Source organism: Lissotriton helveticus, chromosome 6 (genome assembly GCF_964261635.1).
Source record: "Lissotriton helveticus chromosome 6, aLisHel1.1, whole genome shotgun sequence".
NCBI classification, from domain to species: Eukaryota; Metazoa; Chordata; class Amphibia; order Caudata; family Salamandridae; genus Lissotriton; species Lissotriton helveticus.
This window is the reverse complement of record NC_136067.1, coordinates 1005591695-1005663783: the sequence shown is the minus strand read 5'-3', so window position 1 is coordinate 1005663783 and position 72089 is coordinate 1005591695.

Genomic DNA, 72089 nt, shown 5'->3' with positions numbered 1-72089 from the left:
TAAGGCCTGAAACCTAAGTAAGGCCTATATAAGGCCTGAAACCTATGGTTTTTTCAGTGAATTTCAAAGGTTTTTTAAATGCTAATTTCTAACTATAAAAGGCCTTATACCTATAGTTTTTTCAGTGAATTTGAAAGGTTTTTTAAATGCTAATTCTATTAGCGGATAACGTCTAAATATATTAATATCAGCCAATGAGCATGCAGCTTTCTCGGGAAGGCATGCTGATTGGCTGTCACTGTCTGTCAACACTAGCACAAGATGGATGCCAACACTTCAAGGTTAGAAGTGTTGACAGCCAATGACCATGCAGCTTTCTCAGGAAGGCATGCTGCTTGGCTGCCACTGTCTGTCAACACTCCAAACCAGGAAGTGTTTGGCAGCCATCTTGTGCCTTGTTAGAACCAAGTCACAAGAAAGCAGTGAAACAGAGGTGTGGAACTCGCAAAGGGGCCAGAGTAGAAGCACCCTGACCCCCCTAGGCCTGCTCAGGGGGTCCCACAAGGACCCCCAAGGCAAAATTTTAAAAAAAATATTTTTTAAAAGTCGCGGTGTACGCGTACCGTGCGCGTACTTAGGCGTACGGTACGCGTACCCCACGACTTTTTAAAAAAAAATCTTTTTTTTTGCCTTGGGGGTCCTTGTGGGACCCCCTGAGCAGGCCTAGGGGGTCAGGGTGCTTCTACCCTGCCCCCTTTTTGAGTTCTACACATTTGTTTTTCTGCTTTCCTGTACCTCACTCTACCGAGGCACAAGATGGCTGCCCACAATTTCTGTTTTAGAGTGTTGACAGACAGTGGCAGCCAATCAGCATGCAGCTCGTGCACGTAGGGGTACGCACACGTACGCATACCGTACGCGTACGTACGCGTACGGTACGCATACCGGTAAGCTTAGGAGTAAGCTTAGGGTGAGCTCATATAGATATATATGTGTTTTTGAAATTAATTTTCATAAAAACCACTGGAGCAATTTTCACCAAACATAGCAAAGGCATATCTACATACCAGTCCCTACAATTTTGCCATGTTTGGTGTAATTCCGTTCAGCGGTTCGGGCTGTAGACTCGTTAGACCGTCCTATGGAATTTAACATGGGGAAAACACGTTTTGGGACCCCCCTTTTTTCTCAGCCCCCACTCCACGAATCCACCCGAAACTTCCAGGGAAGGAGCGGAGCGGAGCTGGCCAAAATATTGGAAAATTACACGCAAATTCCTCAACCGGCGCCAAAGTTATTCCCAATAGAATGTTGCGGATTTCCTCTGGTAGCCAATCCTAACTATATATACCTATAAATATATATATATATATATATATATATATATATATATATATATTTATATATTTATATATATTTATATATATATATATATATCATTCAAAGTTTGTCCCGAACTCGGGAAAGCACTCCATCACAGGCGAACTATCAAGTTCCTTTCAGTTTGGGGAACCGGCAGTTGCGTTGCTGAGTTTATTCACGGCCTAACATGTTTCAGAGCCCCCAGCTCCTTTCTCAAAGGCAAACCTCAACATCGCGCAAACAATCACTGTGCACTCGTTTTTCCGCTTATTTAAATACCTTTAATAGGTTGCAGGTGAGTCATTTCAAAGGATTCTGGTATCCGTAGTGCACAATGAATTAATTTCAGTCCTCCAATGGATGTTTGCACGCCTGAGGATATTTTCAAAATTATTTCAACCCTCCAGTGGGCCCCAGTAATTCAATTGCACGGTTCAATTTAAGGCACTGTGATGTCGCATATAGGCAAAGTCCAGTCTTTACCACGTGCCTTAAATTGAACCGTGCAATTGAATTACTGGGGCCCACTGGAGGGTTGAAATAATTTTGAAAATATCCTCAGGCGTGCAAACATCCATTGGAGGACTGAAATTAATTCATTGTGCACTACGGATATCAGAATCCTTTGAAATTACTCACCTGCAACCTATTAAAGGTATTTAAATAAGCGGAAAAACGAGTGCACAGTGATTGTTTGCGCGATGTTGAGGTTTGCCTTTGAGAAAGGAGCTGGGGGCTCTGAAACATGTTAGGCCGTGAATAAACTCAGCAACGCAACTGCCGGTTCCCCAAACTGAAAGGAACTTGATAGTTCGCCTGTGATGGAGTGCTTCCCCGAGTTCGGGACAAACTTTGAATGATATTTACACGGCGGTCCAGGCCGTGGGGGATGGCACCGCCCAAGAAAAGAAAGGGAATGGGGCGCGTGGTAAAGACTGGACTTTGCCTATATGCGACATCACAGTGCCTTAAATTGAACCGTGCAATTGAATTACTGGGGCCCACTGGAGGGTTGAAATAATTTTGAAAATATCCTCAGGCGTGCAAACATCCATTGGAGGACTGAAATTAATTCATTGTGCACTACGGATATCAGAATCCTTTGAAATGACTCACCTGCAACCTATTAAAGGTATTTAAATAAGCGGAAAAACGAGTGCACAGTGATTGTTTGCGCGATGTTGAGGTTTGCCTTTGAGAAAGGAGCTGGGGGCTCTGAAACATGTTAGGCCGTGAATAAACTCAGCAACGCAACTGCCGGTTCCCCAAACTGAAAGGAACTTGATAGTTCGCCTGTGATGGAGTGCTTCCCCGAGTTCGGGACAAACTTTGAATGATATTTACACGGCGGTCCAGGCCGTGGGGGATGGCACCGCCCAAGAAAAGAAAGGGAATGGGGCGCGTGGTAAAGACTGGACTTTGCCTATATGCGACATCACAGTGCCTTAAATTGAACCGTGCAATTGAATTACTGGGGCCCACTGGAGGGTTGAAATAATTTTGAAAATATCCTCAGGCGTGCAAACATCCATTGGAGGACTGAAATTAATTCATTGTGCACTACGGATATCAGAATCCTTTGAAATGACTCACCTGCAACCTATTAAAGGTATTTAAATAAGCGGAAAACGAGTGCACAGTGATTGTTTGCGCGATGTTGAGGTTTGCCTTTGAGAAAGGAGCTGGGGGCTCTGAAACATGTTAGGCCGTGAATAAACTCAGCAACGCAACTGCCGGTTCCCCAAACTGAAAGGAACTTGATAGTTCGCCTGTGATGGAGTGCTTCCCCGAGTTCGGGACAAACTTTGAATGATATATATATATATATATATATATATATATATATATATATATATATATATATATATATATATATATATATATATATATATATATATATATTACCTACTGGCGGTCGCCAGTAGGTAGGTATAGTTAGGACCTACTTTCCATAGGAAATCCGCAACATTCTATTTGGAATAACTTTGGCGCCGGTGGACGAATCTTTGCGAATTTCTCCAAGAAAATGGCCTGCTCCGCTCCGCTCCTTCCCAGAAAGTTTGGGGGTGATTCGTCAAGTGGGGGCCGAGAAAAAAGGGGTCCCAAAACGTGTTTTCCCCATGCAATTTTCCATAGGATCTTTAGCCAGGGCTACAGCCCGAACGGCTGAACGGAATTACACCAAATTTGGCAAAAAGGTAGAGTTTGGTTCGCCGATCACGCTTTTTGTTAAATGGTGCAAATCCGTTCAGTTGTTCCTGAGAAAATCATAAGTAAAATCATAAGTATATCTATAGGAGCTTACCGTAAGCTTACTGTACTCTGTACCTTCCCGAGCACCAGATGAATGCTAATTGGCTGTCAACACTCCAAACCAGGAAGTGTTGGCAGCCATCTTGTGCCTCGGTAGAACTGAGGCACAAGAAAGCAGAGAAACAAACGTGAAAAACGCAAAAAGGGGGCAGGGTAGAAACACCCTGACCCCTAGGCCTGCTCAGGGGTCCCAAAAGGACCCCCAAGGCCCCAAAAATTATTATTATTATTTTTTTAAATGAAGGGGTCCGCGTACGTACGCGAACTCCTCAAAAAAAAAAACCCCGCTCTGCTTTTTTTAAAATTTGCCCCCGGGGGGACCAAATCCCGGGGGCAAAACGATTAAAAAAATGTGGGGGGGTCCCAATCCCCCCCACATTGCCCCGGGGACGCCACCCCTTGGGGCAAAGTAATTGTGATTGCGGAAGGGCAAAGATCCCCCCCCCGCAGCCCCGGGGACCACCACCCCCTGGGGCTTTGTTATTAGTGATAGGGGGCCTCTAAGGCCCCTGAGCCCCGGGGACTGTCACCCCCCGGGGGATGGGGTCCCCTGGGGATTATAAAAATTTAGTGATAAAGGCTATTTTTTTTACGGTAGATTTACCATACACGTACCATGCGCACATGTATGACGTACGGTGTGAAAACTGTAGGACGTCCCGTGAGCGTACCTCAGCAAGAAAAAGTCAATAAAAAAATATATTTTACAAATACCTATCATGTGTATGTGTTTATGTGTTGGTTGGTTCTAATTATACCTTCTGTATTTATTGGTATTTATATGTAAGTACTTATGCATAGTCTAAACTTGTTGAGCAGCAGTGTTTTATAGAGTGCTGAACTTTTGACCTCTGTTGACAGTTAACTTTTGCATGATATGCTGGGGGTAGAGTGGAAAGTTATGTCAGTTGGAAAGGTTTGAAATGTTGAACCAATGAAAATGTGTCTTTGGTTTTGAATTATTGTGTGAAGGAATTTGATTTGTTATTAATGTGTATATATGTGTAAATTGAGAGGGAAAATGTGCCATTTGTTTGGTTCTGCTGCACGCACTGAAGCAGAGAGATTCTGTGTGAGGCTATCTGCTGTGTGAGTGGCATTCTTCTTAATCTTCCAATCAGTTTGTAAGGTGAGTTGATTACTTGTAAGGGATTATATGTGTTGCATTTTATTTTTAGTAAGAGTAATATGTTTCTTCCTGTAAAGTTTGTAGAACCATATTCTGAGTTTCTCTACATTTGGATAACTATTGTGATAAAATCATTTGGTAAGTTAATGGGCCAGATGTAGGTAGCCAAATACCGGTCGGTAACGGCCGAAAATCGGTAATTTCGGCGGTTACCGACCGGTATTTGGACATTGAGATGTAGCACGCCCAAATTTTACAGAATCGGACAAATTTCCGAATCGGTAGATTACCGGCTCGGTAAATAATCCGAATCGGTAATATTACCGAATCGGTAAATTTACCGATTCGGAAAATATACCGAGTCGGTAAATGTTCCTAATCGGTAACATTAATGAATCGGAAATTAAGAAATGGAAAAAACAACACCATTGAGATGTAGGTGAGCCATAATTTACCGAATTTCACCAAAATTCGGTATTTATGAATCGGTATTTAACATGGATTGTAAGCAGGTGGTAATCAGGTGCAGCCTATAAAAAGGGCCCCAAAATGCAACACTGGACCCAGAATGGCAGCTTTCTACATCATAGCAAGACGGCTAAGGCTACAGGCAGCAGGTGAGAGGGAATGGAGAAGGGAGGAGCAGGTCTAGAGGCAGAGGATTACACTCTTCCAATTGACAGAGCCAGAGATACTGCAAAGATACAGACTGCACCCCCAAACCATCATGGACCTGATCAGGGACCTGCACCCACTCCTGGACCACCCAAGACCAAGGGCCCACGCCATCCCACCCCATGGTGGAAACGGTACATCGATGATGTGCTTTTGATTTGGGACATCAAAGAAGATCTGAACAAATTCATCGAATGGCTGAATACGAGAGACCAATGGCTCAATTTCACTTTTATTGCGAGTAACCAAAGCATAGCATTCTTAGATCTAACAATCTTCCATGAGAATGGGAAACTGGAAACTAAGACTTTTACGAAGCCCACAGCAAAAAATAGTCTGCTGTCATACTACAGCTACCATCCACGGCCACTGCGGGATAATCTCCCCTTTAGTCAGTATCTACGCCACAAAAGAAACTGTAGTAAGGACAGCGATTACAAAAAACAAGCGATGGAACTGAGTCTAAAATTGCAACAAAGGGACTACACACCAGCAGTGATTAATAAATGCATGAAAAGGGCGAAACACCAGCCACGCGAATGCCTCCTGCAGACAAATGTGAAGGAACCCATAAAAGATCTGGTAACATGTGTCACTACTTTTTGTCCCGCCACTTATGGGGTACAAAAACTAATCAGAAAAAACTGGCAGATAATCAATTCTGGACAACTCGACTGGCCAAAACCACGTTTTGCGAATAGGAGAACTAAGAACATAAAGGACGTCCTGGTCCATACGCGACCTAAAATAAAACCAGCACTGACAATCACAAGAGATGCCAGAATGCAACCTGTCTCTGGACATTACCCATGTGGCACCTGTGGGGTGTGTAAGTTTACAAGGCCAACCAAAACTTTACAACTCACGAGCACCCTCAAATGGACCCAGAAACATCACACGAATTGTAACTCTTCACATCTTATCTACATGATTACATGTCCTTGCAAACGCCAATACATAGGCATGACATGTAGAAAAGTGAAGTTGCGAATCGGGGAACATAGGAGTAATGTGCGACTTAAGAAAAACAACACAAAACTGTGCACACATTTTGTGGAGGCGGGCCACACTTGCGATGACTTAATCTGGACAGTCCTTGAGATTCTGCAAGATAAAAACAATAATGCAGAACGAATTCTCTTTGAAAAAGAGCAAAGGTGGGTGGACCGCCTTGGCACCCATACTTCCGGAATGAACGACAATATCCCATGGAGTCAGTTCAATTAACTTCACCAATATGTACAGTACAGAGTTGCAAAATTGAACAATACCACCTCCCCCCCCCCTGGGGCAATAATGCAATTCAACATATATAATTGAGACCTTACAATGGGATTTAACTGAAAATCAATCCCTCTTTGTACCAGCAATACACCAATAATATTGAGAACTAATGTTGATGATAACGAACTTAGGCTGATACACTAAACACGAGTGGCCATATTGAGAAGAGTTTTTAGTCCTATCTTTGTGTCAATGCACCTACTGAAGAAAAGCCCAGAAACTGTGCCCCGCCTGTAACCAAGGGCAGAGTCAGCACAGGGCCCAAAACGCGGTCCACGAGGGTAAGAGTGAGTGCTCAAAACGGAGAGACTGAGAGACACGGGTAAGACCGGTCATTGCGACCCCCTTTAACTCCCAATACTATCTCTCCAGTAGAGACTACGTAAAGTGACTTCTGCATCCTTGCTGAAGCATTGAAAAGAAGCCAATAAGGTATTAGCGATTGCGCTTTTATAACAGAACGCGATATTTTACAACAGTGCGCGCTATCTCTATGCACCAAAATCTAATCTAGAAGCAGCGCACTAACATGCTCCCACTGCACTTGCCTGTACATAATGTAAATATTCTCTTTTTATCTATAAATGATTCGCATACTACTATAAGTTTTCAAGTAGCATAAGACAGTGTCGCTTTTCTACCAGCGCTTGCATGTCTTACCAGACTTTTGTATGAAGCTAATGCACGCAGTACCAACTAGATGTGCAGGATCAAAAATACGCATGTATTGCATGTTCCCTGTAATCAATTCATATCTGTTCTCCACTACCTTTTCCTCGCAAAAAACGTTTATGTGACTAAAAATGAAGTGCATAAATTCACTAGCAATTCTAGTATGTGTGTGTGGTTCTTAGAATCACGATGCCTAATCACCATAACCACAAGACCATAATGTTTGGGATTGTACATGTTTGTGCTCCTATATTTCAGGTGGCAAAATAAGAAACGCTAGAAATAGTGAATGGACACTACACTAATGGTGTGAGTACCGATTGTATGTTTTCTGTTTGTTTTATTGTCCTGACGAAAGCTCTATAGACCCGGCTGGGCCCAGAGAGCTGAAACATGTTGACGACGCACCCATATATACACAGATATATGGTAATCTAGTTACCCGATTACATCTATATCGACCTATTTTTAACTGACAGTGTTATCCCCCTTTGCATTAAAATATTTTTGGGAGATACACTGCTTTTATAACCTTTACACCCTCCCTATTATTTCTGGATACTTCTACCTGGACCAGAGGTAGCCTCGGGTGAGGCAGGCATACCACACTTTTGACTACCCTATGAATATGCCATGACACCTGATGGGGCGGAAAAACAGATATACCGCATCGTAGAATCAGGCTGCCTATGAGGGTTGTCAATTTTGAACTAATGGTTCAGTAGACACTAGTGTCCATTCCACCTTTTTTTGATTAATTCCGGATCTTATCAGGGGAACTGAATGGACCGATAATCCTCTTTCCTCCTCTTTTGATAGAAGCTCTGTAGCATACACCTGCTTGCATCTGGGAGTTACCAGAGTGTTGTTGCTGTGGTAGGTGGGGTATCCCAGAGCTGCCTGTCGCGTTTATTCAGAAAGTTCCTGGATGCCATGATGCAAAGAATGGAGCATTACATCCACTTCCCAGACACTGATGCGGACTTGCTCAGGACCAAGACTGACTTTTACCTCATGGCAAATTTCCCACACGTGATTAGCTGCATTGATGGGACCCACATCCCCATTTGCCCTCCAGCTGCTACTGAGCACATATACAGGAACAGGAAGTCCTCACACACAATCAATGTACAAGTAATCTGTGATGCCAAGTACATTATCACCGATATAGTGGCCAGATACCCAGGAAGCACCCACGATTCATACATATTCCAAAATAGTGGGATCTATACCCGCCTGACAGCGGGTGAATTCGGGGAAGGATACCTGCTAGGTAAATAAATGGGTGACACTCCCTTGATAGATGAAGCAGACGTATGTCAATGTGTGCCTCTGAGTAATGTATCTTTTTTCTTTCCCATTAGGGGATAGTGCATATGCACTCCGTTCCTTCGTCCTGACACCCTACCTCAACCCCACAACCCCCAGCCAGAGACGTTACAATGTGGCACATAAATCCACCCGCAACATCATTGAGCGCACCTTTGGGCTCCTGAAGAGCCGGTTCCGCTGCCTCCACAAAAGTGGGGGGGGCACGGTAGTACTCACCTGTAACATGCTGTAAGATAATTGCTACCTGTGCAATGTTGCACAACCTCGCAACTAAGAGGGGCACAGAGGTGGAATTGGAGTACTATGAAGACCATGACAATGAGCAGGCACTACCAGCAGCCAACACAGTAGGAGTACCAACACCCACAGACGGGAGACAGAGACGGGCAGAAATCACACACAACTACTTCTGAGTAAGTATAGAGACAAAGCACGTGTTGTACTTCAATGCACGTAGTTTATTTTGCACTACGTTGAAATGACATAAGTCACAAAGCCACAAAACACACATACTAGTGTGCCTAGCACTACTGTGTGGACGGGGGTTACCTCACCCTCACATGTCCATCTGCATTTGGCAGACTCACTGCTTGCGCCCATAAACAGCCACGCGTGATGCCTGAGGTTGGATAAGTTCCGAGTCTGATGTGCCAGCGCCGGCACTCTGGCGTCTGCTGCTCCTCCTTACTTCAGGGACAGGGGTGCTGCTCCTGCTACTAGGGGTATCTGTGTCCCCGACAACTTCTGCTCCTGTGGTGGCTGACTGCTTTGTCAGCAGCACTTCAAGTGCTGTAGTGAGTCTCCCCATCCCCCGGGAGAGATCATTACAGCAGTGCACCAGCCCCTCCTGCATCGCAACTGAACGGCGACACATCAGTGGAGTCGCAGTTGCAAGTTGGCGCATTCCCCTTGTCTGCTGGTGCGTACGATGGCTCTCCCGGCGCCTTTGTGCACGGTCCTCTCGTAGTTCCTCACAGAGTGTCATCACACACTGAGACATGTCCCTGACTCCATCTGCCATGTCCCTCATGCTGTCTGCCATTGATGCTATTCCCTTGTTCATGTCAGTGAAATTGGTGTTCAAAAGGCGCATTTGTCTGTGAACTGCACTTATTCCTTTTGCCTGCAGGCGCTGCACCTTGACCATTGTGGTCTCAAGGCCTAGGAAGACATCCGCATCACGGTCACTGACGTTTGACTCCCGGGCCCTACGACGTCTTGTCCCACCGGATTGCCTGAGAGGAGTGGATGTATGACATGATGCACTTCCTGCCATTGGCTGTCTTGACTCCTCACACTCCCTTTCCTCATCGGAGGATGTTTGTAGGATCCTTTGCGGGGACCCTCAGGCCTCACGGGCCTGCAGATGTCTGACACCTCTGTGTCTGTTGGTGTGTGTGGTTGTTGTGACTCATCTTGTGGTGAGTCAAGGAGCACTGGAGATGCTTCACGGTGCATGGTGTCGTCTGCCTCTGGTGTGTCAGCTGCTTGTGTGCAGGGTGCTGTAGGTCTTGCTGTGCTGGGCCCTGAAACCCTGCCTTCTTGCTCACTCTGATCCCTTTTGGGATGTGTCTTCTCCCTCACCTGCAGTGACTTGCGTGATGTCTCCCCTGTGGACAGATATGGACAGTGTCTTAGTGGTGCTTTCCTCGTGTAAATCACTATTAAATCACATTATTATTTCACTATTTACTGCTCCTCCCATGTCTCTGATTGTATTGTGTGGCATGCCTGACAAAATTTCATGTAGACTGCTCATATGGCTATTCTCATGACTACCACTCCCATAATGCATTGCAGGTGAATACTGAAGTCAGTACTGGATTTCCTCAACTCATAGCCACATTGGGGGAGGGACACAGGCAGGGGGTGTGGGATGATGGACATGTCCCTTACCTTTCTTAGCTGCAGCTCAGGTTGAGCTGTCTGCATCACCAATCCCCACAACGCACTCTGGCTCCAGTGTGGACTTCACAAGCTCTTCCAGGTCCGTGAGAGCAGGTGCCCTGTTCTTCCCTCCTCCTGTAGCATTGGCCTCCTTACTTCTTGCAGCCAATTGTTTCTTGGTAACGATCCTTAGATCGTACCATCGCTTCTTGAGATCGTCCACTTCCCTGGTGGTCACTCCTATAGCGTGTACTTTGGTCTGGATCCCCAGCCAGGTGTTCCTCTTGACAGCCTCTGGTACCTGCAGGGACTGCTTCCCAAAGATTTTGGGGTAGTGCTTGACGACCTCCTCCACCAGCACCTGAAGTTCACCAGTGCTGAACTTCATCTTCCTCTTCCTCTCTGCACCTTCCCTCTGAGAGTCTTGGGGATCCATTTCAATGTCCTGCAGGGCTCGGCTTCACACCAGCCTGTCTCTGTCTAACTGCTCTCCTGTGTGATCAGGTACACTGCACCTGCATGGGTGTGGCCACTTCCTGGTTGTGGGGTGGGGTGGATGCACAGGATTGGTCCATTGCTTTGTTGGTTGGCTGAGGGGAGGGGTGGAGGCACGTGATTGGTTGTAACATCAACTGCCTGATATTTTGTATCCCCGACTCGGTATTTACCGATTCGGTATTTACCGATTCGGTAAATACCGATTCGGTAGATTCAATGCATTCCTATGGGCCTCCGGGCCCATAGGATTGCATGTGTATTACCGATTCGGTATTTGCCGTATCGGTAAATACCGAATCGATAAATACCGAGTCGGGGTTTCCGAATTTTACCGATTCGGTATTTTTTACCGATTTTTGACCTACATCTCATTTCCCTTTTCTAAAATACTGATTCTGTAAAAATTGGTATTTTAGAGTCAGTAAAAATGAGTTACCTACATCTGGCCCAATGTGTTTAGTTAGTCACCGTTGTGCAATAAAGTGCAGTACTAAAAAATGTAGAATGTGTGCAGTCACTTTTTTAGTTGTAGAATATTTAATAGAGTTGCTTCTGTAGAATTAGGCTTGTGTTATAAATGTACAATTTTGGAGTCAGTATACATAGACTGCTGCATACACTCTTGGGCAGATTTACAAGCCCATTGGGCCTCTTTCTTGTTCTATTGTGTCTCATTTTTGGATGTAATGTTGGCAAAAAAATAATGGTGTAAATTGGAAATGTATTTGCAAAATGAGTTAGGATTGTCTATTGAATTGTAGTGGTGGTCATATACATGGATTGTGTTTAGTCACTAAAATGTTTTAGTGTGGTAAATGTGTTTGGTGAAATGTATGGTTTACATTTTTTTGTCTAGAATCACACTGAGCATCTGTGTAAATTAAAGAATTACATTTGTACCTTTTTCCATAATCTCTTCTGTCTCTCTCACAGTCTACCTCTCTCTGCTTATAGTGTGCCCTCTCTTCTTCTATTTCCCTTCTTTCCTTATTTTTACTTGTCTTTCCTCATAGTGCCACTTGTTCTCATACTCCCTCCTGTCCTTTTAGTCCCCCTATGTCCTTATTGTTTCCTTCTGTCTCTTAATAGTGCCCCTTATTTTTATAGTCTCTCCTCTAACCTCTTATTCCTCTCTTTCTCATAATATCTTTCTCTTAATAGTTTTCCAGTCAGTATACATAGAGTGCTGCATATATTCTTGAGCAGATTTACAAGCCCCTTGGGCCTCTTTCTTGTTGTATTGTGTTTCATATTTGGAGGTGATGTTGGCAAAAAAATAATGGTGCAAATTGTTAATGTATTTGCAAAATGTGTCAGGATTGTCTACTGAAATGTAGTGGTCATATATATGGATTGTGTTTAGTCACTAAAATGTTTTAGTGTGGTACATGTGTTTTGGGGAAAGGTATGGTTTTGAAATGTTTTTGTCTAGAATTACACTGAGCATCTGTGTAAATTAAAGAATTACACTTGTACCTTTTTCCATAATCTCCGCTGTCTCTCTCACGGTCTACCTCTCTCTGCTTATATTGTGCCCTCTCTCCTGATATTTCCCTTCTTTCCTTATTTTTACTTGTCTTTCCGCATAGTGCCACTTTTTATCAAACTCCCTCCTGCCCTTTTAGTCCACCTCTGTCCTTATTGTTTCCTTCTGTCTTTTAATAGTGCCCCTTCTTTTTATAGTCTCTCCTCCTACCTCTTATTCCTCTCTCTCTCATTATATCTCTCTCTTAATAATTTTCTAGTCAGTATACATAGAGTGCTGCATATATTCTTGCGCAGATATACAAGCCCCTTGGGACTTTTTCTTGTTGTATTGTATTTCATATTTGGAGGTAATGTTGGCAAAAAAATGATGGTGCAAATTGTTAATGTATTTGCAAAATGTGTCAGGATTGTCTACTGAAATGTAGTGGTCATGTATATGGATTGTGTTTAGTCACTAAAATGTTTTAGTGTGGTAAATGTGTTTTGGGGAAATGTATGGTTTTAAAATGTTTTTGTCTAGAATCACACTGAGCGTCTGTGTAAATTAAAGAATTACACTTGTACCTTTTTCCATTATCTCTGCTGTCTCTCTCACAGTCTACCTCTCTCTGCTTATAGTATGCCCTCTCTTCTGATATTTCACTTCTTTTCTTATTTTTACTTGTCTTTCCTCATAGTGCCACTTTTTCTCACACTCCCTCCTGTCCTTTTAGTCCCCCTCTGTCCTTATTGTTTCATTCTGTGTCTTAATAGTGCCCCTTCTTATTATAGTCTCTCCTCTGACCTCTTATTTCTCTCTCTCTCATTATATTTCTCTCTTAATAATTTTATAGTCACTATACATAGACTGCTGCATATATTCCTGAGCAGATTTACAAGCCCCTTGGGCCTCTTTCTTGTTGTATTGTATTTCATATTTGGATCTAATTTTGGCAAAAAAGAATGGTGCTAATTGTTAATGTATTTGCTAAATGTGTCAGGATTGTCTACTGAAATGTAGTGGTCATATACATGGATTGTGTTTAGTCACCAAAATGTTTTAGTGTGGTAAATGTGTTTTGGGGAAATATATGGTTTTAAAATGTTTTGGATAGAATCACACTGAGCATCTGTGTAACTTAAAGAATTACACTTGTACTTTTTTCCATTATGTCCACTGTCATTCTCACAGTCTACCTCTCTCTGCTTATGATGTCTCTTCTCTTGTGATATTTTCTCTCTTTCTTTATTTTCATTTGTATTTTCTTATAGTGCTGCTTGTTGTTATAGTGTATTCTGTACTCTTAGGGGTTTATTAGGATGGTGGGTGGATTTAGTTCGCCTGCCATCCTCATGGTAGTTGGGACTGCCTGCCTTAAGGGTGGGAGTCGTGTGGGGGGTGCTCTCAGGTTCGCCTGCCACAATGCTATAAATGCATATATGCATATATGCATTTGCATACACAATGTAGCTGGCACCTCAATCACACCTTCACTCCGGGGGCCCGCAGGGGGCCCTCATTATAAAGAGCGGTTGCTTTTCCATGATGGCATTGCTACTACGGAAAGGCATCTGTAGAGGCCCATTATAATATGTCTGGCAGTGTGTATTAGACACCACCAACATGTTAAATTCTTTCCGCCTTGGTTGTTAGGCGACTGGGGCGTAAAAGTGGTGGACGGTGTTTTCGCCTGCTGTGGACCCACTAGCCATGGTAATATGGTGGGGGGTCATTCTAGTTTGGTTGGTGGGTGGATTGCCCCTGCAAGGCTGGTGGTGAGTACTGCCAGCCTGGTGGGGCAATTTGTCTGCCATCTTAATGGGCCCCTTATTGTCTCTCTGTCTTCATTGTCTCGTCTGTCTCCTATTAGTACGACTTCTTTTTATACTCCCTTGTCTATCCTCTTTTTATACTGCCCCCTGTCTCCTTTTTCTCTGTGTTTTTCTTCTTATACATTCCCTTCTCTACTCATACTGACATCTTTGTCCTCATACTGCTCATTATTTATTCATATTTTCCAGTGTTTTCATACTCTATTTATCCTCTTATAATGTAGAGTCTGCTTATATCCTCTATTTTATTTATATTTCCTATTGTCTCATAGCCCTCTTTCTCTTGTTGTAAGTCCTTCTATTGTCATACTCTTGTCATACTCTTATGTTTGTTGTCATAATATCTACTCTCTTCTTATAAGTAATATAATAGTCTATTTGATATATTTATTTTTCTAAAGTTAATTTTATTTTTTATTATAGATTCTTTTGTTCATCACTGAAAAAAAATCATCATGCCTTCTAAAATTGAAAAGAAGAAAGGACGAAAGTAAAAATACTGTGACTGTTTTTGCAAGTAAGAGAAAAGACAAGAACCATAAAAAAACTTGCAAAAAAATTAGATATAGTAAAAGGAGGCAAAACCAATTTCAGGAAATAAGGAAGAAGATGTTTTATAATTTTATTTTATTTATTGTGACTAAGTTAATAAAGAATTGTAAGAAGAAAACTGCATTTTATAACAAGAGAAAATGTATTGAAAATGTAGGTGAGAAAGCTTTTGAATTAAAAAAACAACTTTTTGTTTTAGTTATCAATAGAGTTCGATCACTAGATAAGCCAATCCATTAATTGAAGAGCAAGAGTAAGTGGAGAAGAGTAAATAATAGAAGTAATTTTTCTGAAGTTTTTTGGGTGAATGGAAACATAGTTCAAGTTCGGAGCCTTTTTTTAATGAGGAGAGTTATTTTCAGACTAATGAGTTATTGCATGCAGTTGACACTACAGGTCGTGCTTATGAGGTTAAAAATGGTTGTCCTGTTGAGAAAGAGAAAATTATTCCTAGAAATGTAGAAGAGGTGTTAGCTGATGAAGTATTAGGGAAAAGGCCTAAAGCTCCAGTGTTCACTTGGTATTGTAGAAGTAATTGTAGAGTACGGCAGGAATCTATTGATTTTTTACACAATTTCTTACGTAACTATACTAAGAAAAGTGTTAAACAAAAGATTAAGATGTTGCAAGGATTAGACCCTTGCAGAGTGAGAGAAAATACTGGTTTGCAAGGACATTCTTTGACATGTCTTTCTAACAAAGTATGTAGAAGTGTTTTTCACCATTTCAGGATGTTGGCAGTACATCATACTGAAATGAGGAAATTAGTCAGAATGTTGTATTATGCAAAAAGTCCAGCTCTAATGTTAAAGAAATTGAACAGTGCTTTTTTGCATGGATCTGTGTCAGATGTAAAGAACGTTTGTGATGAAATTCAGGTTAGTTACTTTGGTGCAGAAGAAGATAGTGCAGATATTGATATGTTAGTTGAAGGAAATGTAGAAGAGAATGTACAACATTGCAGTACAGAAAAAGGTGAGCAAGAAATTACAAGGTGATTTCAGGTGGAACACCAAAATATTCTTGTATTTGTTGTCGACATACTCTTTATAAAAATCAGACTAGGAATGTTGATTTTTGTATTTAAAATGTGAAAAGGAAAATAATAAGGAGTAGATGGAATTTGTAACTTATTTGTTGGTAGAGAATGCTTTTGATTTGGGTTGTGTTCAGTGTATCTGTAAATATTGTTATAACAAATTAGACGAAAATAAAATGCCTACTAGAGCTGTGCATAATATCCGTCTGAACTGGTGGATTTAAATACTTATGAGTCTATTCTTATTCAATGTGTGCATCCTTTTCAGGCTATTGTTCGTATGGAGCCTAAGACAGGGAAATTGCCTCCTTCAGATTTACAGAGAGGATTAAAGGGAAGAGTTGTGTATTTGCCATAGAAAAATATTGAAACAGTTGGTGTAGAAAATGTAGAGGATGAACCTTTAGTTATTCTTGTTAATGGCGTACCTACAAAGAATAAGAAAATCTGGCAGGATGTTAGGAGAGTAAAAAAGGCAACATTGTATCTGCTGAAAAATAATCAATATTATAAAGACGTGTTTATGAGGGAAGAAGAAATAACTGTAGAGGAAGATAGTGACTTGCCATCTGGACAAATTGAAAAAGTGGATGTGTCCAGAACTGAAGAAATATATGAACATTACAGTGTTCATCCACTGCATTCCAAAGAAGTGATGGGGAATACTATAGAGTTATCCCAAATGAAAGAAGCAAAGGGAAGTCCCATTAGTGTATGGGAAAAAAGCTTGGAAGCTCGTTGTTGCCCTAATTTCCTACAGGAAAAGGAGGACGATATGATGACCGACCTGTGCAGATTCCTGCATCTGAATACCGGACATTAAGATTGTATGCAGAAGATCCAAGATTTCGACAATGTATTCCGTATTTGTTTCATCTTTTGTTTGAGAGTGATTTGTCTGGTCTTTCTTATGCAGTAAACCATATATTGAAAGCAGGTGTACATCTGCAAAATGTTTCGGCAAAGGAATTTATGGATAAAGTACACCAGAAAGATAATGTTTTGGAATCTCAGCTAATTAATCTCATGGCATGTCAGCGTGGTACTAATGAGTACTGGTATCATCGTCATGGAGAACTTAAATGTATGTTAAGGAACTTAGAAACTCCTACATGGTTCCTTACTCTAAGCTGTGCTGAATATGCTTGGGATGATTTACTTCAATTTCTTCGAGAGGCAAATCCAAATATAATAAATATTGAATACAAGACACCTAGAGAATTGTGCTCTTTGGAACCAGTAAATGTATGCAGGTATTTCAATCATAGATTTGAATCTATGATGTCTATTATCACCGATAAAATAAATCCTCCTCTTGGAGAGGTTGTGGACTTCTTTTGGAGAAAGGAGGATCAAGCAAGAGGCACTCCTCACATACACATGCTACTATGGATCAAAGATGCTCCCAAATTTGGAACAGAGTCAGATGATACTGTGATGTCTGTTATTGAAGAATACGCTACATGTGATATACCCAAAAGCACACAGGATAAGGACTTAAGACAACAGGTCTTACGATTCTAAAGCCATCGTTGTGGGAAATGCTGTAGTTGAAAGTACAAATCAAAAGACAAATTCTACACCAAATGCCGTTTTGGATTTCCACGACCAGTAATATCGAAAGGAAGACTGAACAGTTTTATGTCATCTTTGCGACATACTATCACAAGAAAGTCTCCAAAAAATACCTACGCTGGAGGGAGGAACATGGCGGCGGCAGGCTAACGGCTGCTGTGAGGCTCCGACTCTGAATGCCCTGGACAAGCTTCTAACATGGTCTCTTAGATCCCGGGGAACGGATGGCGGCAGTTTACACACTGGTGAGCAGGAATGCTACATTGGAAACGACTTACTAGACAACTATTGAGCTTTTCTTTTCCGCTGTGTTTTGTCTTTTCTCGAGCTGCGAGTCTGACGCAGAACGCCGAACGCGGTGCCTGGAATCCGGAGGCACTAGGACCGGCGCGGACCCCGCGTAATGCGAGAACGAGAGAGTGAATGCAGGCGGGGGCGGTGGTATACTGAGGAGCGACGTACCGGTATACTCCATCGGATAACGCCTAAACCTGGCGGAGAGGTCTCGAGACCGGGAGTGACAGGTAAAGATAGAACCAGCAGAGACGCTGTACAAGCTTCAGAAGTGAAGTAACTGCTGAAGGACAGACACTTACCTGCTCCCTTGATATTACAACTAAAGAGGGTGCTAACCATAGGGCTAGCAAAATAGTACCAAAAAATCGTTATCAATTGCGCTCTAAACAAGAGCTTAAGAAAAAAGGGGTCCTTAGTCCCATTGATTTGGTTGAAGGAGGAAGCGCTGGGCCAGTGCCTATTTCACCCCACAAACAAAGTAGGAAGGGGGGAGTAAAGAGAGGACAACCAAAAGATTTGAAACAAAAGCAACCGCTTAGAGGAACTCCCTCATTAAAAAGCTACTTTAAAATTATGGAGCAAGCAGTCTCCTCTAAAAGTCAGAGCAGTAAAGAAATGAACCTAGCAGTTGGGGAAATTGCAAATGATGTACCCGATGAAGAAAGTCTTACTAGTAACCCCACAAGTAATCCCACAAGTAACCCTACAAGTAATCTTACAGAGAATCAAAGTGATAAATCGGACACAGCCACGAATTCTCCCTGCTTAGCTGTTTTTCCTTTGAGTAATAAGTATGCAGTGTTGGACTCTGGACTTCTTAATGAAATACCAGTGGAGGATATACAATCCCCCTCTCCCTCTAACTCTCACTCTAACGGTATAACATCTAGTGAAAGTCCCTCGAGCAGCGCTCATAGGATTCATACTATGGCTCCTGCATTTCAATCTAATGGCTCTACTACACAGCCTGCTCTATGTGCGGAAAATTACAGCCTTCTCTCCCATTCGAGTGGGGGGGCTTCAGCAAGTGGCGGAGGTGGTACAGCAGAGGAAAGATTGGGATCCTTATTATATACTTTGAGAGAGGACTTGTTGGAGAGGTTTGAGATTTCCGAAAAAAATCAGAGGGGGCTGCATGATAGGTTCGATCTTTTAGAGGCTAAAATAGAGGGTATAAATGCCAGGACTAGCGTCTTAGAAGGAATAGTGTCTTCTCTTACTGAATCCTCCAATATGAATGTTAAAGATATAGCTGCCCTAAAGGCTCAGAATCGTACTCTAGCAATGGACCTTGAAAGATTGGAGACTCAGACTCGTAACAACCTGAGGATTTTAAAAATTCCGGAAGGGGCTGAGGTAGAGGACTTAAAAGGATTTGTATGCAGATTGCTACGAGAAGATATCTTAAAGGATCGCCCAGACATTAATTTGGAAGCAGAAATTCAGCGGGTCCATAGAGATCCATTTATGTAAATGTAAATGTAAATGTAAATGTATTTCGATTTATATAGCGCACGAATCACCCAGGGGTCTCAAGGCGCTTGCTTAGGGAACCCGTCCTGGTATTCCCCTGTGAGATGCCCCGGCAGGGTATTCACAAGGTGAAAGCCAGGCATCCCACCGCGAGGGGCCGTAGTGGAGATTAAGCAAGCTATTGCCCAGAGTCGCAGAGTGTGACCCCGTGAGTCGAGTAGGCACCGGAGTGAGAATTGTCGAGTCTGTGGAATTTTTGAGCCCGAGCCCGCCGAGGCGGTGAATCAAACCCTGGTCCACGGCTGATCTCAGCTTCCGGGTCTGCCGCCTCTAACCACTGAGCCACGCTTCTCCACGCATTTAAACTGCACCCTGACCGAAAAGCACCTAGGAAGATCCTAGTCTATTTTCAAACTTATAGCGTAAAAGAGTTAATTCTTACCAGATGCCTCTCTCGCGCTTCTCTACATTTTCAAGCGAACCCCTACCATATCAGATCTGATATAGGCAGTAAGACAGCTCAAAGACAATGGGAGCTTGGTTTGAGAATGCCAGAGCTGCGCTCTAATGGGGCGCAAGTGCAAATGAAATTTCCAGCGCTCCTAAAAATAATGTGGAATAATAAAATGTATACATGCCACTTCCCGGAGGAAGTAGATGCAGTGTTAACTAAGATGAAGGAGCAGACAGACTAATTAGAGACTTTTCACTATGTATAATTATGTATTATTATACTCTAAATGGTACTATCTTGTTGAATTTATATTAAGAGGGATTAGAGGGGTATGGTGGTGTGGGGGTGGAGTGGTGGTGAGAGGGGGAGAGGTTCGAGAAATAATTAAAAAAAAAATAATATATATATAAACAAAAAAAATAAAAAAAGCAGGGTGCTGGGCTATGCTTAAGGTGAGAGTGGGAGTGGGAGAGGAAAAAAAAAAAAAAAAAAAAAAGGGGGTTTGGTAAAAATTTACATAAATCCGTATATGTAGAACTAGAGACCTAGAGACCTACCTCTCTATTTTCTTATTGACAGGGCAAAATGGGTCTAGGGCCTCCTATGGCGTAGTTACGCCAATCAGGAGGGTAGGGTTCCTCGGGGGGAGGGATGGGGGGGTCTTCAGGGGGGGGGGTGAGAAATCAAATGAAAAAGTCCTCTTATGCCCAAAGAATTTTGTATTTTTCTTTAGTAATTATAAGTTTTTATAGACTATTACGTTTAATGCTGGCCTCAAAAGGTAGAAGAGTAGAAATGCCCGATGCCTCAACCTAGATATACTAAGATCCTCTCCTGGAACTTGAACGGAATAGGGAGCCGTAAGAAGCAATTAAATGTATCTAATTTTTTGAAAAATACGGATGCTTCTATAATTCTTTTACAAGAAACTCATTTGGGAGCTGAAGAATGTAGAAACGTTTTTATAAGGAATAAGTGGGTCCAGGATGTTCTTTGTTCAAAGCAAACTGGCACAACGAGAGGTGTAGCAATGATAATATGTGCTAATAAAGGCATTAATATCCATGATTGGGCCACAGATCACTCAGGGAGGTGGTTGGCTGCATTAGTCTCTATAAGCACTGTTAAATTTTTATGTGGGGTCTATTACGGTCCGAATGAGGATAATCCTTATTTTCTACAGAAATTAGAAAATTATATGCTTCAGTTTACAACCCCCATAGTGTTGGGTGGTGATTTTAACTTATTACTAGACCCTGCAGTCGATCGTACTTCAAAAGCTAAGTATAATTGCCCAAAAAAATCCCTCTCGATGTTGAAGAATATAATGAAAGAATATACGTTATGTGATGTATGGAGAGTTAAACATGGCACTAAGAAAGAATTTTCCTTCTATAGCAAAAAATACCATCAGTTCTCGAGAATAGATTTTTTCCTGTTGGATCAATTATTATTGGCTAATACCCACTCTATTTCTTATATTCCCAATGGGTTATCGGACCATTCTGTGGTTGAGATGATTATTAAAATTCAAATGAATCTTTCTGATTATAGATGGACACTAGATAGGACTATTTTGTTAAATGAAGACTTTAACATTAAAATCAAGGAACACATATTAGAGTTCTTTGAGTTCAATCAAGAATCAGCTCCAGACTATATTGTTTGGGATACTCTTAAATCTTTCTTAAGAGGAATATATGGCTCTCAGATGATCCTAATCAGGAAGTTAATGAAAGAAAAGGATAACAAAGATCTCAGTTTGATTAAATCAAAAGAACAGCAACTCCTTACTGCCATTGGTGAGGATCAAACTAACATATCAAGATTAGAAAAGGAATTATTTGAGTTACAAACAAATTTTAGACTCAGAACTGAAAAAATTCTTAAAAATAAATGGGAAGTTAGTAAATTACGTAATTTTGAGTACGGGGAGAAATGTGGATCATTACTAGCATGGAAAGCCAGGACAGAGAGGACAAGAAATAATATAAAATCATTGATACAGCGCGGAACTGGGGTATTCCTGTCAGAGGACGGAGAGATTAAGAAGGAAGCTAAAACATTTTATGAAGAGCTGCATTGCGACAAAATCAATCGGTCGGACGAGGAATTAGAAAATGTGTCTTTCTTGAGGGACCTGCCACAGCTGAGCAATACAGACAGAGTTTTTCTGGCAAAGGGAATAACCGAAGGAGAGATTAGATCTCAAATAAAGAAAATGGCAAGAAATAAAGCTGCAGGCCCGGATGGGCTTCCAATAGAGATTTATAAGGATAATATAGAAGAAATTCTAGTTCCACTATTGAAATTATTTAATAATATTTTTATTCTGGGAAAACAAATTCCATCCTCTTGGCTAGATGCTACAATCTCTCTAATTGCAAAACCAAATAAAGACCCGACAAAAATAGAATCGTATCGCCCCATTTCACTTTTAAATTCTGATCTAAAGATTTACTCTGGAATTTTGGCCAGTAGATTGGCAAACGTTATTAAAAATATTATCCATCCAGATCAGAGGGGATTTATTCCCGGTCGCCAATTAAATGAACTCACATTTCAAGTAATTGGGGCCATAGATTATGCGATTGAAAAGAAGAAGCCTCTTGCTATAGTTGCAATAGATGCAGCTAAAGCATTTGACCAAGTTAATTGGCCTTTCCTTTGGAAAACAATGTTAAAGTTCGGTTTTCCAGAAACTTTTATCAATGGGGTTAAAACTTTATATAAGGGCCCGAGAGCAAGGATATTGGTAAATGGCGGTTTGTCTGATTGGTTGCACATTCATAGAGGAACAAGGCAGGGATGCCCCTTGTCTCCATTATTGTTTGACATATATATCGAGCCATTTGTTTGTGCTTTGAGACAAGACCCGGTAATTGTTCCTTTTAACATAGGAGAATTAATAATCAGGACAGCACTATATGCTGATGATCTTCTTCTTTATACCTCAAACCCATCTGAAGCTATACCTAGATTATTTAAACTAGCTGATGATTTTGGTATTGTTTCAGGATATAGCATCAATAGGGATAAAACTGATGTTATGTGTTGGAACAGTCCAGTCTCTATCCCAGAAGCAAAATCTAAGATGAGATATCTTGGTATCCAACTGACTCAGAAGGTAGAAGAAATCTCTAAGACCAGTTGGGAAACCGTGATAAAAGAGATTAAAAAACTATTGTCTAAATGGAACTCTCTACCCTTAAATATTTATGGTAGGGTGAATTTAGTAAAGATGATTATATTACCGAAGGTAACATTTCTGTTTAATTCTATCCCTTTAGTATTTAATAAAAAAGACATTCTTAATCTACAAGGCAGGATTGGATCCTTTATTTGGGCGACAAAAACCCCAAGGATAGCATGGAAAAAGCTAAGGAGAGGACTAAAAATAGGAGACTTGGCTCTTCCAGATTTATTATTTTATTGTTATGCCTTCCAGCTTAAAAATTTTCGGCTCTTAGCCAATAAATTGGATTTTACGTCGAATAGTTTAATTTTTCGGGCCATGTTGCATGACCTTCCATTTGATGCAGATTTTTTCTTGTTTAAGTTTGGGGATCAAAAATTTTTCAAAAAAGTTAGACTGAAGGTTTTGAAAGCCGCTTTACATTACTGGTATCAAATTTGCAAGTTGCTATCTATCCATTATTATCACTCCTTTGCTCCAATTTGGGACTCTCCAGGTACTCCTGAATGTTTGGGCGATCAACTAGCTCTCCCGTTGAAGAGAGCTAGTCTCTTTAGATGGGGGGATTTTTTGGATGCCTCGAAAGCCCTAAATTGGGAATTTTTGGTTGGTTTAACTGGGGGTACTCTCACGAGATTTAAGTTCTATCAGCTGTCAGCTTGGTGGGGAAGCCAAATTTGGGCTTTAGAGAACGAGAGTCCCCTGTGGAATTTAATCAATAATTCTAGAGTGAGGAGAGGGGAGACGGCCATATTGTACAAAATTCTACTTGACAATAGGGATAATTTGGAAACTGAAATTATGAAATTGTGGGACCCCTCAGGGCTCTGGGTTTCGGATAACCTAATGAAATTGTGGAAAGATTCCTTTACAATGTCTCAGCAAATTATCAAACCCTCTAATTTGCGAAGAAACCATTTGTACACCATGTACAGAGTTTATTGGACTCCTGCGAAACTCTCCAAGATGTCGGTTGTTAAGTATTTTTGTCCAAGATGTAAGTTGCAGGATGCAAATGATATTCATATGTTTCTGGAATGTCCCAATATAAGTAACTTTTGGGAACAGATGTGTAAGTTTTTGGAGGATGTACTTGCATTTTCAATTCCATGCACCCCCAATTTGTTTTTTTTTGGTCTCCAATCAGACTACGTTTTGGATAGTAATTTATCACAGTTTATCTTTTATGTAATAGTGATCGCCAGAAGAGAGATCTGTAAGGTATGGAAATCGGCACTCCCTCCAATATTTGCAGATTGTCTCAAAAACATTATGGTGGTGAGTAAATTTGATATGTTATGTGGTGGAGAAAAGTCTGTAAATCTGTGGTCAGCTTTAAATGCATGGAGCGAAAGATGAAATAAACCTAAGCTCCAATGATTATGCCAGAGGTTTTGTGGTCCTGTCCTTCCTGAGTAGCAAGTACCATCATGACAGGAAGTTGGACGGGTAACAATCCTACCTCTGGGCAATCCTTAAAGGCTATCCACAAACACGAGGGTCGGAATAGGAAGGTTTGTGTCAGTGGCCTGAGGAACGCCTATTCAGAGTAATCATTTTCTGGTGGCATATATGAGGACACAAAAAAAATAAAAATACCTACAACTTGAGAAGAAATGACGAGTCAAAATACAGAAATGACTACAACCCAGTCATTTTGTCTATGTGGTAATGCTAACATGGATATTCAATATGTTGCAGACAATTTCATTGCTGTTGCTCGATAAGTAACATCGTACATAACGAAATCAGAAAAGACAGAATTGAAGGAAATGTGGGAAGAGATTTCCCACAAGAGAGTCTAAGTAAGAAATTATATAATTACAGTTTGAAGATGTTATCTCATCGAGAAATCGGAGCATATGAATGCTCGGATCGCTTATCATCTGCAAGTCTATACTCCAAATCTAGAAGAATCATTTGGGTGAGTCTAGGTCTTGCTGCAACACGAAACCGAGTACTTAAATCTGTACAAGAAATTGAATATTTAGCTGAAAAGGAGCCAGAAAGTACAGATATTGTGAAAACAAATATGTTGGATACATATTATCCAAACAGAAGTCCCCATCTGGAGAACATTTGTCTCTATGAAGTGCTGCAAAACTATATTTTTAAACGGAATATTACAAAAAACATCAATAATGGTATATATGCCTTGACTGGTTCTGAAGGATGTTTGGTAAAACATAGAAAAGGACATTTGATTAATCACCGTAAACTGAGTTGCGAAACTCCTGACAAAAGGGAATTTTACTACTTAGCTCTTTTGCAACTTTTCCAGCCATGGCATTCAGAAATGGAATTACTTGGAGATTTTGACGGCTATGAAGATTCTTTCAATGCAACTAAAGATAGTATAGAATGTCGTGTTTTTGCTAATTATGTGAAAATGTTGATCGATGAAATTGAACAAGAAGCTACAATTGCAGCTGAGATTGCTAGAGACAGTTCTCAAAACAGTTAATCTTCTGCTCCGTTAAGTCAGGATCCATTAGGAGAACCAATTATTCAAAATGAAGGAGCAACTGCTATGGAAGAGGTGGAAACAGCAATGTATCAAGCTCAAGAAGATGTAAGAAATTTAGGAAATTTGGAAGAACAACTTAATGTTGAGCAGAAACAAATATATGAGCAAGTGAGAGAACAGATTAACCATGGATTACTTCATGAAAAGAAAAAGTGCTCTTGCTCATTTTTTCAACCTATCCGATTGTATGTGAGTGGACAAGCTGGAACAGGAAAACGTTTTTTAATTAAAGTAACTTCAACGTCTTTACACAAAACAACTGACTCGTATTTGTCTTGTGTTGTCACTGCTCCAACTGGGTTGGCAGCACACAATATTAAAGGAGTTACTTTACATCGTTTATTAATGCTTCCAGTAGAGCATGAAAACAAATTAGAATACTACAAGCTGTCTGGAGAAGCTTGTTTTGAAGTTGCAACAGTCCTGAAGAAAATGAAAGTTCTCATTATTGATGAGGTAAGCATGGTATCAAACTTAATGCTTGCCTTTGTGCATTTAAGAATGCAGCAAATTCCTAAAACAGACTATGATGTATTATTTGGAGGAAAACACGTCATAGTTTTTGGAGATCTACTACAACTTATTCCTGTTAAAGGACAACCAGTGTTTAAAACACTGGCACATGAAGATACCAGAAAGTCTTTGGGGAGCATTGGAAATGTTAATATTTTGAGTATAAGGAATTTATTACAAATATGCGTCAGGCAAATGATGCAGAATATGGAAAAATTCTTCAAGATGTAAAAATTGGAAAAGTGACAGAACATGGCAAACAAGCTTTACTGAGACAATTACTTCCCAATTTGTTTCCAAATGAAAATATTGTTCCAGAGAAAATATATATGAAAATTGCAAAAAACAAGTCTGAAATCTGCTTAATGCCAACACTGCATGAATGTTCTGTATTCAATGAAGAAATGTTAAGTTGGAAAATGAAGAAATTATAAAATTGGAAGCTATTGATAAAATAGAGCATGAAGGAATCACTATTATTTTGACTGAAAAGTTGAAGAGGAAATTGGGTTCTTTGGAGAAGTCGATAAGTTAAACTGCTGGTTTAGAAAAGAATTTATATGCATGTGTAAACTGTAGGGTAATTTTACGCCGTAATTTGATTGTGGAATAAGGTTTAGTAAATGGAGCAATGGGTAAAATTGTTGATTTTGTTAATTATGTAAATAGAGATAGGATTGAATTTTTGAAGATCAAATTTGATGAAATTCCTGAAATACAACAATTTAGTCGTTGTTCTTCTCGGTTCTTGCTTGTAAAAGATTTGTATGTACGCAGAAAACAGTTTCCTATTTGTTTGGCATATGCGGTGACCATTCATAAATCTCAAGCTTTTAGTGTAGATAGTGCTTTAGTGAATATTGGAAGTACCGTGTTTAAAGAGGGAATGGCATATGTTGCTTTGTCCCGAGTCAGAACTTTATCTGGATTGTACTTGATTGATTTTGATGAGACAAAGGTTAGTGCAGATGCAAATTGTGTGAAAGTGTATAATAGGTTAAGAAGAGAATATGCTCCCAATTTAGGTCAATATCCAGTATTTGAAAAGCGTGTGGTAGGTAGAAAAAGAAGATTTGAGAATATCTGTAGTGAAACTGTAGAGAAAGAAAAAAACCAAGATGAAGTTGCGCCTGCAAGCAAACAGAAAAAGGACAGTGTTGAAGAGAATGTTGGTTATCGGTTTGAAAATAGTTGTGGTGTCAACTGCTATGCTAATGTAGTAGTTAATGTTGTTTTATTTCTTGAAAGTTTGCAACAGCAAATTTTTGAAAATCGGGACGAAAGATTCTGCTCATTGTTGTATTCTGTTTATGAGAAATGTAGTAGTGATAAAAGTAAAATACAAAGTGTTTCTGATATTCGAAATGTTTTGGACATGTGTTCTGGTTCTACTCAATTTACGCAGAATATTCAACAAGATTGTCAAGAATTTTTAATGTTTATGCTTGGTGTCCTGGAAGATGAAGGTATAGATATTGGAAATCTTTTTGGCCTTTCTTATAAATGGCAACATGACTGTCAAAATTGTTTGTTTACATGTAACACTAACATAGACAGTGAAACATACATATATTTGACTTTACCAGACTGTGAATCAGTGTCCTTAAACAATCTAGTTAGAGGAGCAAGTCAAAATATGGAGTGTAGCCAATGTAAATCAGAAATGTCATCAACATTATTTATACAAAGATATGGACAGTATGTTATTTTAATGCTGCAACGTTGTAGCGCTGATGAAAAAATTGGAAACTTTAATGAAAATGTTTGTAGCTGGTCAAGTTTCAATATCAGGAAGAACTTTTGTAGCTGTTTCAATTATTTTTCATGATGGACCTTCTAGAACATCTGGACATTACACTGTTTATTTAAAATGTCTGAAAGGTTGGATACATTGTAATGATACTCAATTAGTTTTTAAGCAACGTTTGCCTAAACAGTTACCAAATTCTTACCTAATATTTTTAAAGCCAAAATTTCAAGATCAAAATTTGGCCTTTCAGGATTACTGCTGTTAAGGTAGATTCATCTGGTGTTGAACACTATTTTGTGAGTGAGGGTGAGGAGCTTGATGTTGAGGCAGAGTAACTGTATCACGTCATGGGTGATGTGGCTGTAGAAGGGGACATTGAAGATCAATCAGGTGGAGGTGCTTTGAATTAGTTGTGGTTGTTATAGGTGTTTGGCTGTAATTCTTGTGTAGAGTGTGTTGCCACAGTGTAGTCTGTTTCTTCTTGTTTTCTTTAGAATGTACTTGTAAATGTACTTGTAAATGTTGTGGAGAATGTTTAGGGTTTTATAGCAGTATGAGGAAATGCTGTAGACTTGTAGAGAGAGGAGTTCAATATGAATAATAGGTTGTGTACATGGTCAGTAGGTGTTGGTACTGTTCACAGTGTAGTTAATCAGTAGGAGTTATCTGAAGCTAAGGGGGTGAGTTTGAGAAAGAGTATCTTCATGTTGTGTGAATTCATGTTAAAAGAGCTACTCCTTATCCACTTGGTGACGTGCTTAATTGTGTCGTGTAAGTTGTTTTTGGTGGTATGTGGCTTCTTGGTGAGGAAGAGGATGAGCTGGGTGTCGTCGATGTAGGAGATAATGTTGTGGTTCAGTTGGTGGGCCATTTGTGTAAGGGTGGCCCTGTAGATGTTGAATAGCTTTGGACTGAAGAATGAGCAGTGGAAGACGGTGCAAATGACGTCAGTGGTTTTGGAGCTGAACGCTGGGAGGGAGACGCTCAAAGTTTCTATTGAACAACTTTTAAACTAAGAATTTCACTCATACTATTTGGCCATGGGGAAAAGTTTGTGAAACTCTTAATGTCTTTTTGTTGTAAATTTTGTTAGCATATATTTGTAAGTAACATTATTTATAATGGAACACATTTAATGGTGGTGTTTTCAAGATTGTTTGCCATATCTCATAGTTACGTAAGAAATTTGTCTTTGAAAACAATATTTAAGATTGTTATTGAGATTGTTGTTTGAGTTTTTTAGATAATCTTCTTGATTGTCTTTTTTTGCCCGCTGTTATGTGATGAGTACTATTGAACTCAATCTTTCTAGTGAATTTCAATATATTCTGAGAACAGCAAAAAAGGCATCTGAAATGCTTTACAATGATTTTGTGTTGTAAAAGATAAATTGTAATTGTATTTTTTTTGTCTTCTACAGATGCTAAATTTATAACATTTTTTAAAAAAATGTAATATTTTGAACGTAAGGTATAACAAGTTTTAACAATGATCGATGGGATGTACTTCTACAGAGCTGAAGTAAGAGAACGTCCATGGTGTACATAAGTTTGTAAAGACGGTTTGTATCTTTTAAACATTTTTCAAGGAATTAAAAAAAATATATACGGAGTGTACCTTTATTCTTTACATTTAACTACAACACATCAACTCCTTTGAAACTGGTAAGGTGAATAGATATTTTGTACTTTTTTTAGTACTGGATTTTATTATAATAGCCCTAGTTTTTTTCTATAGTGATAAAAAGTGACTGGTTTGAAAATGTAAGAAAAATTTAAAACTAAAAATTCATATAAGCGATTTCATTGATATAATCATATAAAGTAGTTGAGAAGGGTTTTTGCATAATATTTTTTAAATGGCAAAATAGTTGATAAACCTTGTTTTGTAGTATGTATTAGGAAAAATGATAAAATGAAGTGTTTATGTTTTTCTACAAGGAATAACAACATTAAATAATTACCATGGAAGAAGAACAGATCAATACGGAAATTAGTTTTGAAATTAGTAACACTTTGATTGAGGAGCTAAACATAACTTTCATGGGGAGCGAGAATGAAGATGAAGGTATTGCTGCTGTAGATGTCACCTGTGATTTTTTAGACGAAACTTTGGATGATGATTTTGTTCAAGCATTAGACGACATCGAGTTTCATGAAATGACTATTGAAATTGCTCATCCAGTAAATGAAATTTCAGACGAAATGGTGTTAGAAGCTCTATTAAATTATGAAATGTTACAGGAATACATTTATGATTTAAAATTAAGAATGGGTTGAGAGACTCTTCTTGTAGAATTGTAATCATTCAGGTAGTATCTAAGTACTCATGGTGGAAAGTGAACCATAGGACATGTACTGCTTCAAACTTCTATTGATTATGTATGCACTCTTCTATGCACTACCAAAGTTGTGTTTTATAGCTTTTATTTCCCGGTCTATTTTCCTGTGTCTCCCTCCCTCTGTCTCCCTCATTCTCCCTTTCTGTTTGTGTCCCATACTTTTCTTCTTTCTCTGTCTCCCTCCCTCTATCTGTTTCCCTCCTTCTGTCTGTCATCCTCTATTTTTATCTCTATCTGTCCCTGTCTTCCTCCCTCTGTCTCCCTCTCTGTCTCTCTATCTCTGTCTGTCTCTGACTCTATCTCTCTGCCCCTGTCCCTGTATCTATCTCTGTGTGTCTGTCTCTGTCTTTATCTTTTCACCCTCCCTCTCTCTGTCTCTCTCTTTCTCTATCTCCCTCTCTCTCTGTCTTTTTCTGTCTCCCTTCGTCTCTCTCTCTCTGTTTACATTCCTCTTGCTTGCTCTCTAACTCTCTCTTACTCTTTCTTCGTCTGTGTCACTCACTCTCTCTGTTTCCCTGTCTCTCTGTTGCTACAAGACAGCAGAGGGGGAAGCCAGCACATTTTGCAATTTTTTTCCAGCAAGAAACCCTCCCTTACACCCAACTGAAGTTGAGTTCTATAGTGGTTTCTACCTTGAAAGGGTTTACTAGAGCCCTTTGCAAGACAAGATGTCTGCCGTGTAGAGACCACTAACACAAGAAAAGCCAAGCCTTGATCCATACACAGAGCACTTCTTCAATAGGGTTTACTCTTGCTAAATTGTGCACAGTTTTAGCTTATAACACATCATGAATATTCTACCATCAATAAATGAGAAAGCAAACAAAGAGAACGTGCCATGGAACGTCACTCTAATGGTTCTATGCAGAATAGCTCTGGCGTGCACGAAAAGTGAAGATAAACTATGAACGCATGCACACACATTTTTTACTTGGCATGCATATTGTACATCCAGCTTCTCTGCAAGAGGCTTTCCTGGCTTCGCTGTGTGCAGGCAGCCGAGGCCAAGGTTAAGGCTTTGTGCAGCAAGTTCGAGACACTGAAGGAATTTCCACAAAAGGAATTGCAGAGCCCCGATTAACACTGAAAGCCTTTAGTGTGCTTTTTTTGTAGCTGATAGACAGGCAGTATTTCTCTTCTTCTAGCCTGGAGATCAGAGCTGTTAGCACTGCTGCACTTCCCAGGTTGGCACAGGCACACCATTGAGTTATGGTGGAGGGGAAAAGGAGAGGTATGTGCCGTAATCCATTCACTACATTCAAATCAGCAGATGTACAATACGTGGTACATCCCCAAAGGTATGTCATTTATTTTGCACTGTGACATCACCACAATGGATGCACCGTATTTACAATGTGCTATATTATGGAGACAAAACAACACAGATATGTGATGTATTTGTGTTGTGAAGGTGGTGCATTTCTTGACTTGCGTTCCAAGCGCAACGTACTTCCAGCAATTTTGCTGGGGCCCTATGCTCATAATGCTCTGTCAATCCTTACACCTGCTTCAAGCAGGTGCAGGATTTTGACACAGCATAAGCCCAAAAGTGTCTACAAAAGTGTTTATGAGGTAAAGTGGGCATAGGGTATGGACTGTTTCAAACCCCTTTTGACTATGCATGCAGTGTTCTTTGTACCGGCAAATTTGTGTTTTATACCTTTAATTCCCTAGTCTCTCTCCTTACACTTGCAGCAAACACTTTTTCACCTAGACACTCTCCTTGCAGAATTGTAACCATTCACAGCCTCATTTATGAGACTTCTTGTGCCATTGGAACGTTACTTTTTGTGATGTTCTGTGGCACAGCTGTCAGCGTGATATTTATCAGGCAGCACTAAGGCACTTTTTATGGAGTACTGGTGCCTGATAATTATCAGCTCCTTTAATGCAGTGTTCTGCGTTAAAGGGGTGTGCAATGGATGTTGCTGATGGTGTTCCCAGTAACACCCATGGCCTTTTTACACTTTCGCGAGAAATCGAAATTCTGAGGCACTGCCAAAAACGTATGCCTCCTCAGGGGAGTGGTAAGGAAGGTGCAACGGGGAAAAATAGTTTTATTTCTCTTCATTTTTTCGTTTTCTGTGTGTGCTGCTTTCTGCAGAACACATAGAAAAAGGAAAAGTCTCTTTATTTTTCTACTGAAAGGTTTCATTACCTGTACAAAAATAATCATCCTTGCAACGCAGGCAGCCTTGCATCATTGTGCAAAGGTTCCTGCGTTGGTGCAGGCAGACCATTGTGCGCTGGCGCAAGAGAAAAGAATAGGAATGCGCTATATCTTATAGATATGGCGCATTCCTGCCTTTTTCTTTTTCCATAGGGAAGCATAGTAGGAAGGCCTGCTGCACTTTTCTACAACAAAATCTCATAAATGAGGCCTATGTCAGCATTCAAGTATTCATGATACAAAGTGGGCCTTAGGGCGAAGAGTGTTTCTAACTACTACAGACTGTGCATACACTGTTCTATGTACCTGCATATTTGTTTTATATATGTTGAATTTCACAGTTTCTATCTTTTCACTTCCACCAAACACTCTGTTCCTCTTGGTATAGTTTTCTAGTGACTCATTGATCAGTGTGTAGTAAGGCATTCACTACATTAAAACAGTAATTAGTAGTTGTACAATAAGTGGTATATCCCCAGTGATATGACAGTTATTGTGCACTGTGACATCACCATTATGGATACATCGTATTTACAATGTGGTGCACTATGAAGCAAAAATGGCACAGATATGTGATATATCTGTGCTGTGAAGATGGTACATTGCTTGACTTGCATTGGAAGCGCAATGCAGCTCCAGGAATGCTCTTTGGGCCCTATGCTCATAATGCTGTGTCAATCCTTACACCTGCTTCAAACAAGTGCGGGGCTTTGACGCAGTATAAGCTGAAAAGTGACTGAATCAAATCTTTTAGATTTCACTTATTTACTTTTAGGTGGCGTTCCTGTGCCAGAACACCCCCCACCTGCGCAAGAAAGCCTCCTTCTGGCGCAGGGCTTTACAATGTGACGCACCTTCCAATTACGTCACATTGCAAATACCATACAATATGGTACATCTTTTGCACCACCACTGCGTCACAAATGTGATGCAACAGTTGTGTAAAAGAGGCACAAGGACGTTATAAAACCACCCTTAATACATAGAAATTCATCCAGGCAGTTTCACCAATAGTGCAAATTGAAGCATAGACTTGTAACATATTTATATGCATATGTTACATTCAAGTGCTTCGGAGGTACTACAGTATACTATAAGTAAACACCATCTATATTTATGCTGTAGCACATCCTTATAGTTATGGACTTTTACATTCACCATACACTACTAATGTATTCATTCATTCATTTACAAACCACACATTCCTTCTGAAAAACTTTTACAGACTAACATAGAAATATAGTTATTTTTTTGACCAGTAGAGGTAGTTCTAAAAAGAACTGTTTTTTTTTGTCTTTGTTGTTTTATGGTTTTTTTTGCGTTTTTTTTAAACTTTTTTTTTCTTTTTTGAAAAACACCCCAGAAAAATGGAACTTTAGTAACAAAACCTGGAACAAAAAAGTAAAAAAGAAAATGACATCACTGATGACATCACTGATGACGTCATCCTTGTGAAAGAGTGGCAGACCTCCTCTCTCCCTAATATAACCTTTGATAAACACATTCAAAAATTGAACGTAAAATTTTCTAAAGAATGAAGATACCAATACCAGTTAGAACAACCTATTCAGTAATTCCTAAATCTATATACACATCCACTCATTCACCATCTTTTATGGCCATGTAGTGCCGAAATAAAGATCAATTGATTTGATTCAATTCTAAAAGTTCAGAAACCAATCACTAGGGAACAAAGAGATGCAACTACCTTTACTTGAAATTCTCTCTACCTCTTCGGCTGATCCTTGGAGAGGTGAGATCAGCATTAGATGTGAGTTATTTTCAAAGTTGTGCAAAGTTCTATATACAGTGTCAGGGAATAAACAAACAAAAAAATAGGAAAACATATTCAAATGCGATATTCTAATTCAGCTCTGTGGTTGATTTCAATTAATTTTCGCTATTTACATGTGTACAAATAGTTATGCATCTTGGTTTTGTTCATAAAGATATTCTGTACCAATTACTAGGATCAGTCGGGATTCCATTCTGCGCAGCTTCAGAGTTCTGTCCCCACCCCTTTCTGTAGGTTCCACAATTTTGATTCCAGAAGATTTTAGTTGTTTGCAGTCACTCTGATGATGTTCGTGAAAGTGTTTTGCTATGGGATAGCTGAAATCCTTGTTCTTTATTGCACATAAGTGTTGTAGGATTCATAGCTTTAATTTATTGTTTGTGCTTCCTACAAAGTGGTTTTTGCAAGGACAGGTTAACCTATAGACCACATATTTTGATTCACATGTGATGTGGTCCAAGATGTTCTCAATTTTTCCATTCTGAAGTTGATAATTCGTAATGTTGGAGCCATACTCACATGCTCAACATTTTACTCATTTCCAAAATCCTGGTGTGTTAAGCCATGAGATTGTTCTTGGTTCTCGTATCTCTAAATGGTTTGCGTCAAAATATCCCCCAAGGAGGCTGTTTTCCGGTAGGTGATACTCGGATGTGGCGTCAAGGTTTCTCTCAGTGTTTCATCTAACATTAGAATTTCCCATTTACTGCCAAAGGTGTACTTTACTTCTACACTTTGGTTGTTGAAGTCCGTGATTAGTCGTGTTGTAGTTTCTGATGGACCTCCTTCCTCCCAAGGTTTCCTTTTTGATGGTGTCAGGAGATCAGTTCTTGCTTTCAGTTTGACTCTAGATTTGGCACAATTAATTACTTCCAACGGATAGCCTCTCTCTATGAAATTACAGCTAAGTTCCTTGGTCTGACAATTCAAGTCAGAGTTTTCCTTTTAGCCCTAAGCATTTCACCATAGGGTATGCTCCATTTTAGATTCTGCAGGTGCCCACTATTGGTATACAGTATACTGTTGCATGATGGGGGCTTGTAGTGCATTTTGGTTCATACCATATATATATATATATATATATATATATATATATATATATATATATATATATATATATATGTATATATATATATATATATAAATATATATATATATATATATATATATTCACTGAAAAAACCATAGGTTATAGACCATATATAGTTAGGAATTAGCATTTAAAAAACCTTATTTTACTCACACAAAACCATTGAAATTCCATATATAGTTAGTTGCACTAACTATATATCGCGCACCCGCAATCCACTGCTGATGATGTCACATATTACATCATTCATGACATGGTCAGTGACATCACTGATGACATCACTGATGACATCTCAAATGACATCACTGATGACATCACTGATGACAACATCCAGTGACTGTATGTTTCTGTAAAGTTAAAATGTGTCTTACATATTGAAGAATGAGTGGAAGTATAAGTGTCTGGACAAAGGATTTAGTAGGTGCATGACTGAATGTATGAGTGAGTGATTAAATGTGTCTCACTGAGTGCATGGGTTAGTGACTAAAGTGTCTTAATTTGTGTATCATTATGTCTGTTGTTCTGTAAACTGCTGCATGTGTTGATCAGTAGCTATATGATTAACTATATGGGTTACTGATTGATTGTCCAAGTATTTGTATGGGAGACTGAGTGTGTGTGTGGCTGGCTGGGAGGTGTGTGACTCTGTGCAGATCAATGTGTACTTATATCAATGATTGTATAACAAGGTAAGTATGTGTTAGTATATGTTTGAAAATGTAAGGTGCTCTATGTTTAACTGTATAGACAAGAAAATGGAAGTGTGATTGATTCTTTACAGGACTGACTAGGTGTGTGAGTAACTCCATGGATGAGTGGCAGAGTGTGAGTGTCTGTATAGGTGTATGAGTGCATATGATAGTGTTGTAAAGATGAGTGATTGTATGTATGAATGATTGTATGGGTGAATGAGTGAATGTGTGTGTAGACGTAGGAATCAGTGAGTACATATGTAGTAACTAGTATTGGTGTGTCAATGGTTTCAAAAATTATACTCTGTATTTAACACTGGGTGAAACAGAGGTTATATTAAAATGTGAGGAGATGCATTGTATTGTCACATGAATGATATCATCAGTGATGTGGTCATTGATGTCAAATGAGATGTCATCAGTGATGCCATCAGTGATGTCATTTGAGATGTCATCAGTGATGTCATCAGTGATGTCACTGACCATGTCATGAATGATGTAATATGTGACATCATCAGCAGTGGATTGCGGGTGCGCGATATATAGTTAGTGCAACTAACTATATATGGAATTTCAATGGTTTTGTGTGAGTAAAATAAGTTTTTTTAAATGCTAATTCCTAACTATATATGGTCTATAACCTATGGTTTTTTCAGTGAATTTTCAAGGTTTTGTAAATGCTAATTCCTAACTATATATGGTCTATAACCTATGGTTTTTTCAGTGAATTTCAATGGTTTTTTAATAGCAAATATCATAAGCTGTCGAATGTCAAGTACGTGGTAAGTGAAAACATTTTCGTGTTTATGCACACTGATCTGCTTTGAATGGTGCCCCCCCCCTCATTTCTATTAGGAGTACTCTCTCTTTGCACATAGTGAAGGGTAGTTAACGCAGACCTTTGCCCCCGTTGTAATACGTCGTGCCTGCTTCTCTCTCCATTTGATTGATTGTTATCCAAGTATTTACTGTTTTAGAATTGGTTCTCTTTGGTTCATTCTCTATTTACAAACAAACACAGAGTCACAATACTCTGTTTAGTCTTTGCAGATAACGAAAAATCGTGTAAAAAAAAAAGAAAAGGAATCGAGCAAAATCAGTAGGCCACTAATGGGATCTCTTTTTGACCTCGCTAAAATAGAAACATTAGGAACAACCCCTCATGACAAATACAAAACTAGTGAAATTAACTGAACTCCACACAATGATGGCTGCAAAACAGCTCGGCTCCGCCACCCACCCCGCCCAAAATAACGATAAAGAGTGGCTGCCATGATTGGTTGCGGAATGGCCACGACGGAGCTACGAAATGGTGCTGCTCTCATGCTAACCCCAGCTTCAGTCTGAAACATCCAGAAACACTGTAGACTACCAATTCGATCAGTTCCGGTAGCGCCCATATGTATCCCGGTAGAGAAGAACTAGCCCTCCCCTCTTTGACTAATGGTTCTTGTTGCCTGTCCCTTCTGTTGTCATTTAACAGAACTATTTAGCCTGCTGAAAGGGGTTGTGTTCCGACCGCTGGTTGGTGGAGACATTTTGACTATATTCTGGACCTGCGTTGTCGCGTAATGCGTCATATGACGCGCCGCGTTAGCGCATCCGGAAGTCATCCGGGGCGCGCAGCGCGTAACGTAAGCATAACAAGTCATGTGACTTGTTAATAAAACTTTTCATTGGTTCATTTTACTTTTCTTATTCTAATGATGAAAGGCTTGGTCATATGACCTAAAAATTACGCTTTTTATTACTTCCGAACATTATTTTTTCTTAAATATATGTTATAATGTTCCAGGCTAATGTACTTTCCCGGAAAATTTACAACTGTCCTGCAAGTAAAATATATTCTTTTTTCGAGAAAAAGAGCGTTTCTTCGTCCCATGACGGAGCCGTTGAGCAAAAGAGGGTCGACCTGCTGTCTTAGTCGCCGATACGCCTGAATATGAGATTCTTATCGATCACTTTATGTTGCAGGAATAGAAAACACAACAGCCCTTGACCATTTATCTTTACTGCGTTCCTTCGTATTATACCTTTTACCCTTCATGTAATTGGTCTGCTTTATTTCACTTGCCTTTTAATGATTCTAAAACAGTGACTATTATTAAAAACGTTACCAATGTATATACTACTACCATGTTTTCTTTTAAAAACCTTTATTGTGAAAATTTCATTATACAAATACGAGCCTATAACCACGTGGGCCGGCCACGGAGCAAACTGTAATCGTATATGATGAGTAGACATTTACACTGTAGAGGAACGTAACGGGCGGGCCATTAGGTTGCAAGAACTAAGGTGTCTAACAGTTACGGAATCGGTGGACGTACATTTTATAATTAAAATACGACAGGGCCAGTTACAATAAAATTATCTAGATATACATTTGCGGGCAAGTACCATGGGTGACGTTAATTCGAACTTTCAATAGTACAGTAATCAATAACACATCAGAACTTAATATCAATAGGGATGTCGAAATATTCAATCAATTCTCGTCCCCGCCCGCCATGTGCTTCAAAACTGCATACATATCTCGTGATTTCAAGGTTCTGCAACCATTACACAACAAGGAGTTACGAGTCCCATTTATTCCGGCGCCATTTTGGGCGAGGACGGGCAGGTCCAGGATATAGTCAAAATGTCTCTACCAACCATCGACTATGATGATGTTCATATGCTGTATTTATTAGAGTAACACTCATCTGTCCACATGAAATTAATTTGCCACAATCTAAACATGTCATTTTAATCTTTCCAAAGTTCTTCTAAATATTTGTGACCGTTTCCCTTGCCTCTGATGCTGTCAGTGCCACTTCTTTGATGAATGTACTAGCAGGTCAGGGGTTCTCCTCCAAATCTCTCTTTTATGCAGCACTATAATTAATTGGTGCCACCTCTCCATATGACGATGCATGGTATAGTTACCATAACTATATTTTTTTTCGGTTCCTCTGGAGAGTTCATCGTGGCAGATGAAGCGTGTAACGTACCGGGCATTTACCTTTTTTTGCATGTACAGGAAAGGAAAAAAAAATCGAGCGTCCGAGTTCTAAGGTGTCCCAGGGCCATTTTAGTGGACCAGGCCCAAATCCAAAGAACAGGCCGCCATTTTGAGAGTCCTGTTGCAGCCGCCTGTCGCTGTAGCATCAAGAGCAGCCGAAACTCAGCTGAATGGCAACTGAAACGGTAAAGGGGCGCCCCACTACAGCAGACGAGCCTCCACCTAGGAAGGCCCGTTCACGCCTCTTCCCCCCCCCTTCGAGCACCCCACGCCGTTATTCGGAGCAGTATTGTAGGATGGCCACACCAGTGCGGCAACTTGCTAGACATCACCTCGGTGGTAACCGAATCTCAACGCCTTGTGGTGTCTTCTATTCAGAAAACATTGTTATGCTGCCTTCGACCTATTCGCCGCAAGTGCGCACGCAACTCAGCTGCATAGCTTGCTAGACACCACCTCGGTGCTAACCGAATCTCAGCGCCTTGTGGTCTCTTCTATTCCAAAAAAATTGTTGCGCTGCCTTTGGCCCCATTCGCACATCGGTCCGCTACTGACGCCATCTCACAGGCTAATGGGGCGCCCCACGCCGAGTTTCAGCATTGTAGGATGACCACACCAGTACAGCAACTTGCTAGACATCACCTCGGTGCCATCCGGATCTCGGCGCCCCACTGCAGATGAAGTGCCTCTCAACTATGAAACCACCACGGTGACATCCGGATCTTGGCGCGTTGTGCTGCCTTCGGCCTATTCGCACATCGGTCCGCTACTGACGCCATCTCACAGGCTAATGGGGCGCCCCACGCCGAGTTTCAGCATTGTAGGATGACCACACCAGTACAGCAACTTGCTAGACATCACCTCGGTGCCATCCGGATCTCGGCTCCCCACTGCAGATGAAGTGCCTCTCAACTATGAAACCACCACGGTGACATCCGGATCTTGGCGCGTTGTGCTGCCTTCGGCCTATTCGCACATCGGTCCGCTACTGACGCCATCTCACAGACTAATGGGGCGCCCCACGCCGAGTTTCAGCATTGTAGGATGACCACACCAGTACAGCAACTTGCTAGACATCACCTCGGTGCCATCCGGATCTCGGCGCCCCACTGCAGATGAAGTGCCTCTCAACTATGAAACCACCACGGTGACATCCGGATCTTGGCGCCTTGTGCTGGTTCCGGCCTATTCACACATCGGTCCGCTACTGACGCCATCTCACAGGCTAATGGGGCGCCCCACGCCGAGTTTCAGCATTGTAGGATGACCACACCAGTACAGCAACTTGCTAGACATCACCTCGGTGCCATCCGGATCTTGGCATCTCAACGCCTAGTGGTATCTTCCATACAGAAAATATTGTTGCGCTGCCTTTGGCCCCATTCGCACATCGGTCCGCAACTGACACCATCTCACAGGCCAACAGGGCGCCCCACGCCGACTTTTACCATTGTAGGATGGCCACACCAGTACAGCAACTTCCTAGACATCACCTCGGTGCCATCCGGATCTTGGCATCTCAGCGCCTTGTGGTGTCAGTCAGAAAATATTGTTGCGCTGCCTTTGGCCCCATTCGCACATCAGTCCGCTACTGACACCATCTCACAGGCCAACAGGGCGCCCCACGCCGACTTTTACCATTGTAGTATGGCCACACCAGTGCCACAACTTGCTAGACACCACCTCGGTGCCATCCGGATCTTGGCATCTCAGCGCCTTGTGGTGTCTTCTATTCCGAAAATATTGTTGCGCTGCCTTTGGCCCCATTCGCACATCGGTCCTCTACTGACGCCATCTCACAGGCCAACGGGGCGCCCCACTCCAACTTTCAACATTGTAGGATGGCCACACCAGTGCGGCAACTTACTAGACACCACCTCGGTGCCATCCGGATCTTGGCGCGTTGTGCTGCCTTCGGCCTATTCGCACATCGGTCCGCTACTGACGCAAACTCACAGGCCAACGGGGCGCCCCACGCCGACTTTCAGCATTGTAGGATGGCCACACCAGTGCTGCAACTTGCTGGACACCACCTCGGTGCCATCCGGATCTTGGCGCGTTGTGTTTCCTTCGGCCTATTCGCACATCGGTCCGCTACTGACGCCGCCTCACGTGCCAACGTATTTTCTCCGCATTTTATACCCTATGCCGCATAACAGGTCATGTGACTTGTTTATAAAACTTTTCATTGGTTCATTTTACTTTTGGTTTCCTAATGATGGAAGGCTTGATCATATGACCTAAAAACAACACTTTTCATTGGATGAAAACTTTTTTTTTTTCCCAAACGATGAAAGCCCCACCTTGTTTCTGGATGTTTCAGACTGAAGCTGGCGTCAGCATGAGAGCACCACCATCTCGTAGCTCCGTCGTGGTCATTCCGCGAGCAATCATGGCAGCCGCTCCCCACCAGAAGCCTACAGGAGTCGGGGGCCCCCCAAAACTTTTGATGAATCCTCAAGGCGGAGGGGACGCTTTCGAGAATGGGGTCCAAGACCTAGCAGACAAGCGTCCGATTTCCAAGGTGTCCCAGGGCCATTTCAGTGGACCAGGCCCAAAAAGGAAACAGCCTGCCGCCATTTTGAGAGTCCTGTGACAGCCGCCTATCGCTGCACCGCAAGAGTGGGCGCAACCCAGCTCAATTGCGGCTTTTGACACAGTGGACCAAAAACGGACGGAATGGCAACTGAAACGGTAAAGGGGCGCCCCACTACAACAGATGAGACTCCACCTGGAGAGGCCCGTTCACGCCGCCTCCCCCGGGGCGCCCCACGCCGTTATTCGGAGCAGCATTGTAGGATACCAAAACCAGTGCGGCAACTTACTGGACATCACCTTGGTGCCATCGTTCTGCTGCCTTGGAACTATTCGCACAACAGTTTGCTACTGATGACCCACCCCCCGCGACGCCCCACGCCAGAAATCTGGACGTTGTGCTGCGTTGGGACTATTCGCACAGCCGACCGCTACTTCGTTGTTTTTCCCTAAAAATGTTTATATGTTATTACTGTTTTTGTTTTTTTGTATATATTTATAAGTTATTAAAGTTTTATAATCTTACTACTTTGTCGGAGTGCTATATATTTTTAATGTGACACATAATTGTAAAAACTTTGATGTACAAAGAGTCATCCCTGGAATCTTCCGCTTCAGGCTCGGTCCCCTCCCCAATCACAATACAGGATGGTTTTCAGATAATAGGAACGCGTCTGCTGTGACGGATCTCATCGAGTGTGGGCCTTGATCTACTATAACTCCTTTGAAGAGGGGTGATTCTTTACAGCTGGGGCCATAAACTACATCTGCAGGGCTGGCTGATACCCTAGGACCGGCCTGGACAATCGGACACAGAGGAAAAGGAGTGTCAGAGGGTGCGGTAGTGAATAGGGCGAAAGGGAGGTGTCGGGCGGGCACAGGGTGTGATTCTCAGGGAAGAGCAGCGCAGATGGGGGGAGGTTTATTACCCATGCATAAGACAGAGAGCGGGGGTGACCACTGCCTGGGGGAGATGCTTGCGAGGGTGGGGAGCCATGCTAAGGATCGACAGCGTGCACAGAGTGGGTCTGGTCAAGGCATCTAAAATGACTGCCGTGCACGACAAAAGTGTGGCATTTGAAAAAAGACAAGATGGCGCAGACAATGTTTTTCAACACTTCCTGATTTCCTTCGAATCGAACGTTAACAGACGTTGGGGCATATTACCAAAGTTAAGCGATATTTATCCCTAACGATGCTTAGCAACGATTTTTTTACCGCTAAGCATCGTCAGAAATTATCGCAGATAAACCTTGCTATTATCAAGGTTTATCGCAAATACGATAAAAAACGACCGCAATGCATTAATATCGCTGAAAACTCAGCGATATTCATGCATTACCGAGCTAATGCTCTTAGCCATGTTATCCACCTCCCATTGGATAACATGGCTAAGAACTGCTCAGGGCAGGTGCTAGCTTTTGGAGATATTCGCGCTTATCGCGAATATTTCCAAAAGTTGATAATAGGAGATAGCGATGTTAGCGACTGTTTCCAGTCGCTAACATCTTGGCATGCCCACTTTGCATGTCATTAGTGATAAATATCACTCACATGCAAAGTGGGGCCCAAGATGGTCGCTATCTCCTACTAGCCGTCGCTAACTGGTGTTAGCAACAGCTAGGTAATACAGATATAATTTTATCTCCGCGAAGCGGAGCGCTGTTACAGATATATATCTTGTTTTTGAAGGTTAATTTCTCAAAATCCACTGAAGCACATATATTGAGACCTAGCAAAGGCACATTGAGCTACCAGTCCCTACAATTTTGCCAAGTTTCGTGCAAATCCATTCAGCCGTTCGATTATTATTATTATTATTTTTTTTGCCCCGCGGGGCCCTTTTAAAACCTCCACATCAAACCTAAGAGGTCAAGGAGGATCTACTATGCCCCCTTATGGTCATTTGCCCCTTCGCTTTGGCCTCCTCTTGTCTCTCGATCCTACCGAGAGACAAGATGGCGGCCGCTACGGACTGTTTGGAATGTTCACAGACGCCGGAGAACCAATCAGCTTCGCTTCACAAAGCTCCGTACCGCGAAAAGTCCGCGAACCGGAGCGCTGCCCGGTCCGCTGTTACAGATATATATCTTTTTTTGAACGTTAATTTCTCAAAATCCACTGGAGCACATATATTGAGACCTAGCAAAGGCACATCGGGCTACCAGTCCCTACAATTTTGCCAAGTTTCGTGCAAATCCATTCAGCCGTTCGGGCTAAAAGTGAGGCCAACCGCCCTATGGAAAACTCAATGTTAAAAACACGTTTTGGGACCCCCCTTTTTTCTCGGCCCCCCCTTGACGAACCCCCCCCCAAATTTTCAAGGGCTGCTCAGAAACAAAATGTGCCATTTTCCTGAAAACGCCAAAGCTATTAGACATAGAATTTTCAAAAATCCCATAGAGAAAAAATCCTAACTATATATACCTACTGGCGACCGCCAGTAGGTAATATATATATATATATATATATATATATATATATATATATATATATATATATATATATATATATATATATATATATATATATATATATATATATATATATATATACATATACATATACATTGATTATTTATGCAATTTATGCATTTATACATTCAATATATTATTTATCTGTTTGTATTTTGTTGAAATGCACTGTTTTTAAATCGGCATTACATGCAATTATTTCCTATAAGGATACTTGTGGTCAAATCAGGAAAGAAGTCTGTTGTTCATGTTTAGGGTCATGTGACCGAAACAAGTGAAAGTGGGTGTTCACCAAACACGTATATAAAAATAACAATGGCGCAGTACTAAAGCTGTATGTGATCAAGGGCTCTTGTAGCCCGAAACGCGTCGTTTGTAGGCTGTGGTGAAATAAAGAACTACTTTGCCTCAATTATTATTATTTTTTTAAACGTCTGAATGCGCGCTGGGTGTGAGAATCCAGATGAAAAAACTTCATTTAAATGAGCCCCAGGTGGGCCATGTCCCGGTGGCAATCGTATAATCATACCACCACCTCCTCAGGGCTATGTAAATTAGGTGCGGGAGGGCAAACTGCCCTCCCGCAGCCCTGGGGACCACCACCAATGCAGGGCTTTGAAAATAGGGGAAGGGGGCCACGTGGCCCCATCCTGGAGTGCTTGATGATGCTGGGGACCGTCAATGCTCAGGGCTGGGTCCTGCAATGTGCCGGGATGTCCACCCCCAGGACATTGCTGTTTGCTATGACAGGGTGGGAGCGTTGCTTTCACCTTGTGAGAGCAAACCCTGGTTTGCTTTGTTAAAGCAAGAGGAGGAAAACCTCTTCTCCCTTCAAGAAAGGAAAGGAGAATTGCTTTTGGGCAAGGGAAGCTGCATGTTAGCAGCTCCCGTTGCCCAAAAGGAATGCCGGCTCCCGCAGGAAGCTGGGAGCTGATGGGACCGTGGGGGCTTTGGGGCTCCCCCCACGTTCCCGTACAAAGAGGCTAGGCCCTGGGGAAAGGGGTCCCTGGGGTCAGTAGTGGCCTGGGAGGGGGATCATGCGGACCCCCTCCCCTTTGAAAACTTTTTTTAAGATGTGGGCATGCCTCGGGGGATCGGTCCACGAAGCGAATGTAAATTAATGAAAGTGAACGCTTTCGATTTTTCAAAAAAGTTTGGAGTCGTGACCCTAGAGCGCCCCCCTAGTGTGAATTAACCCTGGGCGTAGTTCGCGTAGTAGCGCTACGCGAAGCTACGCGAAGTGCACTTCGCACTACGCGAACTTCACGTAGCATTACGCGAGCTGCGTAGTAGCATGTTCGCACTGTGCAAGATGCGTTTTCAATGATTGCACAGTGCGGACAAGCATCCGGCACTGTGCAAGCATTGAAAACGGCATCTTGCACAGTGCGAGCTGTAGTTTTCTGCTGCTCTAGTAGATTATTACTCGAGCGGCAGCTTTCTCAACGCGAACAGGTAGTTTCTCATTGAGAGCGGTCGCGAGCATGCGCAACCACTCACAATGAGAAACCTGACCTCCTCGCGTTGAGAATCTCGCCGGGATGTCATTTTGCTTGCTCGCGGTCGCGAACATGACGTTCAAGACCGCGAACAAGCAAAAAATGACCGCTGCACTACGCATGTTCGCACTGTGCTACGTGCAGCTCGCGTAGTGCGAAGTTGCGAAAACTTCGCAATCTCCGCAAGCGTAGCGTAGTGCTTCGCCCAGGGTTAGTGTGAATGTGAAGGGTGCAAGGCTCTCAACGTGGCCCCCGGTGTGAATATGAAGGGTGCGTGGCTCTCAGCGCGGCCCCCTAGTGTGAACACGCTGGGTGTGTGGCTCTCAGTGTGGCACTCAAGTACTTCTCAGTTCTTTAAAACACAGAGGGACATATTCTCAAGGACACATCACCGAGTTAACAGCACTTTATCGCAGCCAAAATGGTGATGAATTTAACGCACCATTCACAAACTGGTGCAAACAGCCCAAATATCCAGTTTACCAGTGATAGCAGCCTCAAAAAGCATTGTCACGGATGACCCCGGCAAATATCGTTAATAAGATGCAGAATAGGCTTTCCCATGTAACAAGCAGCAAACACACCACTTCGCAATTTTCTCAACCACCAGCAAGATCGGCGAAGAGAATACAAAAGAGGTGATGAGGTTAGTTGGCACCAGGAAGTTTACACCTGCTCTGACCTGGTGTAAAGTCAGACTACAACCTGCAACATAAAAGGGAGCCCAGCCCACAGCCACACCTGAACAACAACAGTTGCAATGGAGCCAACGATCATGCAGCTCGGACATCCAACAGTTTCCCAACACCCCCCGGCACCTGCCCCTTCTCCGCCGTCCCCCCTGACCCCAGATAAACAAATGTGACAGCTACATTAAGAAATCTGGAATGTAACAAATCAGCTGATGTCGCACAATCATAATAAAAAAGATGCATGTGAGGTTGGACAAATGAGAACCACAGTCATCTATGGATTTACATATAAAACATTTTATTTAAAACCCCTTGCATGTGGCATGAATTTTCACGGTGTGCGAGCGATTTGAATTCTGGGCGGGATTCGGACGGCCCCCGGCCATCCTTCGCACATGTCCATCGCATTGCATTACAGCCAGGGGCTTCTCGAGCATGTAAGGGGTTAAGCAAAACAACAAAATAAAAGATGGTACAGCCATGGAGTGTCATCCCTCAACAATCTATGAATCATAGCCTGCAAGACAAAAAGCAAGATAAGATTGTGTGTCATGCGCCCATCAAAGGAGATAAAGAGAGAGAAAGAGTGAGAGAGAGGAAGAGAGAGAGAAAGAGAGAACGATTGAGAGAGAGGAAGAGAGAGAGAAAGAGAGAAACAGAGTGAAAAAGAGGAAGAGAGAGAAAGAGTGAGAGAGAGGAAGAAAGAGAGAAAGAGTGTGAGAGAGAAAGGAAGAGTTGCAGAGGGAGAGTGAGTGCTGACACTGTAGACAAAACCCTCACAGCTCACCTTTCCCCCACCGGTGGAAAGGTGAGCTGTGGCTCCCAGGCTGCTGCACCCCATCCACTCCCACCGCCGAGAGGTGTCTGCCAGCTCTTGCGCACCCAGGCTGGTGCACCCCTTCCACTCCCACCCCCCCCAGAGGTGTCTGCCTGTTCCTGCGCACCGAGGCTGCTGCACACCATCCACTCCGCTATGCAAACAAGCCTCTCTGCTCACCTTCAGCCACCGGCTTGTGTCCAAGAGGGTCCACTGCGTGCCGAAGCAACCTCCTCAGCCGTGGCGTACAATGTGTCCAGCCGAACTGACAATTCAAATCGGGTCTTGATTGACAGGATGGTGTATCGAGGCCACGCATCATTGCAGGCTGCACACCCACTCAGCTCTGGTGGCACTAACTCAGTGGAACTCAAGTCATCGCCACGTGGCGGGAGGCCTGTGTCGAGCAAAGTGCCTCGGCTGCCACCAACTCTGTGTACTTCAAGTCATGGGAGAGAATGGAAATGGCCTCCAGCACGTGCACCCGGCCCTTTTTATTGGCAGGGTCACATGATCTGTGACACCTGTGCTGCATTGGTGTGGTGTGGGTGTAAACCAGCCTTGAGGGAGTGGCTGTGGCATGCTGACAACTAGACCTGTGATTAGCAGATCACTACAGGGAAGACCTGGGACATGTAGCGTTGTCGTTCCTCCCTGTAAGCGTAAGCCGAGTGGGCTGGCCTGACGTATGTCAGTCCTGCGTGAGGCTGTGAACAATGACTCTGGAGCTATTGGTGTGGTTCGGTCCTGGGCTGCATGAGGAATCAACTGATGCGGGTGTCTCCGTTGTAGTGTTGCTGCCACCCGAGCCGCAAGCGCCAATGTGTCACCCTGTGACCCAAGTCCCACAACATGGCCAACATGGAAGGTAGGGGGAATCACTGACCCTACATTCATCCATACTTCCACACTTGAAAGATCGTGCACATGACATATCTGTGTGGATATGAATGTTTATTGCACATTCAGTGGAGTGTTGCAGCTGTAGCAAGACAGGGCCATGCAAAGCCCAAATTTCAGTTCTTGGCACATGGAGGGCAGCCAATTAGAGCCAAGCTTGTGCTCGGGGGTTAGGCTCCGCCAACAAATGAACTTATCCAATCACTCCGCCAATCCCCAAGCACTTATAAATTCACTTTACACTCTCCTTCCAGTAATCTAATTATCCCGTCTCTACCTCTGCACTTATACAATGACCGAGACAAAGTTACATAACTAAAGTTTTTCCCACTGCCAGAGGTAACATGGTTGCGTGTGCTGTCCACAGCACAATGTAATATGGTAGGGCGCAAGGGCAGCATCAAGCATACATAATGAACACATGGACACAGTTAGATAGATAGTGGCACTGGGTATGGGCCACCAGGGTCACATGTCCAGTGACCTCTGTGCTGGGTGCCAGTGGGGTGAGTGTAAGCCAGCCCTCAGGGAATGGTTGGTGCTGGCAACAAGGACAACAGTAATTATCAAATCACACACAGAGATTCAATCATAAAGGTTCTATGACTTGTGCTGCACTAAGGTAGGGGCTCCAGATGTGAAATAATACACAAAAGATTCTATTCTAAAGGGTCCATGACTTGTGGTGCACTAAGGTAGGGGCAGCAGATCTGAAATCATACACAAAAGATTCTATCTTAAAGGATCCATGAGTTGTGGTACACTGTGGTAGGGGCATCAGGAGCATTCCGCGTGTGCACAGCCAGCGATGTTGCGTGGTCCGGGAGGGCCGCACTGGTAGCAATGTCTGTTGCCTACTGGTCTGCGTCATCTGCAATCGCAACTCATTCTGAATTGTGAGCCCTGCTTTCCACAGTGTAGATCGAAGGCTGTGGTCAGCACAGACATTGAGGAATGCCTTTTGTCACTTCCTCCTGACAAAATCCGAGGACATAGAGTATAATTCTTCGTGAAGGCAGCAGGGGCATTTTTGTTGCAGGACTTCTCACCCCAGGAGACAGCGGGGCAGCCAACGTGTGTCCTCAATCAATCAATCAATCATGCCATTTGTATAGCGCACTACTCACCCAGGAGGGTCTCAAGGCGCTTGGGGGGAGGGGTATGCTACTGCTCGAACAGCCAGATCTTGAGTTGTTTCCTGAAGGCGAGATGGTCCTGGATCAGCCGAAGGTGGATGGGGAGGGAGTTCCAAGTCTTGGCAGCCAGGTAAGAGAAGGATCTTCCTCCGGCGGTGGCTCTTCGGATGCGTGGTACGGCTGCGAGGGCGAGGCTGGTGGACCGTAGCTGGCGGGTGGGCGTGTAGAAGGTCAGGCTGTCGTTGAGGTACTTGGGGCCCAGGTCGTGGAGAGACTTGTGTGCGTGGCTGAGGAGCCGGAACATGATCCTCTTGTCGACGGGGAGCCAGTGCAGGTTCCTCAGGTGGCTGGAGATGTGGCTGCGTCGGGGGACATCCAGGATGAGTCGGGCGGAGGCGTTCTGGATGCGCTGGAGTCTTTTCTGTACCTTGGCTGTGGTTCCGGCGTAGAGGGCGTTTCCGTAGTCCAGTCGGCTGGTGACGAGTGCCTGGGTGACAGTCTTCCTGGTCTCGGTCGGGATTCAGCGGAAGATCTTGCGAAGCATACGCAGGGTGTTGAAGCACGATGAGGAGACGGCGTTGACTTGTCTGGTCATCGAGAGGGAGGGGTCCAGGATGAAGCACAGGTTGCGTGTGTGGTCGGTTGGCTTGGGTGCGGTGCCCAGGGCTGGGGGCCACCAGGAGTCGTCCCAGGCGGAGGGCGAAGATCCCAGGATGAGGACTTCCGTCTTGTCCGAGTTCAGTTTCAGGCGGCTGTCCTTCATCCCCTCGGCGACGTCTTTCATCCCTTCGTGTAGGCATGTTCTGGCGGTGTCGGGGTCTCTGGTGAGGGAGAGGATCAGCTGGGTGTCGTCAGCGTAAGAGATAATGTTGAGGTTGTGCTGGCGTGCGATGGCTGCGAGAGGTTTCATGTAGATGTTGAAGAGGGTGGGGCTGAGTGAAGATCCTTGCGGGACGCCGCAGATGACTTCGGTGGCCTCGGAGCGAAACGGGGGGGAGGCGGACTCTTTGTGTTCTTCCGGCGAGGAACGAGATGATCCACTCCAGTCCTTCTCTTGGATACCGATGTTGCTGAGGCGCTGGACTAGGGTGCGGTGGCAGACCGTGTCGAACGCAGCGGAGAGGTCCAGGAGGATGAGGGCCACTGTTTCCCCCTTGTCGAGCAGGGTCCGGATGTCGTCGGTGGCTGCGATGAGGGCGGTCTCGGTGCTGTGGTTGGCTCTGAAGCGGACTGCGAGGGGTCGAGGGATCCGTTCGTCTCGAGGAAGGCGGTCAGCTGTCTGTTGACGATCTAGCAGGAAAAGGGAGGAGCGATATGGGGCGGATGTTTTTGAGATCGGTGGGGTCCGCTGTAGGTTTCTTCAGGAGGGCGCTGATCTCGGCGTGCTTCCAGCTCTCCGGGAAGGTGGCGGTGTTGAAGGAGGCGTTGATGATGTTCCGGAGTTGGGGTGCGATGGTGGAGTCGGCCTTGTTGAAGACGTGGTGTGGGCAGGGGTCGGTCGGTGATCCGGAGTGGATGGTGTTCATCATGCGGGCTGTGTCTTCAGTGGTCACCGTGGTCCAGGTGCGAAGGGTGGCGGTGGGGGGCGTTGGTTCGACGGTTGGGTGTGTGGGTGGGGCACCGAAGCTGTTGTGGATGTCGGCGATCTTGCGGTGGAAGAACGAGGCGAGGGAGTCGCAGAGGTCTTGTGACGAAGTGATGTCGTTGGTGCCGGTGCTGGGGTTGGAGAACTCCTTGACGATAGTGAAGAGCTCTTTGCTGTCGTGGGCGTTGTTGTCCAGTCGTTCCTTCAGGGATTTCTTCTTGGTGGTGCGGATGAGCTGGTGGTGCTTGCGGGTAGCGTGTTTGAGGGCGGTTATGTTGTCAGTGGTCCGGTCGAGGAGCCAGGCTTTCTTGAGGGTGCGGCAGGTCTTCTTGGAGTCATTGAGGTCGTCGGTGAACCAGGATGCCTTCTTGCTTCTGGGTCTGCTGGGAGGGTTCTTTAGTGGCGCGAGGCCGTCGGCGCAGGCGGTCAGCCACTGTGTGAAGTTGACGGCTGCTTCGTTGGGGTCCGTTGTGTTGGCGGGTGGGCTCTGGCTGAGGGAGGTGGTGAGCTGGTCTGCGGTGATCTTGCTCCAATTCCTGTGAGGTACCTGTTGCCTGTGGTGGTGGGTCGTGGATCTTTTGAAACTGAAGTGGACGCAGCTGTGGTCGGTCCAGTGGAGTCCGGTGGCGTGGCTGAAGGTGATGTACTTGCTGGAAGAGAAGACGGGATCAAGCGTGAGGCCGGCGTAGTGGGTGGGGGTGTTGACCAGTTGCTTGAGTCCGAGGTTGGCGAGGTTTTCCAGCAGGGTGGTGGTGTTGCGGTCCTTGTTGTTCTCCAGGTGGAAGTTGAGGTCCTCGAGGAGGATGTAGTCGGTGGAGGGGAAGGCGTGCGGGCTGACGAAGTCTGTGATGTCTTTGCTGAATTGTGTGCGTGGTCCCGGGGGTCTGTAGACGAGGGTGCCTCTGAGGGTCGTCTTAGGGTCAGTGTGAATCTGGAAGTGGAGATGTTCGGCTGGGGCGAAGGAGTCGTTGGCGTCGGTCGTGATGCGGATGGTGTTCCTGTGGACGATGGCAATGCCACCTCCGGTCTGGTTGATGCGGTCCCTCCTGATGATCTTGTACCCGTCCGGGATGGCGATGGCGATGTCGGGTGCAGAGGAGGCGTTCATCCAGGTTTCCGTGAGGAAGGCGACGTCCGGTGATGTAGCATCGAGGAGGTTCCAGAGTTCCACGGCGTGTCTGTGGACGGAGCGGGTGTTGATCAGGATGCACTTGAGGTGGTTGCTGCTGGTGTTTGTCTTGGTGGGTGCGGGGCAGGTTCGGAGGCAGGTGTACTTGCAGGTGCAGCAGGTGAAGGGTCCGTGGGTGCGTCTCGGGGTGGCTCGACAGCAGGCGTGGGTCCGGCCAGCATTGAGTGCGTTGAGAGTGGCGGCGTCGTAGATCAGTCGGGTCGTCTTGCCTCGGCGGGGAGGGCCAGGGGTCCTGGCGCTGGGCACGGACCAGGCGCGGACGGGCGCAGAGAGGCTTACCTTTGGCGCGCCTTCGGCGCTCAATCGGCGCTCCCGCTGCGCACGTCCGCTGCGCGGTCGCTCTGGGGGCGTCATAAGTAAGGAGCCGGGAGGGAGGAGCAGGTGGGTGGCGGGAGCGGGGCGGCGAATGGAATCACAGGGGGGCGGGGCCGCAGGGAGGCAGCTGTCTGTTGACGATCTTCTCAATGACTTTAGCAGGAAAAGGGAGGAGCGATATGGGGCGGAAGTTTTTGAGATCGGTGGGGTCTGCTGTAGGTTTCTTCAGGAGGGCGCTGATCTCGGCGTGCTTCCAGCTCTCCAGGAAGGTGGCGGTGTTGAAGGAGGCGTTGATGATGTTCCGGAGTTGGGGTGCGATGGTGGAGTCGGCCTTGTTGAAGACGTGGTGTGGGCAGGGGTCGGTAGGTGATCCGGAGTGGATGGTGTTCATCGTGCGGGCTGTGTCTTCGGTGGTCACCGTGGTCCAGGTGCGAAGGGTGGCGGTGGGGGGCGTTGGTTCGACGGTTGGGTGCGTGGGTGGGGCGCCAAAGCTGTTGTGGATGTCGGCGATCTTGCGGTGGAAGAACGAGGCGAGGGAGTCGCAGAGGTCTTGTGACGAAGTGATGTCGTTGGTGCCGGTGCTGGGGTTGGAGAACTCCTTGACAATAGTGAAGAGCTCTTTGCTGTCGTGGCGTTGTTGTCCAGTCGTTCCTTCAGGGATTTCTTCTTGGTGGTCCGGATGAGCTGGTGGTGCTTGCGGGTAGCGTGTTTGAGGGCGGTCATGTTGTCGGTGGTCCGGTCGAGGAGCCAGGCTTTCTCGAGGGTGCGGCAGGTCTTCTTGGAGTCCTTGAGGTCGTCGGTGAACCAGGATGCCTTCTTGCTTCTGGGTCTGCTGGGAGGGTTCTTTAGTGGTGCGAGGTCGTCGGCGCAGGCGGTCAGCCACTGTGTGAAGTTGACGGCTGCTTCGTTGGGGTCCGTTGTGTTGGCGGGTGGGCTCTGGCTGAGGGAGGTGGTGAGCTGGTCTGCGGTGATCTTGCTCCAATTCCTGTGAGGTACCTGTTGCGGGTGGTGGTGAGTCGTGGATCTTTTGAAACTGAAGTGGACGCAGCTGTGGTCGGTCCAGTGGAGTCCGGTGGCGTGGCTGAAGGTGATGTACTTGCTGGAAGAGAAGACGGGATCAAGTGTGTGGCCGGCGTAGTGGGTGGGGGTGTTGACCAGTTGGTTGAGTCCGAGGTTGGCGAGGTTTTCCAGCAGGGCGGTGGTGTTGCGGTCCTTGTTGTTCTCCAGGTGGAAGTTGAGGTCCTCGAGGAGGATGTAGTCGGTGGAGTGGAAGGCGTGCGGGCTGATTAAGTCTGTGATGTCTTCGCTGAATTGTGTGCGTGGTCCCGGGGGTCTGTAGACGAGGGTGCCTCTGAGGGTCGTCTTAGGGTCGGTGTGAATCTGGAAGTGGAGATGTTCAGCTGCGGCGAAGGAGTCGTTGGCGTCGGTCGTGATGCGGATGGTGTTCCTGTGGATGATGGCGATGACACCTCCGGTCTGGTTGATGCGGTCCCTCCTGATGATCTTGTACCCGTCCGGGATGGCGATGGCGATGTTGGGTGCAGAGGAGGCGTTCATCCAGGTTTCCGTGAGGAAGGCGACGTCCGGTGATGTAGCGTCGAGGAGGTTCCAGAGTTCCACGGCGTGTCTGTGGACGGAGCGGGTGTTGATCAGGATGCACTTGAGGTGGTTGCTGCTGGTGTTTGTCTTGGCGGGTGCGGGGCAGGTTCGGAGGCAGGTGAACTTGCAGGTGCAGCAGGTGAAGGGTCCGTGGGTGCGTCTCGGGGTGGCTCGGCAGCAGGCGTGGGTCCGGCCAGCATTGAGTGCGTTGAGAGTGGCGGCGTCGTAGGTCAGTCGGGTCGTCTTGCCTCGGCGGGGAGGGCCAGGGGTCCTGGCACTGGGCGCGGACCAGGCGCGGACGGGCGCAGACAGGCTTACCTTTGGCACGCCTTCGGCGCTCAATCGGCACTCCCGCTGCGCACGTCCGCTGCGCGGTCGCTCTGGGGGCGTCATAAGTAAGGAGCCGGGAGGGAGGAGCAGCTGGGTGGCGGGAGCGGGGCGGCGAATGGAATCACAGGGGGGCGGGGCCGCAGGGAGGCAGCGTCGGGAAATTCCAAGAAGCAGCGGGCAGTGGGAAATTCCCAGGAGCAGCGGGAAATTCCCAGGAGCAGCGGGAAATTCCCAGGAGCAGCGGGCAGCGAGCGAAGGAATCTGCAGGCAGGAGGCGGCAAAGGCAGGCAGGAGCGGCAGCAGTGAGTGGGGCGACCAAGCCCTGTGGAGGGCTGAGCGGTCACCTCAGCCCCTCCCTCATCACCAGCACCGGCATATAACAGCTTGCGCCACCCGTTTCGCGGGTGACGCTTCGTGAAGGCAGCAGGGGCATTTTTGTTGCTGGACTTCTCGCACCAGGAGACAGCGGGGCAGCCAGCGTGTGTCCTCAGCCCCTCCCTCATCACCGGCACCGGCATATAAAAGCTCGCGCTGCCCGCTTTGCTGGATGCGCGCGTGCTGGGCGGGCCCGTCCTAGCCCGTCATTGCCAAGAAGAGGCAGGGCAGGGCCCCCCCTCTTTCATCTGTGATACGGGACATAATATACTTTTTTCATCCACTTGCTGGGCCCTGGTGGTTATGTACAGGGGTATCTAAGCCTAGAGACCTTTTCATTTCACGGAAAGCCTAACTCTAGAGATTAAAACTGGTAGTCTCCACCCTGGTGAAAACTGTCCTCCTCATGGGGAAAAGGAAGTCGATGGAGGGTGGGGGGCAGCAGGGAGCAAAAAAGAGAAAAAGGCTAAGAAAGTGGCCCATGCAGCTAGCAATTGTGTTCTCAATAGAATTGAGACGATAGTCAGTGAATGTGAAGAGATTCTGGGAGTCAACAATTATATAGTATTGGATGATGTCACCAACCCCTTGGATGAGGTTCTAGCTAATAAACCTAGAAGAGTAATTCCATCGATTTTCATTAAACCACCTCAAAAGCTTCCCATTTGTACTGTTCACAGCTCACCGGCTGACGGCTCCAAGGAACCCTTCAGATTAATTTTTAACACCTTTAACAAATTTAACTAATCAAGGAGTTCCATATGTTTGTGAAGTTGATGAGCAGCTCCCCTGCTCAAATAGGTTTGCAGTTTTAGAGCATATTGCTGAGGGTACACCATCTGTTTCACCTAGCGAACATATTGTCACTGGTACTGTCGATGTAGCAACTAGATGTAACTGCGGTCTTATAAACGAGGGATTGACACAGAAAGTCGAAACACTCCAAATGGAGGTGGCATCCCTAAGGAAAATGGCAGAAGATTTAAAGCGTAGGGTTGATCATCCGCCTATTGTAACTACACCATCCCTCCCGCCTCCTCCTATTATTCTTGTGACGTCATTAAATAGGTCACCGTTAGGAGTTCCTCTTGGGGTGGGGGATAGGTCACTTTCCGTGCTATGCAAACAAGGTAATGGTCCCTCTTCTATGGCCTCCCCGCCCAGCACTATTAGATCCTATGCTGATACTGCAAAATCCCCAAGAGTTCCAGGTACAAATTCTGGCACAGTTAGAACCCAGCGCCACTTCTATCCAAAGGATGACCAGAACACCCAGGCTAGACCTATTACCCAGGGAAATAACACTCCCTCAGGGGGCATGTTGCCAATAGTTCACATGGTCAAAGTCCCCAAATGCACTCCCAGGCAAGGCTATGAAAACAGTGAATCCTTACGCAACAAAGCAATCCACTGGTTGCGACATGTGAGGGGATGCAGGTCAATAATACGGGAAGATATGGTCAGAGTAAGGAGGATTACATCGAGCAACTCCCAGACAGATTGCATTGAGCTGCTGTTAACCAACGCAGCACTCGCTGAGAATTTATTGGCTCTGGAGTTTCGCACCTCTTATCCAGAGCACTCAGCCATCCAGATTAGACGCTCCCCACTCTGGTCACCATTTAGGTTGCTGGAGCACGAAGTTCAAGGGAGGGCGGGAGAAGGGTCTGGACTTAAAACAGTCGACTGACTAGTTGGGGCCCATTACAGAACATCTTCATTGACTGACCAGGAGCTAAATGTAGGGAGATTGATTCTCATCTAAGTCCCCCTAATACAGAAAGATCAAAGGGGGAGAGATCTAACGATGACAGAGTTGGGGTCCTCGATTGTGCTGTAGATAGCGAAGTTTTGGTTGATGGGTCTAATTTGAGGGTGCTTGATTTCCTCTCCTGGAACATAGCGGGTCTCCAGAAAAAACTGTCTCTTCCTGAGTGGAATGAGTTCATCGGAAAGTTCGATGTCTGCTTGTTCCAGGAGACCTGGAGCCAGGCTTTGCATAAATCTGGTTATATTACGTATTTTACCCCAGCTACAAGCTCAGGCAAGGGTCGCCCCTCCGGGGGATTAGATATTTGGATCAACATCTCTCTGAATTGGTCTATCATTATGCACACTCCCCCATCACAAGACATTCTTCATCTGACCATTAAAGGGCCAGCCAATGGCACAAATGTGGAGGTTTTTAATATATATGCTAGAGGGTCTCCCGGTGCCCAAACATCAGCAACTATAACAGCATTGAAGCGCAAGTTATCCTAACATCATAGTAGCCAGGGACCTCAATTTTACATTCGAACCTCTGAGTAGGGAGGACTTTTTGGGAATTAATGAAGAAGATACCAAATGGTCCATACCGATCCTCAATATAGCTCCCATCAAGAAGTGGTCACAGAGGGCAATTCAAATCAATGCCCTAACATTAGAATACAATCTAAGAGCCGTAAATGGAAGGACATGCTCGGATCCGAGAGAGGCAAACACCTTTATTTGGATTAGCTCCCCAACCCGTATAGACTACATCTTGTTAAATATCCGACTTTGGGGCGCCCTTTTGGACATGGATGTCAAGCACACCTTGGATAGTGAACACAATCCCTTATGTATGCAAATTAACAATGGCTGGTCACCCACTACGAAAAATGCACCAATTGCTCCCATAATGTTGACAAAAGAGGTTTTCCCCTCAAACTGCAATCGACGCCTTAAATGGTACAAGGTCTCACACCAAGAAGATAAATTGCACAACATTAGGGAACTCCTCAATCAAAAGACCAAGGAGCTCGAAATAACCCACGGCAAACCTGAGAACCTATTCACTTTTTCCTTTTCCTCATTTTATCAAGAAACAATAGATAGGCTAGGATCATTTTTTATCGTAGAAGAGAGTAGGGCAACAAAAGGACGTCCACCAAGACCCAATAACCCCTGGTATTCATCCACATGTAGGGAGAAGAGGCAGGCCCTATCTCTAGCTCTAAGGAAAATAGATCCCCTGGCAATCAGAGCAGCAAGAAAGGACTACTCTAGGGCACAAGAGGTAGCAAAGCGTAATTGGGATGAGGCACATCGGCAGAAGCTCAAACATGCCTCACAACAGAAAGATACCATCCTGTTCTGGGAGCTAATTCATAAAGGGACCAGAAAGGGATCTGACCCAATTCCAAACCACATCACAGGGCAACAGTGGCACAATCACTTTTCTAACCTCTATTCTGGCGATGAAGGCCCCTTGTCCTCCCATACTGAGACCTACTCATCTATCCTCGGGGCTCCCATACCATCTGATTTTTTTGATATTCATGAGGTAGATTTGGCAATAGAGAGTATATCTCCTGGAAGGGCTGCGGGAGCCGATGGTCTCCCTGGAGACCTGCTTCTGTATGATCCGAAGCCATGGGCTCATTTCATTTTACTGTTGATGAATCTTATTGTCAGGGGACACGATGTTCCTGATTCATGGAAGGGTGCGGAGGTAGTAACAATCTATAAAAAGGGGAATAGGCCGGGAGAACCCTGCCAACTACAGGCCGATTAGCTTAATCGACGTGATACAGAAGGTGGTTGGTAGGGTGCTCCTTATGAGGATAAGGTCCTGGATGGAGGATGGGAACATCCTCTCACACTATCAAGCAGGCTTTAGACAGAAGGTGTGTACGATGGATCAGGTGTTCAGATTTTTCATGATCCACTGGAAAACTGTGGTGATTGGGAAAGGCAGCTTATATCTGGCCTTCATAGATCTGAAGACCGCTTTCGACCTCGTCCCACGTGTTAAGCTCTGGCAGGTCCTGTACGAACTGGGTATCCCTCCTCTGATCCTTCATTTTATTAAACGCCTCCACGTGGATAACTATGCCAGAATCAGGTGGGGCTCACAGGGGCAGTTGATGGCGAGGGTCGTGGTGAATAGGGGGGTACGTCAGGGTTGCGTGTTGGCCCCGACCTTGTTCTCTCTCTTTGTGAATGGGATGGTAGACCACCTAAGAGAGGATCCAGTCGATGCCCCTACCTTGGCAGGTGAGAAAACTCCAACCCTCCTATTAACCGACGACACCCTCCTGATCTCTAAAACTCTGGGTGGCCTGCAAAAACTCCTAAACAGGTTCAGCCTTTTCTGCGTATCTCGGGGGCTGTCAATTAACACCAGCAAAACAAAGCTAATGACATTATGCCCATCAAAACGCTTCAGAAATGGCATCACCCTTAATGATACCCAACTTGACACTGTTGAGTCTTTTGACTATCTGGGAACCCGGGTCACCAATTGTATGAAGTGGAGTTCCCATATGGCCAAGATGCTCCTCAGTCATAAACGGGTGTCTGGGGCCATTTTAAGAGAACAACAACTCTCTGTAAGTAGGTCAGTTGCCCCGGCCCTCGCGGTCTATGATGGCAAAGCGCTACCCTCGGCCCTTTATGGGTCCGAACGATGGGGCTTCAAGAATACCATTGAACTCGTAAGATCTGAAAACAAGTTCCTTAGAGGCTTGGTTTCTCTTCCAAACTCTACCCCATTGAAGCCCCTCTATCGGGACATGGGAAGACGCTCTATTAAGGACATCACACGCCTCCGCCCCCTACTATTCTGGGCACGCATAAGAAGGACCCCTGAGCTGGCCAATTATGCTGCCGCCCTTAGTGAACTAATAGCAGCAGATACAGGCAATAAGATCAAATTGATTTTTAACCTTAGACAGCTTTTATCAGATATAGGGTTTGGGGAGGCTTCGGTCAACCAGATTCCGCCATCCAAGCAGGATTTAAAAAATGCATACTGGAAATGGGTACGGGTAGAAGAGATGTGTAATTCCAACTTGGGGAATCTCACTGAGCGGTTCATGGACCACAAACCTGTCTGAAACCTTGAACCCTTTTCTAGATTTCATCCAAATTTCCAGGGACAGGGCGCTCTATATGAAGTTGAGAATTGAGACCCTTCTGTTAAATGAAACGAATGCAGCCTGGAAGCTTCGCAATCCATCATCTGCTTCTTGTCCAGGCTGCACAGCTCCCTATGAGTCTATCGCCCACTTCCTCTTCGCGTGCCCAGCATACAGGACGGCTAGAACTAAATGGCTTAAAACCTGTTTGCAAAAAGCTTGGTTCCAAGAACTATCGGGTGGCACTACGTATTTTAAAAACTGACACCTCCTCCCTCACCTTGGTCTGTAGCGTAGCAAAATATTTGGGCTGCACATGGCTAATAAGATGAAAGCTTCTAGCGAAAAGTAGCAGCCAGGTAGTGCCCATGTTTGTCTTTTGATGCATTGTTTTTATGGCTATCTCATAGCCTTTAATGATCCTGGTGTACATACTTTTAATATGTTGTATAATGTTCAGTTGGACTAATTCATAATGTTGTTTTGTATTATGATTCTTTTAAAAATATGAATTTAGGATGTACATGCTTTTATGATAAGAAATGTTATCGAATAAGGTACATACAACAACAGTATAAATCTGTCTGCAATTAATAAATCAAGACTGAATTCAAATTGTGGGCTCTGCTGACCGCAGTGTAGGCGTATGGAACCAAAGATGGAATATGTATAGACTACATTGTCGAAATATGTAGGTTTCAGGGACGTTATAGTTAGTTGCCTACTGGACTCTGAAATTAATGAATCAAGACTGAATTTGAAATGTGAGCCCTGCTGACCACAGTGTAGGCTGAAGGAAGCGGTCAGCAAAGGTCCACAGCCATGTGGCGTTTACTTAAGCTGCACAGATTGGGAGCATTTGGTCTTCTTAACTGATTATAGTCCCTTACACTATTTGCATTGGTACTAATCTTGAATTTTGGGCCGTGCTGACTGTAGTGTAGGCTGGAGGTAGCGGTCAGGTAGGGCCCACTGCCAGGTGGTGTTGACTTGAGCTGCACAGAGTTGGTGGCACCTGAAGAACTCAGCTTGTGCACAGTCAGCGATGATGCGTGGTCCGGGTGGGGTGCACTGGTAGCTATGTCTGTTGCCTACTGGACTGTGTCATCTGCAATCGTGACTCTATCTGAACTGTGAGCCCTGCTGACCGCAGTAGAGGCCGGAGGCAGCGATCAGCAAGGGGTAACATTCACGTGGCATTCACTTGAGCTGCACACTTAGTGGCACCTGTCTGCAGTGTAGATCGAAGGCAGTAGTCAGCACAGACATTGAGAAATGCCTTTTGTTACTTCCTCTTGACAAAATCCGAGGACATAGAGTACAGTTCACTCTGCAATTAATAAATCAAAACTGAATTTGAACTGTGAGCTCTCCTGTCTGCAGTGTAGACTCCCATTCAGTGTTCCTTTGGACTTGCAAGTTTTAATCTGGTCATTGTATCACAGCCATAACTGATATAAAACAAGTTCTTGAAACAAGGATACTAAAAGAATATTATGTAGGTTTTAGGGCCGGTATACTTAGTTGCCTACTGGACTCTGTAAATAATAAATCAAGACTCAATTTTAATTGTGAGCCCTGATGACCGCAGTGTAGGCCGTAGGCAGCGGTCAGTAAGGGTCCACAGCCATGTGGCATTGAGTTGAGCTGTACAGTTAGTGGCACCTGAAACAACAAACGTGTGCGGAGCCTGCGATGATGCGTGGTCAGGGCGGGCCGCACTCATAGCAATGTCTTTTGTCTAATGAATTCTGCCTTTATAAGTGTTGGACTTGAGCCTTTTTGCAAGGTCATCCCTGAACTTTTTGCCTTCCTCCTGTATTTTGTCTGACCTGTTTTTGTTGGTTTTATGACTCTCGGCACTTTACCACTGCTGATCAATGCTAAAGTGCATATGCTCTCCCTATTGTAAATTGATGTATGGATTAGTGATTCCATGATTGGCTTGTTTGGTTAACTTGTCAGACCCTAGTACCATGCACCAGGAGTGCCCAGGGCTGTAATCAAGAAACCAACAGCGGACCCCACCGAACTCAAGAACTACCGCCCCATCTCGCTCCTCCCGTTCCCAGCCAAAGTCATCGAGAAGACCGTCAACAAACAGCTGGCCGCCTTCCTCGAGACTAATGGATCCCTCGACCCCTCACAGTCCGGCTTCCGAGCCAATCACAGCACCGAGACCGCCCTCATCGCCGCCACCGATGACATCCGAGCCCTGATGGACAACGGAGAAACAGCGGCCCTCATCCTCCTAGACCTCTCCGCGGCATTCGACACGGTCTGCCACCGCACCCTAGTACAGCGCCTCAGCAACGTCGGAATCCGGGACAAGGCGCTGGAATGGATCATCTCCTTCCTCGACGGAAGAACACAGAGAGTCCGCCTACCACCGTACAAGTCAGAGGCCTCCGAAGTCATCTGCGGCGTCCCTCAAGGATCCTCTCTGAGCCCCACCCTCTTCAACGTCTACATGAGCCCCCTCGCGGCCATCGCACGCCAACACAACCTCAGCATAATCTCCTACGCCGACGACACCCAGCTGATCCTCTCCCTGACCAACGACCCCGCCACCGCCAGAGCCAACCTACACGAAGGGATGAAAGAGGTAGCCGAGTGGATGACGACCAGCCGCCTGAAACTGAACTCGGACAAGACGGAGGTCCTCATCCTGGGCTCTTCACCCTCCGCCTGGAACAACTCCTGGTGGCCTCCCGCCCTGGGCACCGCACCCAAACCGACAGACCTTGCACGCAACCTGGGCTTCATCCTGGACTCCTCCCTCTCCATGACCAGGCAAGTCAACGCCGTCTCCTCAGCGTGCTTCAACATCCTACGCATGCTACGGAAGATCTTCTGGTGGATCCCCACCGAGACCAGGAAGACCGTCACCCAGGCCCTCGTCACTAGCCGACTGGACTACGGCAACGCCCTCTACGCCGGTACCACCGCCAAGCTTCAGAAGAGACTCCAGCGGATCCAGAACGCCTCAGCCAGACTCATCCTCGACATCCCACGACACAGCCACATCTCCGGACATCTGAGAGACCTTCACTGGCTCCCCGTCAACAAAAGAATCACCTTCCGCCTCCTCACCCACGCACACAAAGCCCTACACGACCAAGGCCCGGACTACCTCAACAGCCGGATCAACTTCTACGCTCCCAAACGCCACCTCCGCTCAGCCAACCACGCCCTCGCCGCCGTCCCCCGCATCCGAAGAGCAACCACAGGAGGAAGGTCCTTCTCCTACCTGGCCGCCAAGACCTGGAACTCCCTCCCGACCGACCTGCGCCTGACCCAAGACCACCTCTCCTTCAGGAAGAAGCTGAAGACCTGGCTGTTCGAGCAGTAGCGGAACCCCCCCCCCCTTCCCCTAAGCGCCTTGAGACCCTATGGGTAGGTAGCGCGCTCTATAAGTGTCAGTGATTGATAATCCAAATGTTGCTAGTGGGCTTGCAGCACTGGTTTGTCACCCACAGAAGCACCCTGTAAAAGTGTGTCTAAGGCCTGCCATTGCAGAGCCTGTGTGCAGTCTGGTACTGCCATGCCAACTGGGCAAGTGCACCCACTTGCCAGTCCCTAAACCTTCCATTTTCTTCATATCAGACACCTCTGTGGTAGGCCCAAGGGCAGGGTGCATTGTAAGAATAAGGTAGGACATGCCCTGGTGTGTGTGGCATGTCCTAATAGTGAATTACAGACCTTTTCATTTTTCACTATTGCAAGGCTACCTGTTCTCCATAGGCCAGAATGGGCAGTTAGATTATTACATTTTATAATCCTAACTGACACAGGGAACATGGTAGAAATTCGAGTTTAGTATGCCTGAACTCAGAATGAAAAAATACATTTTTTAGTGAAGTTGATTTTAACATTCTGTGTTTGAAAATACCACTTTTAGAAAGTAGGTATTTTCTTGTCTAACTACTCAAGCCTGCCTCTGCTAGGTTGTGTATTCCTTTTCTGGAGTTTGAGTGACAGGGCTGGGGGATTCTAGGATACCGGATGAGTCAGCCCAGTGGTTAATAGAGAGATCTGCATCTAGATGGAAGGGAGGAGTTGCACCTGAGACCTGAATAGGGTTGTGCCTTCCTTCCACAATGCCAGCTCCACCCCCTGTGGTGCGTCTGATGTTTCTGCCCTGTACTGTGAAAGGAGAGATGGAGTCATGTCAACAGAGTGCTCCAGGGCTGTGCATTCCCTCCACAATGCTGGCTCCACCTCCGGTGGGGCATCTGATGGTTCTGCCCTGCACTGTTTAAGGAAAGAAGGAGTCATGTAAACAAAGTGCTCCAGGACTGACCCGAACTGGTTTGGACTGGGCAAAGGCCCCTCTTCCCTCAGAGGACAACTGATTTTGGGGTATAAATAGTGGGACCCTGATCCCAAGAATTTAGATCACTTTTGGACAACAAGAAGGAACCTTTGATGAGGAGAGGAACCTGAATAAACTGAGGAGAGACTATCCCTAAGCTCAAGTGCTGCTTGGGGGATTGACCTGCAGTGGTTGCCTGACTGCCAGAGAAAGGAGAAAGGAACTTTGTGTGCTTTATTTCAACTTGTGAAGGATCTCCAAGCTCTTGAGAGAAGAGCTTACCTCCTGCTGAAGTCTCAGGGACAACAAACTTCAAACCACAACTCCCCAGAGTTCTTTGTACTTGTCTGCTGCTGTTTTGGGCCTTCTGAGGCACTGCGTGTTGCAAGGAGCTGGAAGCGCGACTCAAGAGGAAAAATCATGTCGCAGTCGCTGCCGTCGCATCACTGAACAAGGGTGTCGCTGCTGTAGCTGACGTATTGCACCGCATCTCAAGAAAAGTCCCGCAACCCCGAAGAAGCATGTCGCCGTCGCAGCCGCTGCTGTTGCATCTTGGATGTTGCCGCTGTAGCTGATGCACTGCATCTCATCTAGAGAAGCATCTCGCATCGAGGAAGAAGTGTGTTGCCATCACAGCCGCTGCCATCAAACACTGAGTAAGGATTTCGCCACTGTAGCTGTCATTTTGCACCCCATCACAAGAAGCACCTTAGAACAACCAGGGAAGCATTCCGCTGTCGGAGATGCTGCTGTCGCATCACTGACATGGGCGTCGCTGCTGCAGTTGTCGTGTCGAGTGGAAGCATCTCGCATCATCGGAGAAGAGTGTCGCCACCAAAGCCGCTGTCGTCCCATCACTGAACAAGGGTGTCGCCGCTGCACCTGACACATCGAGCCGAGTGTTCTCACAACATCGGAGAAGCGTGCCGCATCAGGAAGAACATGACGTCTTTATTTCTTTGCACCGGATCTGGCCGCATTTCCATCTTCGTAACACTTTTGTTGCCCTGCGTGTCGCATCTTAAGGTACATTGACTCAAAGTGTCGCATTTTAAGAACTAAAGAGAACTAAGCTAAAACTAACATTTTAAGTACAGTATTGTGGATATTTGTTGTTTGTGGTCTTGTGATAAGTCTATATAAAGAATACTTATTTTTTTATATAAAACCTGTGTGGTGTCCATCTGTAGTGTTGTCACTTGACTACTGTATCTGTTCACAAATGCTTTACACACTGCCTCTGAGATAAGCCTGTCTGCTCGTGCCAAGCTACCAAAGGGGTGAGAAGGAGTTATTTTAGGCATGTACCCCCCTACCCTGACTAGAGGCAAGGGACTCTATTTGTCACAAGTACCTACCTGTGCCAACTGAGTTGGCAGGACCATGGGGGCATCAGGGCTTCCCCCACAGTCCCCAACACAAAGGGCTGGCCCCCGGGGATGGGGTCCCCGGGGCCATAAATGGACCAGGAGGGGGCCCACGCGGCCCCCTCCATCAATAAAAAAATCAAAGTAAGGGGCACAGCCCCGGGGGATGGAGTCCCCGGTGCCAATAGAGCCCTTAGGACGGGGGCACACAGTCCCCTTCCTTAAAAAAATATTTTTTAAATATATATATGTTGCCATGCCACGGGGGATTTGGTCACCAGGGCCGAAATTGCCATCAGGAGGGGGGGCTGCGTGGCCTCCATCCAAGATAAAAAAAATGGGTCCGTCCCTGGGGGATGGAACACACAGCCCCCTTCTAAAAAAATTAAAATAAAACAAAAAGCAGGCATCGCTCTGAAGGCCCCGCCCCCTCCCTGCAGCACTCTGCAAACGCACCCCCTTGCACATTGTAAGTTGGGGAATTAATTACCCTTGAATACTGAGGGTCCCTGGGGGCCAACTAGCCCATTAGGTACCTCAAGTATACACTATGGAGCTGCGTTGCAGAGGGGTGTACCGAGAGCACGCCACTTTTTACACCAGTCTGCAAACACGGCTTCTGGTGCACTGCTCGTGGGGTGATGAGGTCCTCTTGTGTCCTGAGGACTTCAGGACACAAGTGGCCTTCATCCCTCAAGCATCAGGGCACCAGAAGCCGCGTTTGCAGCATGGTATAAAAAAGGGCACGGCCTCGGAACACCTCTCTGCAACGCAGCTCTGTGGCGCTTACTGGAGGTACCTGGTGGGCTTCTTGACCACCAGGGACCTTCAGAATTCAAGGGGACTTAATAAGGATGTTATAGTTAGAAATTAACATTTAAAAAACCTTAGAAATTCACTGAACCATATGATTGAAGCAAATTATAATTAGAAATATTTGTTTTAAAAACCATTGGAATTCACTGAAAAAAACATAGGTTTCAGGGATGTTATAGTTAGAAATTAGCATTTAAAAAATCATTGAAATTCACTGCAAAAAAACATAGGTTTCAAGCATGTTATAGTTAGAAATTAGCATTTAAAAACCCTTACAAATTCACTGAAAAACCCATATGTTTCAGGGACATTATAGTTAGTTGGACATTTCACTCCTATGAAACCATAGAAATTCCGCCGTTATAGTTAGTTCATCTAACTATAACTTGCGCCACTGCAATGCACTGCTGATGATGTCACATATTACATCATTCATGGCATGGTCGGTGACATCACTGATGACATCACTGATGACATCTCAAATGACATATGCATTGAATTTCAATATCTTCCAATTGCTGTCATGATGGGTCTCCATATGTTTGGCCACTGCATTGCTTCTGTCTCTATTGATTGTGGCACGCACATGTTCTAAAATGCGTTTTTTCAGTTCACATATTGTGCTTCCTACCTATTTTAGGTTGCATGGATATTCGATGACATATACTACATACTGACTTTTGCATGGAATATGTTGATTGATACTCCATTCTTGTTTATTGAAGAAGCTATCTTTTTTGTTGTTTTTCAATTTGGCACACTTTGCAATTATTGCATTTAAAAAAGGCTGTCTATGTCAACCAATCCGGTCTGTATGGGGAGGAAGGCCACTTGTATAGATTCTGGTGCGTAGGTTCCGTAGGAAGTTTGCTCTCGCAAAGGCACGATGCGACGATCTTTGGAGTTGCGACGATCTCTGGGGCGACGATGCGCGGACCAGTGGTGATCTTCTCTCTCGCAGCTCCTCGATGCGATGGCTTCGGCGATGACTCTCGCAGCAACGTGATGGTGCGGCGATCTCACCCAGCGATGACAGGCTCTGCGACGACACTCGCAGCGATGTTAGGCTTTCTGCACCGATCGGGTGCATCCCGCAAGCGAAGGATGCGACGGCTCTGACAGCGGCAACAGGCGCTGTGACGATCTCGTCCTTCGTAGCGGCGGGAATTTCCTCGCACTGTCGGGTATGCGCTCCGCAGCGAGCGATGCGATAACATTTCTGTGGCAAAGTCTCTCAAGCTTAGTTTCCAGCTTCCCAACACAGGGCAACTTGCAGAGGCACCACACAGGGGCCAAGCACTCCAGAAAGGACAGAGCTCTCCCAGTAGAGCTCAGGGGAAGCTGGGGGTGAAGTCCTTTTGTTCCTGGGACTTCAGAACAGGGAGCCAGCTCTTCTCAGGCCCTTGGAGATTCCTTCAAGCTAGGGGACACAGCACAACGCAAACTCCTTCCCCTCTCCTTGGCAGCAAAGCAACAGCAGGGCAATCCAGCAGAGCAACAGCTGGACAATCTTCCTTCTTCAGTTTCAGCTTTCTCCTTGGCAGAGGTTCCTTCTTGATTCCAGGATGATCTAATTTTCTGTTGTCAGGGGTCCTGTACTTATATCCCTAAAAGTCTTTGTTCTCTTTGTGCAAGTGGGCCCTGAGCCCGGTCTGAACCAGTTCTGGGTGTTTCTTGAGCACTTTGTTTTCCTGGCTTCTCCTTTCCTTTCAGAGTGAAGGGCATGGTCGTCAGCCGCCCAGCAGGAGGTGGAGCCAGCATTGTGGAAGGCAGGCACAGCCCTAATCAGGCCCAGGTGCTATCTCCTCCCACCACTCAAGTTGCAAATGCAGTCATTCAGCCTAGGGCTGACTCGGCCAGCCTCCTGGGGAATCCCCAGCCCCTGTCACTCTCAAACCAGAGAGTCAATACACAAACAGGCCAAGGCACACAGGAAGGTCAGACAAGAGAACAGCAACTTTCTAAAAGTCCAGCACATTCACTACGTAGAAATACACAATTACCTCCGAGCAGTGAGAATAGATAGGTTACAACAGTCTGACGAACAGATCTACAAGCTTCTTGCGCCACTTTTGTGTCACTTTTAACATGGGAAAAGTAGCGCAAGAAGCTTGTAAATCTGCCTCTGACTTCCCAAGAAAAACACTCACCTCCAGACTCTGCCAGTCCATGAGATGCAACAGTCTAGGCACCCAGGGGCAGGTCTACAAGAAAGTGCCGCAGCGTGGCACCGTAAGCCCTTTGGCTGCACCACGCTACGGCACTTTCAGATTGTGTAGGAATGCAACATATTTACAAGAATATGTCGCATTCCTGTGCTCTCCCCTCCGCTGCCGCACAAACATTTGCAATGCGCCGGTGCAGGCACCCTTGCACCATGGTGCAAGGATGCCTGCACCAAGGGGAGATTGTTTTTGTGCAGGAAGAGGCACCTTCTTGCACAAAAACAATCACTAAAGGCTTTTTTTCCTCTTTCAATGCGTGCGTAGAATGAAGCACGCATTGAAAGAGGAAAAAAACGAGGACAAATTAAAACATTTGTACTCCTTGCGCCTTGCTACGCCACCTCTAGAGTGACGTAGCATTCAGATGCATCTCCAGATTTACGAATTCTCGTAAATCTGGACAATGTGTCTTGTTCCATGGGTGTTGCGTGGGAACACCCACAGCAACACCCATGAAACGCCCCTTCACCGCATAGTGCTGCATTTGAAGGGGCCATATTTACAAGGAGAGGAAAAGTCACGCAGGGTTGCTTTCTCTCTCGTAAATATAGTTAGTTTGCATTTTTTGACTTATTTCTAACTATACTGAATTTTTTTCTGATGCCCTACTTGCACAACTTAAATTTATATCTCAAAGATGGCAGTGATTTTCTGAGACATCTTCAAGAAATCCCATGACAAATTACCTTCAAAATAATACCAATGGATGTCATCTTGCTAAATACTAGCATTGAAAATTAAATAGGTATCACAGCATGTGAATATTTTATTTAAAGAAGGACTATGCAATTCACCTGCCATAATGAAATGATACTGAAAATGATCCAGCTATGTCTAACTCAAAACATTTTCCTACTTGGCAACAACATATTCAAACAGACAAAAGCAACGGCTATGGATTGTCCTTTAGCCCTAGCTACACCTGCTTGAAGATGGGCTGGTGGGAACAACAACTAGCCTGGCAACCACAATATGACTGATATGTTGACAAAACCATTATGCAGTTAATTTATATATATATTTTTTACCATCTGGGATGGAATGGAGAAGACTGCTTTGAGAAAATGAACTGAACTTATACCAACCTAAAATTCAACAGTTTAAAAGATAAGTTGGTACATAGACATTTTCGGAAAGAAAAGAAAGCTGCTGCAGCAGGGCTGTCACATCGCCTCCCAGGGTCACAGGAGCAGCGCATCGCTTGTTTTCCACTGCACCAGCCTCTGCTTTTGGAACTTTGTCGCAACTAAAGGTACTGTGAGCTAAACGTGACGCAACTGTGAACTTTCCACGCAACTGTGGATTATTTTTATCGCAACCTAAAGAACTTTATCGCAACCTTAAGAACTCTTTTGAAACCATATTCTTGAACTGTGTATGTTGGATTTTTGCCGTTTTGGTCTTGTGTAGTTTAGATTAAATACCTTTATTTTTCTAAACTGTTGTGGAGTCAGTTTGTGGTGTTTTCACTGTGTTACTGTGAGTGTTGGTACAAATACTTTACACATTGCCTTCTGGTTAGCGTAGACTGCTCGTGCCAAGCTACCTGGAGGGTGAACAGGGGTTATCTCAGAGGGTTTCCTCCGTACCCTGACTAGAAGCACGGGTCCCTATTTGGACAGTGGTACCTACCCCTGCCAACTAGAGACCCCCATTTCTAACATTGTTGGTCAGGGGTGGGCATTTGAACTTGTATTTGAACTAGACATACAGTGATTGGTGTACATCACTAGTGAGTGCAGACCACTATGCCACCGCATACTACTGGTTTTGATTTTTTTATTCTATTTTTGAGTAACTCTTCAAAGCATCATGTCTACAAAAGGAAAGGCACCCAGTAAGGAGGCAGAAGTAGAGTTGGAATTTGTCATTTAGGATTTGTATTCCTACAAAGTTGATGACCTTAGGAAGTTCTGCCACGAATTTGAGTGCCCCATAAAGACCGCCTACAGGAAGGAGGAGCTGCAGAGAATCTTGAAGGCCCATTGGGAGGCACAAGAGGGAAATGATGATCTGAATACAGGGAATGGTTTTCAAACCGCAGATCTGCCCGTGGGCAGAGTAGGCTCAGGGGCTGGCAGCAACCATTCCGGTAGGGGCATCACCCAAGAAGAGTTACAAGAAAATCAGAGAATAAGAGAATATGACTTGGAAGTCATGAAAATGAAAATGAAGCAATTGGAGGTAGAAAAGGCGGCGGAGGAGAGCAAAAATGCCCGTGCCTTGAAGGAGAAGGAATTGCTTTTGGCTGATGAGTTGAGCATGAGAGAACTGGATCTTAAAGCCAAGGAGGTGGATGCCAGTTCAAATGGTGGCAGCGCTCAGCCAGTGCATGGGGGTAAAGTATATATTCCCAAGGATCTGGTACAGAATTAAAATAGGAGTGAGGATATTTATGCCTGGTTTACTTCCTATGAGATTGCATTGAGGATAAATGGTGTGCCTGAACAGCATTTGGGGGCGGGCCTGTGGAAACATTTTGAGGCTTCTGGGAGGAGTGCTCTAGAGCCCTTAGAATTAGCAGGTGCCATGACCTACCCCAATATGAAGGAGGCCTTATGTCTCAGGTATGGACTTACCCCAGAGCAGTACAGACTGCAGTTTAGAAATTCTAAGAAGAAAGAATCTGAGACTTGGATGGAGTGTGTGAATTAGTACTCCCGTGCACTGGAAGCTTGGATGAAGGGCAGCAAAGTAACTGATTTTAAGGGGTTGTTGCATTTAATCAGTTGGGAGCACTTGAGTAGTCTTTGTGTTCCAGAGCTGCGCCAGCATCTTTTAGACAGCAAGCTGACAGACCCCATTGAGCTTGCTAAAGAGGCGGACCGCTGGACCAGTACCAGGGTCCACAGAGGAATTGTGCATACCACAGCCAAAGGTGGGCAGGGTCCCCAGCAGAAGAGTGGGGGGGACAAGGGCAATCAAAAGGAGTCCACACCAGAGCCCCGAAATAGTTCCCAGGAGAAGGAATCCCAACCCCCCAGACCTAGACAGCCATGGCCCCCTAGGGGCAGACGGGACTATAAAGACCCCAGGGACAACCTGCTTTCACTGCAATGAGGTGGGACATGTTATCAGCCGGTGCCCGAAGAGACCCCCAGCACCCACTGGTGCTCCAGCCTCAGCCTCCAGCAAGTGTAGCTCTGGGAGGGGATTTGGTTTCTAGCGGGGAGGTGGGCCTAGTAGTTATGTCCCTTGTCTCTTTAGGAGACCAAGAGATGGTCCAGGAAACCTTACTGCCCATGAACACCAAGAAATATGGGTAGAAAGTGACCTTCAATGGGAGGGAGATAGAGGCTCTGAGAGACACAGGGGCCAGCGTGACATCTGTGAGGTGTCAGTGGGTGTCTGAAGAGCAGTGTCTCCCCAATATACTCCGCCCGGTAATATCAGCTGACAGTTCAGTGCGCCTCTGCAAAGTGGCACGTGTTCCCTTTGAGTGGGGGGAGTCTCTGGTCTTTTGGAAGTTGTTGTCAGTGATGCCTTGCCTGTAGACTGTCTGCTAGGTAATTACCTGGAGAGTTCTCCATGGAAAGATGTAGAACACCAAACTCACTTGGAGATGTTAGGGTTGCCTGCATGGATCTGTGTGACCACGCGTGCTATGGCAGCCAGTAGGGGTGGTTCAGCAGAACTGGAGCCTGAAACAGTGGCCCAGAGACCTGCCAGGAGAGGAAGGGGCAGAGGGCGCGGGACAACAGCCCCCGCCACTCCTACGGTCCAGGAGGAGGTAGACCCTGAGGGGGATGCCCTGGAACATAGAGGGGAACAGGTGTCCGAACTGGGTGACCTACCTGAGCTGACCCATTGGCAGCAAGAAGGTGGGCCCTCCAGGGAGGAGTTCTGTAAAGAACAGAAAGAGTGCCTTTCTCTCGTGGGTATGCGGCAACAGGCTGCAGACCAGGCAGCAGGTGGAGCGCCCAGAGATCACTTCATTTACTGGGAAGATGACTTTTTATATAGCGGCCTAAGTTTGCTTAGCCCAGTGCAGCCCATGTGCTGGTGGTACCCGGGTGCTTCAGGGACTTCCTAATGGGTCTGGCTCATGACGTGCCTCTCGCAGGACATCTGGGGCAAGACAAGACCCTAAACCGGCTTGTCACCCACTTCCACTGGCCCCAGTTGAGGAAGCACGTTGGTTCCTTTTGTAGGTCTTGCCAAACATGTCAGGCCAGTG